This window comes from Nyctereutes procyonoides, unplaced genomic scaffold, assembly GCF_905146905.1.
Source record: "Nyctereutes procyonoides isolate TBG_1078 unplaced genomic scaffold, NYPRO_anot_genome, whole genome shotgun sequence".
Classification (NCBI taxonomy): Eukaryota; Metazoa; Chordata; class Mammalia; order Carnivora; family Canidae; genus Nyctereutes; species Nyctereutes procyonoides.
In genome coordinates, this window is record NW_026575126.1 from 43631619 (window position 1) to 43703707 (window position 72089).

General features: G+C 41.3%; 1 long non-coding RNA gene across 1 annotated transcript; it reads left to right on the top strand.

The window, feature by feature from the left end:
- The first annotated feature begins 17959 nt into the window (after positions 1-17959).
- LOC129520225 (uncharacterized) lies at positions 17960-46789 on the top strand. The gene is made up of 3 exons (XR_008666529.1): positions 17960-18639; positions 39879-40156; positions 43371-46789. It is a non-coding gene; the product is annotated as an uncharacterized LOC129520225 (long non-coding RNA).
- The last annotated feature ends 25300 nt before the right edge of the window (positions 46790-72089 follow it).

A 72089-nucleotide genomic window follows, 5' to 3' on the forward strand; every position in this document is an offset into this window, starting at 1 on the left:
ATTTGATCTTAGCTAAAAGGCTGAAAAATAATATGTAATTAATTTTTATAAAGATAATAAAAAATAAATAGCTATGACAAGTAGAGGCCAATTCTAAGATGGATTTTTTTTCCAAAATTAAGTTGTTGAAAGTCTGTAACAAAATCTTTTCCTCCTCTGAAAGTAAGTAGGAGGAGGAGGGGGAGAAGAGGAGGAGGAGGGAGTTATGCTGGAAAGGAATGCCTCAAATTTGCACAGGGGTCCTTTGAGTCTTTGATGAGCATGAAGTCACATATGCAGAGCAAAGTCATAAAAGGCTACATAGAATGGAGGAGTTTTAAGCATAACAATTCTCAGAGATCATATAGTGTGGGGAGATGTTCAAGCTTTAATCAGAAAAAAACACAGCGTCTTTGGTTTTACCTGAGGCATTCGGGGAAGACTCTAGAAAGGTCATAACTTAGTAATAAAGCTGAAGTACCTCTGAATTCAAGATTTTCCAATACTTGCCCTAGAAAAGCTGGATCATGAAACAAGTCTCAACAAATTTAAAGATACTTGAACCTATAGATTCAAGATTATCATAACCCCAACCCTGGTGGTATTTTTCATGGAAATTGACAAGCTAATTCTAAAATATATTTGGAAATTCAAAGGAACTAGAATAACCATAGCAATTTTGGAAATGAAGAACAGAGCTGGAGGACTTACACTACTTGAACTTACTAATTAAAGTATAATAATCAAGGCAGAGAATTGAAATAAAAATAGAATTAAAAAATAGCATAAGTATGAGTATATAGGTTAATGGAACCAAAGAGAGCATCTATAAATACAGTGCATATCAAATGATTTTCAACAAATACCCTGAGGCAATTCAGTATGGGAAAGGATAATAGTTTCAATAAATATTTCTGGGATAACTGGAGATCCATTTGGAAAAAGATGAACTTCACACTATATCAAAATTAACTAAAAGTAGATCATATACCAGAAGCCAACAACTAGCATTATAAACGTGCTAAAAGAAAAGTTATAGCTTTGGGATAGACAAGATTGCTTAGGACATTAAAAGCCTGAACCATAAATGAGAAACAATGATAAGTTGAACTTGATCAAAATTAAAATCTTCTGTTCTTCAATAGCCACTGCTAGGGGGACAGAAAAGCAATTAAACTGAGGGAATATATTTGAATATATATTTTTTTATCTTGAAAATATCTAAATAGGTGTATATATATACAGATATATGACAAAGAGATATATGTATATAATTATCATATATATATATATATATATATATATATATATATATATATATATATATCCTTGACTGATATATCTGATACATATATAGCCAGTAACAAGATAAGGAACCCAATAAAACATAGGCAAAAGTTTCTTTTTTTTTTTTTTTAATTTTAATTAATTTATTTATTTATGATAGTCACACACAGAGAGAGAGAGAGGCAGAGACACAGGCAGAGGGAGAAGCAGGCTCCATGCACCGGGAGCCCGATGTGGGATTCGATCCCGGGTCTCCAGGATCGCGCCCTGGGCCAAAGGCAGGCGCCAAACCGCTAGGCAAAAGTTTCAAACAGACACATCACATAAAAAGATCTAAAATTACCAATAAGCACATAAAAATAATCAATATTATTGGCTGGCAGGGGAATGAAAAATCAAACCACAATAAGATATCATTTAGCCATTTTAGAATGGCTAAAATAAAAACACTGGTAACAGCAGTTGCTGGCAAGGATATAGAGCAATTGAAAGTTCCAGGGAATCTGAAATGATATCACACTTAGACAACACATTCAATATTTCTTATAAAATTAAATACACTTGCTATATGTCCCACGAATTCCACTCTTAGAAATTCATCAAGAAATGAAAACATATGTACATACAAAGACTTGAATGTCAACATTCATAGCACCTTTATTTCTAATACTCTAAAACCAGAAACAATTCAATGGTCCACCAACAGATGAATGGATAAACAAATTGTGGTATATCCATGCAATGGAATATTATACAGCTATAGGAACAGAATGAACTACAGACAAATAGAAAAATATCAAAACAGTAAGCTGACACAAAAAGCTACAAACTCAATGAATCACTGTACATGAAACCCTAAAAAACACAAACCTGATTTCTACTGACAAAAAGCAGATCCGTGGTGGCTGGAAAGTGAGAGAGGGCCCAGGGAATTACTGAGGAAGGTCAAACTGGGATTTTTGTGGTATGAAAATTTCTAGGTATTGATCATAGTGGTGGTGACTTACATGTTTTTATTTGTCAAAACTTATTAAACCTATGCTTAAGGTGGATACATTTTATGTATATAAATCCCATCTCCAAGTTGATTAAAAATTTTATGGAGAATTATGACCCAACAGCAAATGTGTAAGTCAGGATATGGAACAATATAAAATTTGAACTCATCATTTATAGTAAACACACCTACTCCTATACAAAGTTAAGCCAAAGAATCCAGAATAAAATTTTTAAAATTAATTTGCATAGGCAGAATTTCAACATTTTATTTCCTGTTAATTTTATGTTTTCTGTGATAAAAGGTGTTGGTTTCATAATCTGGAATAGTAATAAAATGATTTTCCTAAATGCTAATATGTCCTACATCTCGTGGTCGGCACTTTACTTTAGGTTTCCTGGTTACACCCAGATTAGGGCTTGGATGACCCTAGTCCCTGATTCAACTGACCAATGTCAAAATCTCTCCCATTTCCTTTGTTTGTGGTGGTGTTTTCTTCTCTGGCTTGGAAATCAATGGTTTCCAATACCACTTCCCCAGAACATGGGCTGTCACTGGAGTGTTCATGTGTCACCAGGAGGGCACATGGATGCACAGATTGCTAGGACCTCCCTGTAGGTTTCTGATTCAGTAGGTATAGAGCAAGGAGAGTCGAAGTCAAAAGTGTAGTTCATGGGTATCACAAATTATTGCCACATGAAAATAAATGGTAGGTATTAAGTGCCTATTGTGATTCAAGTCATGAGCTGGGGCTTTGCATAAGCTTTCTCATTCAGTCCAGAAATAAAGTCCTAATTCAAGAAGTGGTACTATCCCCATCACTGTCTCCAACAAAAGAAAAAAAAAATAACACAAACACAAGGACCCATAACTATGTAGCACTATGCTTGAAAAAGCAGACTTAACTCATAATCTGTAGGAACTACAGAGGCAATTTAAAATAATTGAGTAAATAATTGCCTTTTTTTTGAGGAATGTTCTGAGCTAATTATCTTTTTACTATTTATTATTCTCATTACACAGGAGCAACTTCATCAATGACACTTGAGGCTAAGCTTTAAACACAAGAATGGTAAATACAGCCCCGTTATCTCCAGTGTCCTCATCGTTTTCCATCTTGAGCTCTCCCAACAAAATACTTGGCACTGACTTATAATAACGACATGTATTAAGTGTGTGCTGTGCCCCAGCATTGTTCTGGAGGCTTCACATATATTGATTCACTTAATCTTCATACCCACATGGAAGACCAGGTACAATGATTCTTCCTTTGCCTCTGTCTTTACATTGCATTTCTCAACTTTCAGTTTGGTGAGCCAACACCTTACCTAACTGCCTGGCCTTGGGTTCAACATCTTTTTTTTTTAATAAATTAATTTTTTATTGGTGTTCAATTTACCAACATACAGAATAACACCCAGTGCTCATCCTGTCAAGTGTCCCCCTCAGGGGTTCAACATCTTGACCTCACAGCGCATTGTTTTTCCATTCTGCCATTTCACCTTCTAAGAAAAACCATGGTGGGAGAATTTATAGCAGTGGAACTTTATATTTAATGGGGACGGGGGAGGGAAATGGGGCTTAGATGAGAAACTCCTTTAAGAGTAAGTTTGGAAAGCATATAAAATCCCATCTCTGAATCCCTTGAAATATTGGGAAGACCTCAGAGACTGGGTTTCCTAACTTACATATTGGATGGGAAGTTGGACATGATCTTATTTAAACATTAAAAGACAAATAAAATGAAATAAAATAAAATAAAAGACAAAAAGAGGACACCTTCACATAACTGGGGGAGTTGGGGGCATGTCATTCCTGTCACCAGGACAGAGGAAGGCATGTAGCATCTGACTTCTGCTACGGCCTCAAGTTCAGGAATGTTGGAGTTAGTTTTGGAATTCAGCAGTTTGAGTTGGATTCAACTTGAATTATTTTTTTTATTTTAGAATTATTTATAGCGTTTTTGAAATATTAGTGTAAGATAAAAATCATGTGTATTTAAGATACATCCATTGGGCAGCCCGGGTAACTCAGTGGTTTAACGCCGCCTTTAGCCCCGGGCCAGATCCTGGAGACCTGGGATAGAGCCCCAAGTCGGGCTCCCTTCATGGAGCCTGCTTCTCCCTCTGTCTGTGTCTCTGCCTCTCTCTCTGGTCTCTCATGAATAAATAAATAAAATCTTAAAAAAAAAAAAGATACATCCATTACCTAATGAAGTTACTGTGTGTGTGTGTGTGTGCGTGTGTGTGTATGTGTGTGTGTGTTGAGAACTCCTGAGATCTACTTTCTTGGCAAATTCCAACTCTACAATGCATTATCATCAGCTATAAACATCATGCTGTACATTAGGCCTCCAGGACTTATCTTAAACTGAAAGTTTTTATCTTTTGACCAGTATCTCTGCATTCCTCCCAACCCCCAGCCACTCGCAACCACCACTCTGCCCTCAATCAACTTCAATTTCTTGCAGAATTCTTGACTTGAGTGAGTATCAAGTATAATTTTAGGACAAATTTCTCCACTTTTTTTTTAGTTTATGTGGATTGCTCCTGCCCCCTCTTATGGAAAGGGAGAGAAGTGTAAAGATGAAGGTGGTTTGGGGTACATTAAGAAAGAGGAGGATTTCACTCTGAGGAGGATTTCATTTCAGATCTCTCATGAGTCTTGAAGAATGAGACTAGATCAAAAGAAGAGGAGGCAAAAGGAACAGTAGTCAGAGAGAACCACATGGACGAATGTGCAGGGGCAAGAAATAGCAGAATGTATCCTTCAAGAAACCTGAAATTCCGCTAGCCTGCCAAGGGGGTAAAATGTGTGGCAAGACATAAGCTGGAGAAAGGGTGAGAGCCAGCTCCTGAAAAGCCGTGTGTCCCTTCATCTTGACTACTCGGCTACAGGGGAGGATGAGAGCACCATCTTCCAAGCAAGCCCCTTCCTGACCATCTCTGGGGAGGTGTGTCTTACACAGCAGGTCTGTGTATGCAGCTAGTGTTTGAAAAGCTTTTCCTTCATGTTTCTTGATAAAGAAGGTTTTGCAACATCACTCACTACATTAAAATGCTTTCTTAGCTTCAGGGGATTGAAAGCATTTTTATTATGTTCCAACATTATTTATCCTTCCTGTACACAAGAGTGAAAAGCAGAAATCCAAAGAGAAAAATCCTTCTAATGTCTAAAACACAGCCGTGGTCCATTTGTCTGCTACTGCAGAGGTTGAGAGATGACAAAATATGTAAGAGGAGGTTGTATCTGCCCCCACCTTCCCAGGATATGTAGACGGGTGGAGACGCATGGTCCATGACTCACCACCAATCCCTCATCCTCACCCTGGAAACCCCATATCCACAGGACGCACAGCAGACCTGCCTTCCTCTACCAAGCCCCAACTATCCAGGTCACATTGTCTGCAAGGTCCTCCAAGGCCAGTCTTTGATCAGAAAGAAAATCATCTCCCAAGTGTGACAATTAAATAGTATCAGTAGGCACTAATGCATTTGCAGGAAATTCACAAACTCTTATTATTTAATAACAGAAATTAATTTTTTACAAAAGTGTCCAAATGGCCTTATGACAGAAATTTAATCCAAATCAACTTGAGGTAACTATCTGAGTGAAATCAGCATTTTTTGGACAACTCAAGGGTTGTGCTATGTATTTCCACAAGTGTTATATATATATATATATATATATATATATATATATATATATATATCACAGAGGGTTGTTTTTTTTTTTTTTTTTACACCCCTCAGATGGAGGAGACTTTGCTTATCATATCTATCCATACTAGAATTGACTCGGATGGACTTTACCATGACGGGGTCAGCTGTATACATCTATCCCAGCTGGAAATAGCTGAGTAGTGACTATTTTCCATCTGGCCCTCAGGTTATAGGCCACTCTGTGTCTTGTCCATGCCTTGGTAGGTCAGCCATCTATCTCTCATCCTGGGGACCCCAGCAGGCATGGTAGGTTTCTCTTAGGCTTCCCACCTTGCATGCCCTGGTGCTTTCCCCTCTTTCCTGATGACAAATGAAGGCATCACAGCCACCTCTGCATGAGACCAGATGCCTCCTTGTATTTAACAGGAAATAATGCACAGCTTCTCTATAGCCTTGGATCCCCTCCCTTAGCTGGGAGTGCTTCCTGGCACAAACAGGTTTGTTGACTTATAGAAGTGCACAGAGTACAGGGTCTTCCTGGGAGATTGAACAGCCTCCAATTCTAAGCTGCTTTGCTCCTTCCTCTTTTGAAATCTTAGCTGCTGCACATTTGTGCACATGCATTTTAATTTATATAAATACTTTGGTTGTAAACTTAATTTTGTCCCTTTTATTTTTTTCATTGAGCAAAAATCCTTGGCCTTCCTTCTCATCTCTCCTTTTGTCAGTCTTAGGAAATCTAATTTAGCGCAGGCAGGAGAAAATACACCGGACAAGGCCTCAGCATTTAATTCTAAGAGGCTTAGAATGAAGTTTAAATATTCTCTATGATCTCTCATTCCTTGGGTGGTGGAGGCCCAAGGGACAGGGACAGAAATAAGGGACAAAAAATTAATTTCAGAAAACAAAATCCCAGAAGTCAAAAATATAAAGAACGATTACTTTACCATGTGACTATTGGACAGTCACAGAGTACAGCCTCTTCTAGATGTTTTTTATACCAGGACACTGAGACATTTCCCTTGCTTGCACAGACCACCCTTCACTCCGCGGTGTAGCCTTGATGTACTTTACTCTGATGATACGCTTTCCACCAGGGGGTGCCCTGCCCCCTAATCAATTGGGGCATGAACACTCCCAGTTCTTGTCAGCCACACATTTGCAGACCATCTCCCGTGTCACCGCCTCAAAGGGAATTCAAATTAACATGAGTGTGTTGATTTCTACTCATCTTGCTTTCATCTGATTTCCAAGTTGGGGGAGTTCTTGTCTATGATTCTTAGTGAAAGAGATAATAATAGCACTGCAGTCAAACAGAACCACAGACTCTGAAATAAAGGCAGACCTAGTTCCTAATCTTGGCTCTGCTCCTTACTGAGTCATTTTCGGCTCCTGGTGCCCATTTCCTTAATAGTGAATTACAGATAATAATGAATAGTGCTGTAGCAAGGGGTGGGATGAAATGTCTATGAAGTGTTAACACTACCTCGCACCTAGTAAGAGCTCAATGGTAACGCTTTGTATTTGTTATGTCCTTCAGTGGCCTTTGTTTTACCCACTTCATTGATATGTAACTCATCTCTAGAGTGACCAGGAAACATAATAGGATGAGAATCTACTGTGTGGTGTGACATTTTTTCCACAGCAAGTAGAAAAATGGCCTCCTTCGAAGGAAGGGCCTTCACCTACAGAATAGCTTTAAAATACTATGCCAGGCACCGCAAAGCAATTCTAACACATGAAGTCTGAGACGTCAAGAAAACCTTGGCAGGGCTATTTCTCTGGGGGCCCCAGAGGATTCGAACAGGTGCACAGTCTTGACCTCACACAGCAAAGGCACTATTTTTCTCAAGCATGAAGCATGACTGCACACTTCGTAGAAGACCTGGAGGCCATGGCCCCGGGAAATTGGAAGCTTGGAAAATAAGCACTCAAAAGGTGAAATGCTTCATCTGGTTATTAGAGAAAAAGAGAAAAATGTTTGCCAGGAGTGGGGCCTTCAGCATCCACATGGATATGCTGAATGCACCCACCACGGTGTCCTTGGCTTGTTGTTTGAACGCTATCACCCCACGGGAATGGAGAGAGGGTAGGAGCTTCCCAGCCTTCATCACTGAGATCTGCAGATTCTGAGAGGGATTTGAGTGGGGCACAGGGGATGGCAGTTTCTCTGATTATTTTTTTTTAAATGTTGTATTCCCCAAAAATGTGTATTCAAATAGAAACCAGGGGAATATAACAATCTTCCATAATCCCACCCCCAAGAGATAGTAACTGATCACTACCTGCTGTGAGCTCTTTCTCTGTTTTCCTCCCTTCATCTTCAAACAACCCCCTCCAGGGATATTTCCATGCCATCGATATCTTAAATTAGATAGTGCAAGGACTTCCAGGAAATTTACTGAGTTGCAGGATGCCTCACCAGAATCCAGTTCTGGAACATTTTCATCACCCCCCCTCCCTGCTGTTAGATCCTTCATGGTCATTTAGAATTCATCTCTGTTGCCTTCCCAACCCCAGGTAACCACTGATTTATGTTCCACCTTTATAGATCTGCCTCTTAGGAAGAACTGCATAGAAATGGACTCATACGGCATGTGGTGTACTGTCTACCTTCTTTCACTTAGCAACATGTTATGAAGGCTCACCTGTGGTGTAGCACGAATCAGTATGTCACTCCTTTTCATGGCTGAGTAATATTCCACGGGGTGGAGAGCCCACATTTTGTTCCTCCGCTCACCCACTGGTGGACATTCAGGGTGTTCTGAATGTGGGGGTTAATACAAATTGTGCCTCTGAGAACGTGCACGTGTTACTCATATGTTTTGGTATCTCTAGGGTCTATACCAAGGCATGGAAATGCTGGGTCATCTGATAAATATGTTTAACTTTTTAAGAAACCGCCAAACTCTCTCACAAAGTGTCTGCATCACTTTACATCCTCAACAGTAATGCAGGGTTCCCACTCCTCCACCTCCTCGCCAACTGGTTATCGTCTGCCTAGTGGATGACAGCCATTCCAGTGGGTGTGAAATCTATTTGTACCTCGATGGGGCTTTATTTAATCAGAGGAATCATTAAGATGGAAGCCTCAGAAATCCTTCGCCACCTTATCGCATACACAAACAAGTCATGCTCTTCCACTTATCAACAGTTTTGCTTTCTTTTCACTCAGTTTTTCCCCTCTTCTCTCCATTAACATACTCATGTGCATGAATACATATTGTGTGTGTCACAGTTTAAATTATTCTGAGGAAACCTGGCAAGGCAATTGCTGCACAGGTGGGATGTTCTCCCTTCTTATGCCCACGCAGACCTTGCTAATCATTTCTGCTGGGTGCACACAAGACCTCAGATTCGTTTTGCAGCACAGAGTTCCAAGCAGCTGTTATCAACCAATTGGCAATGACACAAAGAGTGGACTCAATTTATCATGCTCAATATATAACGTTCTGTACGTTGCTTTTTCATCAATTATATTTATATCGTATGTATTAAACATTCTTTGTGAAAATAATTTTAATGGTCTATAATATTCCATCATATGAATATACTATAATTTATTTAACCATTCACATATTTTGAATACATAATATCTCACTGGTTTATTTCTATTATAAACAATGCTGCAGTGAATATATTATATATTTGTATACCCTCAAAGTGGAATTATTGGATCAAAGAGTAAAAGGTTTTTGAATCTCTCAACACCTCAGGAGGGTGTTCTTAAAGGATAACATTAGTTTTCACCCAATTTTTCTGATGGTTGGAGGTCTAGGCTGGTAATAGCTTAGAACATCTCCTGAGATCCTAGAAAGATGGTAGAGCTTTCTTAAGTTCTTATTTAGCCCTTGGAATTGATGAGACGTCCCTGGCAGGTTTATTATGTAAATAAACCTGTTTTTAGTTTTTCTATTCAAAATGGCAAAGATACTATTTCTTCCTTATTTACTTGTTCTTTTACTAAGTAACTATCTCTAGAAACAATCTTCAAAAGCTGGTAAAATAGCTCAAATCCCAGGATCTGTTGAGTGTGCTCTAGGAGGATGTAAGCAGAGAACTAGACATAGTGGGTAGAGCTGGTTTCTTCCTTGGGGAAGAGAGACCTGGCTCGGCCCAAGGTCCTGCCTCCACAGGAGGATTTCAGCATGGAAACAAACAGAGGAGGAGAAGCTGCTGCACACAATGTTGGGGGCACAGGCCATCCCAGAGGTGTCAGATGGCTCCCTCTCATACCTCACTGTACGATCTGGTTTCGCTTCCGACTTCCAGGAATGATGGTCAATTCTGAGTCAAGCCCCCAGTTGCTCTGGGTCCTGTGCACCTGGGACTGTGTATGTCACACTATCCCTGGGGTCTGAACAAGACTGTAACATATCACCCAGAGGCAGACTTCTGGGCAGAAGGTTTCCATCAGATGTTTTCCCCTAAAATCCTTCTCCTGTGTTTAGTAATATACCTCTAGCTCTCTATGCCTTTGCTTTTCTTAAAGAGTTCAAGCAAACCGATACAGCAAAATGTCCATTACAAGAATTATCATGGCTATTCTCTACTCTTGAAGGCATGATGATGGTGAATTTAATGCAGCCAGGATTTAGGGTTATGTAGTCAATGGAGGTTAGGGCTGAAGCAAGTGCCAGGAGGCTAGGGGTGCTGCGCTACTGACTGCTGTACCCCAAAACGTAGTAGATGTTCTAGAAAGATTAGTGAGTGCGACAACGTATGTAAAGATTCTTAGTAGCTTTAACATGAGCGAAGGCATACCTACAACAATTTCACTCCAGCAGGAAGGAGCACGATGTCCTCCAAAAGACATGTGCAAGAACGTTTATCATAGCATTACCTAAAATATCTGAAACTATTAATAATCCTAATTTTCCTCAACAGTAGAATGGGGTCGATACATTGTGATACATACAATTTAAAAAGTAGGATGATGCACGGCAATAAAAATACAACTAACTACAGTAATATCACCACAGAGATGACATTGAATAAAAGAAGTCAGACACAAAAATGTATATGTTGCATTAACCCCTACAGATGAAGTTCAAAGATAGGCAGACATAGTATAGTTGTCTGTACTATGGAATTGACCCTCCTATGCAGCAGGAAGTTCACACAGAACTCTTTGACTCCCAAAAGTTAACTACTAACAGCCTACTGTTGACCAGGAACCTTACGGATAACGTAAACAGTCTATTGATTCATGTTGTGTATTACACGTATTATATACCCTATTCTTACAAGAAAACAAGCTAGAGAAGAAAAAAATATTATTAAGAAAACCATAAGGGAGAGAAATACAGTTATAGGACTGTACTGTTTTTACTGAAAAAAATCCACATAGGAAAAAAAGAGAAAAAATCCACGTAGAAGTGGACCTACACAATTCAAACCCGTGTAGTTCAAGGACAACCATATTCAGTGATAGAGATCAGAAAAGTAACCTGGGGGATGGGCAGCAGATCTTGTCTGGTATGGAGCAAGAATCAATAGCTGAAACCATCCCATACGTTGATTTGAGTGTTATTTCGGTGGATGCAAACCTACCTATGAACTCACCAAGCGATGTGTTTAGATTTACATGTTCTGCCCTATAGAAGTTCTAGCTCAATTTTTAAAAAATGCGCTTCCTAGTACAGCATCACAGCTTTTCATAACCTGACTCTTCCCTCCCTCAGTGCTCATATTTTGCTATGCATATAAGCATATTTTGCTACTTATTGCTAACCAGTAAGTCCCTGAATACATACCACGTATTGCTTCACTATCAGGATTTTGCATGTTCCATTTCCTTCTCGCTCCTCCTTTAAGCCTGAAAAACTGCTCTATAATCTTCAAATACCATTTTAAATGTCATTACTTTTCAGGATAATCTCTTTGTCACCTTTCCCCCAAGACTGCATTAGCCAGGTATGCTTCTTTTCACCTTCCCAGTGCTGAGTATTTACTCGGAGCCCAAGCTGAAGCAAAATTGAGCGTTCTAGTCTGTCTCTCCTACTAGATTCTGAAGTCACCAAGGGCAGGGACCCTCTGCTGAGCCCCAGCTTACAGTACATTGCCAGGCACTTAGCAGGGCCACAATCGATGCACATTGCATTGAATTCTGAATCTCTCACTCTCAAGAACGAAGACGTAGCATCAGCAGCCTGGATTTTTCTCCTCCCAAGAGTGTTGGTGTTTGTAAGGGCTTTTGCTAATGTCACACTGACATATTCTTTGCAAAGGGCCTGTTGGAAAATTAGATCAGGTGGTTTCCTCACTGTAACATATGACACTTTTCTAATTAGGGCAATGTTTAATTTACTGTCTCATGGCTTTTTGAATAAATATAAATTGTCATACTAAAGTGACAGGTGTAAAACCCAGGATGGCTGTGTTAGAGAGGTTAATCTGCTGTTAATCAAATCAGTTCTGCTTGACTTTCTCCCGGGGAGTGAGAGATAATGGCCCTGTTTAACTGGAGATTAGCCAGCTTTTGGCTGGAAATCCCTCAGGGCTCACCTGAGCCTCTTTGTGTCTTGTTCAGAATGAAGATATTCAAATGTGCTGATAATTAAAGTTGGGACCTTCTCCCCCCTTTGGCATCCCATGAAGTGAGGACATTTTCCGGGGCCTTTCCATTTACCAGAAGGATTTTTCTCTTAATCCCATAAATTCTGGAATATTCTAGAATATTACTACCTTCCCCCACAAAATTCTAAATCCCTGCCTGCAAGAGAATTGGAAGTCTCCATTCCCATCACCACAGCACAACTGGGGTCCTTGGGCATGACAGGGAGGTAGCCTTCTCCCTGATGTGGTCCATGAATGTGTCTCTGGCTAGGGACAGATTCTAGTCAGAAGACAATGGAATTGTTGGCACAAGGAATTATGAGATTGGGACACACATGCAGAATTTTTTTTTTATGATAGTCACACAGAGAGAGAGAGAGAGAAAGAGAGAGGCAGAGACACAGGCAGAGGGAGAAGCAGGCTCCATGCACCGGGAGCCCGATGTGGGATTCGATCCCGGGTCTCCAGGATCGCGCCCTGGGCCAAAGGCAGGCACTAAACCACTGCGCCACCCAGGGATGCCCACACATGCAGAATTGATCTGGGATCTAGGCAACCACTACATAGGGAGTCTCCCAAAACTTTGTCAGGATGACATCATGGCCTTCCTGCTGTAAGGAGAACAGCCATGCTTTGTAATCTCAGGGATCTGCAGCCTCAAGAGCGCTGGGGTTCTTACAGGTGTCAGAGCAACACTATGATGGGCTTCAGCTCTAGGCATGAGGCAACAACCATGGTGAGTGGCTTTGCAGGCAACAAAGCTAAACGGATAGGAATGAGAAGGAACGCCCTATTCTGGGATTCCCAGAATTATCTTACAAAGATTTTGGGGAGATTGAAGGCTTCATTATATAGGTAGTGGAGAAGCAAACAGAATATGAATCACCATTCACTTGAACGGTCCATCAAAGGAAAGTGATGTGATGGCATGATTAAGACCAAGGACTACAGAATCAGAGAGCTAGGTTGGAGTGCTAGTTTACTATGCAAGTTATGTAGCTATGAACAAGTCACTTAACCACTCTGAGTCTCATTAGTCTTCTATGTAAAATGGGGCTGTTTGAATATGTGAGATAATATGCATAATGCGCTTAAAACAGTGCCTGGTTGTAGAATCACTAAATAAGCATTAGTTTTCACCGTTCTAATCTCCACCATTATCACGAATTCATCATCATTACCATGATCACCATTATCATTGTTATCAGCATCCCCACCAACCAACAGCATCCCTACCATCGTTGTCAGTATTAGTACCTATAGAATATGGAGAACTGAGGAAATTTAAAACATTGGCTTTATCACCTCCACTATTTATAAATGAAGAAAGCATTGACCAGAAGCTTGTCTGAACCACAGAGTTCATCAGCTAATGCTGAGCTCAGCTTTTTCATGTGCTACAATCCAATGTTCTTTCCAAAGAGAGGGTTGATATAGAGCAAAGAGCATATGAAAGAGGACAACAGTAAATACTGTAAAATTGTATATCCCCACTAATGTAAGATATGGCATTATTACACAATTGGTGGATTTGAAAAAAAAAAAAAAGAACATGTCCCTAATTACTTGAATTTTGAGGTTTTTTTTTTAATTTCCCACCTAGAGATTAATGATGTAGTAAGGACAGACATATTCTCTTGCATCTTTCCAGCTAACATTGCATTGTTAATCTCCCTGGTGACCCTGAATTGTCTCTGGATTTTCGGAGAGGCAAAACAATGTATCCACTTATTCTCCCGTAACTCAGCCAGCATGTAAAACAAATAACTGGGTTGACACGTCTGAAGTGGTGTGTCATGGGCCAAACAAGGAAGCAAGACAGTCCTGCTCTTCTATTTATGGACTATAAACCCTTTACGGTGGCATTGATGAAGGGTTTATAGTCAGTACACAAGCTGGTTACACCATAAATTGTAATGTTATATGATAAACTGGGACTTTATAGCAGTAGTAGATATCAAAGAAAAAAATGAGTTGGAGTCTGAAAGGATCTATCATTGAAGATACTTGCTTCAAGTTTAAATATTCAAGCTTGTTTTTGTCTTCATTTCATTCAAGCATTGGATAATTCATGTTCTTCTGAGTGGGGATTTATAGATTTACCTGGAGATCAACTCTGTGAAAAAGAGAGACAGAGGGAGAGGGAGAAAGAGAAAGAGAGAAAGAGAGAGAGAGTGAAGGTGCCCCGATGGTTAATGGCATAGTCATGATGTGGATAAGAAATAGAAGGGAAACACTGAATTATTCAAGCATTTGGGCTTTCTATTTTTATACTGGCAGATGACAGGTAAGGCTTCCCCCCAGCGTGGGGCCTGCTAATATGGCACTGTTATAAGACATCACGGTTACTATATCGAGAAATAGAAAATATTTACAAGGGAAATGTGTTGAACATAACTTAATTGCCTCTAGTTTACATTAAAGCTAAAAGCAGTAAAATGTCAACAAATGTTAATTTTGCGGCCTCTCTAATGGGCAGGCACTCTTTCAGTTCCCGATTCCGTCCTTATTCATTACCGAACCGAAATTGCTAATATTTACTTATTACTTATTTATATTTTCATTTGAAAGTAAAAATAAGCTCATTTGCCATAATAACGGCTTAATATTTCCAGTGCTCAGAAACTGTCTTTTTAAAGATTTCTATTAATGGCCTCTCAAAGAAGAAATCAGAGAGTTTTCACTTTTTGCATATGGAGTCTGAGGAAAGTATCATTAACTTAGAACATGATCATCATTCACCATGGTGCTTACTTAGTGCTCTGGAAAATAAGGGGCTCTGAATTCACAGAGAAAAGGAATGGCTTGACATTGGCTGAGGGCTAAAAGCAACCTGCCAAGAATAAGAGCTCAGAAGATCCATCCCAGAGTCTGGGAGTTTAGCCTCCCCTCGTGTTTGCAAGCCTGAGATTATTTGGGGTTGACCTGCTGGAACGTCCCATCCCAAGTAACTTGGCGAGAAGTGGGAGGAATTGCCTCCTCTGAGCTAGGCGGCCTGTGGTCCGAAAGTTGTCAGGAGATGCTCTTGGGCAGGTATCAGAGACCAAATTCTCATCGATTGATTACTTGCACCTGGATTCTTAGAGGCCCCCAGATGGATGTTACCTGTGTGCTCCCAATTTTCTGAAAGAACTTCCACGGGCTGTAAGCTGGAGATCATCCCCATTGGCCTAGGCCCCATCTCCCTAACCATAAGCAGCTTTGGCCAATAGTTCCTGCACACCCACAGTGATCTTCCTAATCCGACTAGTCATAGAACAACCAAGCCCCCCAGTTTTTCTGAGACCTAAGGACTTCCTAGGACAGGAGACCTGAGGTTTTAAATGCAGAGAATTTCCAACAAACCATGATATGTTATTGGTCAGATGCTACTAGGGACCCTGAATTCCCAGAAGTGGCGGGGATAGAGACATCCAGTTAGTGGCTCTAGGAATCTGCATGAATCTCAGAGAGGGTGATAAGGAAGGTGCACAGTGATCTGCAGAGGTGAGGCTGCAGGTGGGGGCAGTGAATACCTAGCTGGTGGGGTCCCGAGCAGGGAAGGGAAAATCCAGACCACCTTGCACAATTCCGATGGACTGGACATGGCTGTCTGGAGATACGTGTTGGGAAGTACCCTGGAGCTATTTCACCAAAACTTCAGAGTGGGGAAGTGGTAGCAGCAGGTGCATCACTGACTACCCAGATGTGGATGAGAGAGAGAGACTACTGACCAAGGACTGGGTGTGAACATGGAAACACTGATTTAAAATGAACTTTAAGGGCAACCCAGGTGACTCAGTGGTTTAGCACCGCCTTCAGCCCAGGGTATGATCCTGGTAACCCGGGATCGAGGCCCGCATCCGGCTCCCTGCATGGAGCCTGCTTCTCCCTCTGCCTGTGTCTCTGCCTCTCTTTCTCTGTGTCTCTCATGAATAAATAAATAAAGTCTTTAAAAAAATAAAAATAAAAAAGTAACATAAAATGAACTTTAAAAAAAAAATCTTACTGAATAAACTAGAAGCAGTCACAGCCAGCACAGGAAAATGAGAAAGCACACGCGACTTTGATATAGACGATGCTATGTCCTTTTCTCTCTGCATAAATATATTCTAAACAAATAACACTGTTTGTCAACCTATTTCTTTGGTTTGTCTTGTTTTCTGCAGAAGACAATATTGTTGAATAATATCTCCGTCATTAAACACCATTCTGCAGTTTTATCGCAGATGGCTGTGGAGTGTATTAGAACACAGAATATGCCCCCAAAAGGCTTAAAAGCTCTCCCATCGTTAGACATCTGATCGCTAATGTTCACCCATTTTTGACCTACAAACATGGCAGTTTCGTCCGATTCAACCTAATGACACATTTGCTCCTACCCCAATCTAATAAAACATTTACTGTGCGGATAATGGTAATGTGCACTCTGCTGGTTAGGGTTTGCACACTTCCCTGGTGATGGCTTTGGGGGAAATTCCAGGAAGTGAGTTGGCTAACTTGAAGGATAAACTTTAATCCTAAGGACAACACATCAACTTTTTGTGCTGGAAGGGATCTGCAAGTCTAGCCGGCACTCATTGTAAAAAGGGAAAAGCTGTCCCTGAGGCTTTGGTGACTTGTTCAGGGCTGGGGACAAGTGACAAAGCACCAGGGACAACTCCTTCCAAAGACACCCCTTATAACTAAAGTGCAGTCCTGCCACGCCGCCCAGCGCCAGTCCTGAAGGAATGAAAGCACCTGATCCTCTTGCCAGTGATGCAGATCTGATGAAGGCAAGATGGGCATTTGTGCACAGCATTTGGAGGATGAAGCTGAGGAGGAAGGGCATGGTCGGATCACTCTGTGATGCAGAATCAGAGCGAGGCTCTCCCAACTACAAACAGCTCTCGACATTCTATCTTCATCCATTTATGACTTCACTTATATTTATTACTTAAGGACAGAGAGTTGAATAACAAGGTTTTTATGCTGTTTTACTATCTCCATTTAAATAAATGCACTCAAAAATATAATTTTGTATCAATGCCCCCAAACCCACTATTTTTCTCATGTTCTCAGGATTATGTCTTTAAGTACATCCACAGGCCACCAAAAATCATCCCATTTCCCAACAGGACATAGCACATTCTGGCAAGTGCTACATGCAAAGATATTCTGAGGTCACTTCTCACTCTTCTACTTTTTAAGAAAAGTAAAAGCTGATGAACATGGTTTTTGTTTTAACAAAACTGCCTACTACAGATATTTAGAATTGGATTATAATTACAGTAACTGCCTTGGAGTTTCCAGCTTGGAAGAACTTGCCCTGCCCAAGGGTGAGGCGTTATTAATAATTGTGCATTGCTTTGCTGCAGAACCCTTTAGACTTTGCAGACAACCCACACATTGCTTACTTCCTTTCATTCTCAGGCAAGCAGGTGCGGGTTTGCAAACTGGCTGGCCTATAAAGGGAGGGTGGGGAGAGAGTGAAGGGACAAGCAGGCCACTGCAGACCGGCAGGCGCTGGGGTTGGCAAGCAAGGGGCCTTACCTTCGAGGCTCGTCCTGGGCGCTGTGAGGCCTGCGGATCTCTGCACAGGCCAGCAGGTCTCTGCATCTGCTGCAGGGTCTCTGCACCTGCTGGAGGGTCTCTGCACCTGCGGGTGGGTCTCTGCACCTGCGGGCTGATCTCTGCACTTGCCGGCGGGTCTCTGCACCTGCAGGGGGAACCCTGAGTCTACAGAGAGACCCTAGCAGGCCGGGCCACATCTACAGACAGAGGGTCTCCACCCCGCCTCACCCTCCAGCCTGCTTCCTCACCCGGGCTCCCACCCCCGGGGGCCGGGTCACCAGCCCCTTTTCCCTCTGGCTGACCTCCCGCATCACCTTCTCAGCGGCCAGGCCCGGCTTGGTCCCCAGCGCTGGGGCCCCTTTGTGGGTTGGGCACGGATCACGGGCAGGCAGCGGGGGCCCCAGCGGGGCGCCCACCCAGGAGGCTGCGGGTCTAGGGTGCGCAGAGGCCTCGCGGGTCGCCCCCCCACACCTGACTCTCCCCGGGCCCAGCTCACAGGGCAGCCGCTGGTCTTGTGCTTCTCCAATCAGCCGCTGCTGGCTCCATTTTACAGACAAGAACAGTGACACGTGGACGCTTGACAGCTTTATATTTACCCAGAAGACTCGTTGAGGCTCTAAGATGGTAAGTCACGTTTCTTTATAATAGTATTGGGTATGTGCCCTACTAAGGATCAGTGGGAGAATCAAGTGGTTTATAATTTACAAAGGTCTTCATTTTTGCCTTGTAAATGGGAACGCTTGTATCTGCCTTCTATTGTACTCTTGATTTACATATATCACTGATAGGACACTCAGCCAACTGGTCTGGCTAGGAGTTTTCTTTTCAAGCTAGTGGTTCTGGATGAGTGTTAGAGTCACTTGGGGATATTTTTAAAATATACTGAATCTTTTGGTCGACACCCAGAGATGCCAATTTAATTGATTGGGATGGTGCCTAAAAATTGGTATGGAAAAACACAAGCATCTCAACCGATTCTAAGGAAGTGTCCTGGGTTGAGAACCATTGGTTTACCAGCACTGACACTACCCAGGGTCTAGTTAGAAATGCTGACTACCCTTGGCAGTCAGAGGGTGATGAGGACAAGGTTTCCCTACTATTTGTATGTGCATTATTGTTTGAGAAGCCCTGTACTGCCAAGGGCAAGCGTCTACCCTGTGCATGTTTACCAGTGGTGATGTGGTTTATCACTTACAGTGTTCCACCTGAGGTTGACAACTGAACTCACCCTGAGAAAAAACAAGTAATGTGTGAATCAGCATATCACCCTCACCGTTTAGGACTGAAGACACATATATAATCTTCTTTGGCTCCTCCCAAAGATTTGAGTGTTGTGAGTCAGCATTCCAGCACTTAGCATATGATTTTCAGTAGGTGGGGGCCATTGTACACTGTCCCTTCAACATGAACTTAAGTTCAGGCTCTAGATAATATTCATTTTTGTAGGAGTGGGAAGAGGCCTGGGAATTACACAGCCTCCCTACTTGCTGCATGGTCTTGCTAAGTGACTTCATCTGAATGAGCGCCACTGCCCTCAGGAGAATGAAATAAATTTACACGTTTGAATTCACTAATGCGGGATCCCTGGGTGGTGCAGCGGTTTGGCGCCTGCCTTTGGCCCAGGGCGCGATCCTGGAGACCCGGGATCGAATCCCATGTCGGGCTCCCGGTGCATGGAGCCTGCTTCTCCCTCTGCCTGTGTCTCTGTGCCTCTCTGTGTGTGACTATCGTAAATAAATAAAAATTTTTAAAAAAAGGTCTATCTGAATTCACTAATGCATGATAGGAACCAGGTGAGTGTGAGCCCAGATGCCACAGGTGGTTTGATCTTGGGAAAACATGTTCAAAACTGACAATCTTTTTCTTATCCTTAAAATGTGGAGAAAGGTTGGTAGAGATGCCTCGGTATTAAATGAGAAAAAAACACACACACTTTTTTAGAAATGTATTTAGCAGGATGCCTGCTGGATGTTTGCCTTCATCATTACCATTACCTTCTCCATTTATGGCATTTGTATTTAGATTGGCCTTGATTTAGCAATTTTGACCTAAAAAAAAAAAAAGGTGCAGGGGAGTTGGAAAGCATTATTACTTGTTGTCTTTTCTGCTTTCCCTTCCCTTTTCTTCCCATCTGTAGAGCTACACTTTCTTTGTGTTCTGATTTTCTCTGATGTACCTACAAAACATCTCCCTCATTCGTTCAGATATCACATCATGATTGTGTTCTTAGTGATCCTTTTTCACAATTTCTGGCATCAGGAAGGGAGAGGGTTTTGACTTGATAAGTAACCTCAGTGATATGCCAAGATTTTAATCACCAGAAAGAAACCAGCAGTGACCATGGTCCCTAGAAAAGCCCTCCAAAAAGCACATGAAACTGACTTGATCTCAGTGATAAAAATCTAGGTGGAGTGTGGGGCCAGGGTGTAGGAATTCACCTTTAGAGATGAAAAGTGGCCAAAGACCCCCTCTCCCTGAGCCTCCTCAGCTCCAAACAGCTGCTTAACACATTAGGTTACATTTCTTAGCGTGCATCCCTCCAGAGTGAGCATTCCTCAACTTCCCATCAATGGCATTTTTTTTTAAATAGACATTTCCAAAAGAACAAATGAGCCAGCCCCTTCCCTCCCCTCTCCTCACTCTACCCAAAGTTGGAGAATCACTCTGCGGCCCCTCTTTCCTGCACAGAATTACCCAATTATCTCCTAAATTATAAAAGGGAAATCTTCTCCACCAACTGTTCGTGGCAGGGCCAGGATGCGCAGTGTTGCAAAACTGTAGCAGAAAAAAAAAAAATGTAAACAAAAGAATCCACCGAACAGGGGGGCAAGCTGTCCACATATGCCGATCCCAGCGGCTTCAATCAAAGGCAGAATTGCTTCCCCAATAAATGAAGCCAGTGCAACTAATAAACTCAGGCGCTAATTGCTGGCTGCAGATGTATTAACTGAAGCAAATGTGATGCTGGCAACCATTAATTATCTAATGAGGCCAGCAGTCTTCTGATGGGGGGGGGCTGATTAAATATTAAAGGGTGGCATATGGAATGTGCCAGGAACAAAAGATTTCAATCTGAAAAAAAAAAGAAAGAAAAAGAAATGAACGATGAAAAAAAGTGAGTTTTCTTTCTTCCTTTTTTTTTTTTTTTTTTTTTTTTTTTATATAGACAAGAGCCATCCCTGTGTAAGAGAAAGGTAATTAAAGTCCCATTGCTAGCAAAAGTCTCAAAGTGAGTTCAGGGAAATCTGACTTCTGAAGCTTTAGCACAGATGAAAAGGTTTCACTTTAAAAGATGGTGACAAAACATTCCCATGTAAAAGCAGTTGCCTTTGTTTAACCCTTAGAGCTTGGGTGGAAGCCTGCTGTTTGAGCTATTTCTTCTGCTTTTCCTTGGGGGAAGTGCACTTGCTGACTGATTCAAACCAGAAGGCTTGCCAATGGGTCCCAGTGGAAGCTGTTCCCAGCGTGGTCTTTAAGCTTCTCTGATGGGGCTTGCAGATGGAACCACATCAGGAGTCACTCTTGGCAGGACAAGAGCAGTACACCTGGCACCCAGCTAGCTAACCTCTTGACACACGATCTCATTTCATCCAAAAAAAACAGGCTGGAAGATAGGTATTCCCCCCATTTGAAAGCAAGATGTTTTGAGTCCGAAAGGGGGGTAGAGTGACTTGCTCAAGGTCTCATGGCTATTTAAGGAGCAGATCTGAGATTTAAATCCAGGATATAATCAGAAGGGATGAATACCTACCATTTGCTTTAACGTGGATGGAATGGAAGGGTATTATGCTGAGTGAAATAAGTCAGAGAAAGCCCATTACCATCATATGGCTTCACTCATATGTGGAATATAAGAAATAATGAAGGGGACCATAAGGGAACGGGGGGGGGGGACTGAGTGGGGAAAAATTAGAGAGGAAAACAAACCATGAGAGACTCCTAACTCTGGAGGAAAAAACAAAGGGTTGCAGAGGGGGAGGTAGGTGGGGGAATAGGGTGACTGGGTGACAGGCACTAAGGAGGGCACCTGATGAGATGAGCACTGGGCATTATACTATATGTTGGCAAATTGATTTTAAATATTTTTTAAAAATCTGGGATATAAAAAAAATGATCCAGGATATACGGAGCACCTGGATGGCTCAGTTGTTGAGCGTCTGCCTTTGGTTCAGGTGGTGAACCCGGGGTCCTGGGATCGAGTCCTGTATTGGGCTCCTGGCATGGAGCCTGCTTCTCCCTCTGCCTGTGTCTCTGTCTCTTATGAATAAACAAAATAAAATCTTTAAAAATCTGGGATATATATTTGAATATCTTAGCTTGTAACCATTGTACCATATGCCCCCTCCCCCCAATAAAGACAGTTTAATGGACCAAGTGATACATGAATCATTGCTTGTGTGACACCTACTTCCAGTAGAAAAGTAGGGAACAAATTTAAGTGGTGTTCTGATTGTCCCTTGGGAAGGCGATAGTCCAACTTTCAAGAGTGTTTAAAATATAAATATAGTGATGTCTTCTGTGTAGCTGTCTCTGACCCCAGGAGGATTCAGGGTACCAGATGCCCAGTTTTCTGGGTCTGAGGTGCTTCCTGGACAGATAGGATTTTTAGTGCTCAAGCCGGGACAGTCCTGGGGAAACCGAGGTGGCTAGTAACCTTAGTAGATACAGATGAAAGTTTTTCCTGGTCCTCTTAATTTAAAACCCAAGTTACCTTTGGGTGGCAGTTTTACCAGATTTAAATCAAACTTGTATTCAGGAGGGATATCATTCAGAGTCAGGGATATAGTAAAAACATGCCACTTGTTGCACTTGGGTTATGATCCCACCCAATGCCTCCATTGGGTCACTTGTTCTTTTGGACTCTGTCAGTTTCCTAGCTAGAAATTGAAGTGACTGATGACGTGCTCAATCCCTACAGTTTCTTGCAACTTTAAATTTATTTGAGTCCAAAGGGGAAGAAGAAGAATATTCAAACCAGTGTCACTGATGACAGTAACCAACATTCATAGAGCTTTATTTACTGTTAGTAGAATTATCTTGCATCTCTAATTGTATTCTACAAACTTGAGATAGAGGTAAGCTTTTGAGAGCTATGTTGAGAAAAGTAACACTCATTGATCTGCAGTTGTTACAGAAAATTTATTAGATCAAACATCATCAAAAATGAATCAAAGTCTCAAATTGAGACCATAGACATTTCTTTCTTGCCCATTTTGTTATCAAAGTGTTGCCTATCCTTGTGCATTTTAATGGTGGCCAGATTTTACCTATATAACATATTTGTATAAAAATTGTTAAAAATATATATAGATTATACTATTTCATAAATACTGAAAAGCAGCTTATTGCTTCCTTTTTTTGGCCAAGAATTTTGTTTAGAGCAGTTCTTTTCTCTTCCCCAGATCTGTAACCCCACACCCTCTAATGTATATTCCGTAGCATATTGCTTCAATGAGTTGCTACAGAAAGAAAAAAAGAAAAAGAAAAAAAGATTCTCTACCAGCTACAGATACATTCAACAACTTGGATGAATCTCAAAACATCATGATAAGTAAAATAACAGATTCACTTTCAAAGAGACAAAACTAATTTGTGCTGAGAAAAAAAAATGCAAGTGATTATTGTTGCTGGCATGGTGGTGGGGAAAAAAATCAGGTAAGTGGTTTCCTCTGGGTAAGTGGGTGGAAGTAGGGATTCACTGGTAAGGGGGACTTGGGGAACTTTCTGGGGTGATAAACTGGGGTCATACAGATCTATACACACTTGTCAAAATGCTTTTAAAAGTAAGAGTTCTTTAAAAAGTTTTTTTTAAAAAATACTTAAAATGTGTGCATTTTGCTTTTATGTAATGCTGACCTCAATAAGAAATAGAATCACAGAATATGTCAAATTCTTATTAATAATACACATGTTGAGGGGTTTATGTTTGAATAAACACTGATGTGCTACAGTGTACTTTAAGATGCCTCCAAATATAAGATGGATCAATGAATGAATAAAAGGCTAAATAGATGGATAAATGATAAATGGATGAATAGATAGGTGAGAGATAGGTGAATGGATTAATGAATGAATAAGGCATGAATAAGTGGATGGATGGATAGATGGATAGATGATAATCCAGTCTTAATTGTAGCATCTGGGCAGTGAGTACATGGGTATTCACTCTATAATTGTTTCAACTTTTCCATTTGTTTGCAAATTTTCATAATGAAACATTGGATAAAAATAATCAGATCATAATCTTAAAGAAGGTTCTATATTTAAGAAACGCTGCATGCTATTTATTTCTCCCATCTTCCCCTTGGGGGTGGTTAGAGCTCAGAAACGTTAGAGGCTTTAAGTCTTGTAGTTAAAACAAGTAAACTTTATCGTAATATTTCCTAGAAATATTTCGTTATGAAACTCTTGGTTTTATTTCTGGTTTTGTGTTTGTATTAGTGTTGTGGTGGATCCTTAATTCTTTGCTACACTTTGGGGCATACTACACTGTCAGGATGCAACATGAACGAGTAGGATTGGGTATCCCGTGAGAATGAGCACTCTTTAGAATGTGTCAAATCATGCTTAGGATTTGACAGTTATTAGAATTGGAGTTCTTTCCATATTGGGCAGAGGTATTTCATATTTTGATCCAGAGTTTACAGACCTATAAGTTGTGATAAAGTGGCCCACTCCTTGCAGGATGTGGTGAAAAGTAAATGAGGTAATTATACATCGTGGCTACCTGTAGATGAAGGAGAGTGGTTGATGTCAATAATATCCACTGTGAGTGTTGCAAACATCCAAGCAGTGAGTAGGATAAATGAAGATAATCTATTTCAAGACATACACAGTAGTGAAAAAAAAAATTCAGGAGTGCCTGGGTGGTGCAGTCGGTTGAGCATCCAACCTTGGTTTCCCAAAAGCTCAGGTCATGATCTCGGGGTGGTGAGATTGAGCCCTGTGTTGGGGGATTCTATTCCTCTGCCCCTCCTGCTTGTGCTCGCTCACTCTCTCTTTCTCCCTCAAAATAAACAAATCTCTACAAATAATCAAAAATCTTCAAAGAAAATAATTCAACACCTTGCAAGGAAAAGACAATTATATTACTTATAAGTAACAATACAAAGACTGAGGCCCAACTCATCCTCCACCTCAAAGAAAATTGGAAGAAAATGGCCTGCAAAATTCTAAGAGAAAATCAGAAACTACCCATGTGCCTGCCAACAGTAGAATAAGTAAATAAATTGTGCCATATTCATGCAATGAAATAATACACAGTAATGAGAAAAAACAATTTGTAGCTATATACAACAATGTGAAGGGAAGAAGCCAGACACAAAACAGTACCTTATTGCCTTATTGAATTAACTAAACTATGCTGTTAGAAATCAAAACCTTGGTTATTACTGTGCTATGTTGGGAGAAGAGAGGTGAAATGAGTGGTTGTGAATGACAGAAATAAATGACATGGTTTTGGGTATTAGGAATATTGTTTCTTTTTTTTAAGATTTATTTATTTTAGAGAGATGCTCTTGTGTGTGGCAGGGAGGGGAAGAAGGAGAGAGAATCTCAAGCACACTCCCCGCTGAGCATGGAGCCCGATGTGGGGCTCGATCTCATGACCCTGAAATCGTGACCAGAACTGAAATCAAGAGTCTGACACTTCACCGGCACCCAGGCACCCCAAAGAATATTGTTTCTTCTTTCTTTTTTTTTCTTTGTTAAAGATTTTATTTATTTATTCATGAGAGACATAGAGAGGGGGAGAGAGGCAGAGACACAGGCAGAGGGAGAAGCAGGCTCCATGCAGGGAGCCTGATGTGGGATTCGATCCTACAGGATCGCGCCCTGGGCTGAAAGCAGGCGCTAAACCGCTGAGCCACCCAGGGATCCCCCAAGAATATTGTTTATTGATCTGAACTTTATACTCCAAATGGTTGCACTTCTCTAGCTAGCTAGCTGTAAAGCTCCAATACAAAATTAAGGGACTTGGAGACAGGTCCAACAGCCTTAACGTGCTAATAACATTTGGAACTCTTAAGGGATAAAAAAGACTCAGACCGAGGAGAGACTAATCACAGAAACAGAAGAAGACTAACCAAAGTAAAGAAAAACATCAACTGCAGGGCTCACATTGTCTTAGGACACACAGATTTCCAGGCTTCTAGTCAACTCTAGTGAAATATCCAAATCTCCAAGACGAAAATATTTCAGACATCCCTTTTGATTACAAGAATAATACAAACATAGGACAGAGAGTTCGACAGGTTTCTGGTATCTTGTCGCCCACACATAGTAGCCTCTGAAGCTATAGCTAAAAGGACAAAGATGAAAGCATTTTGTATCTAGCCAAAGTAAAACTCTTGCTCAACAGCAGAGGAAATGCCTGTTCGAGGAAGTTAGCTGGTGATAAAAGAAAATGAGATAAAACCAAGCATCTCCAAATAGGAAAAGACAAAGGATTCCACAAACAGAGATGGGCAATGGATCTTGTAACATCATAATTATGACTAATGGGTTGATGACACCATAACTAGGAAGTATAATTTGTGCTTTGTACTAGAAACATGTGCTTCCCTTTTGAGAATCTGAAAAATTTAATAATACTCAGGAACTGAATTTCCAAATGACCTTGAACCAAATGTAGGGGTTGCGTGTGTCAGGGGGACCAGGTGAAGGATTTTCAGGGCCTTGGAAGGGGACAATTGATGGACAAGGAGAACAAATAGTGGTGGGGTAGGATGCATGGTTTATTACTGGCATTTGGTATGGTGTGATCAAATACAGGTTTCAATATGGTTGTTTGGAAAAGAAAAGCTACCTGAAAGCAGCAATTCCAGGTTGTTGTGAAGGATACAAAGGCAAGAGTTGATTGTGATATTTTATGTCAAGGCTGATTGTGGCCCAAACCGTAGAGCATTGAGGTTGGCCGCAATGCAGGTGCATAGTGGGCATGTTGCAATGTGCAGCGGCTGGGGGGCTGTCCTTGCTCCCTGTGGAGAGTAGGCACAGGAGAAAAGAGAGGATCTTCATGGAGAGTAGTAGTGAGTGGACCTCAGAACCCAAATTGCATTTTCAGACAGGGAAGTTGCAAACATAACCCTGGGCGTTCAGTGAATGCCATGAAATAAAACCCAGTAGCCCACAGTTGCAAATCCCTTCTGTGGGACCAAGGTGCTCAGAGGTTTTGCTGCCAAGGAGGGAAATGTCAAAGTCTAGAAAGCACGACACCCCCCCCCCAAAAAAAACTGATTTGCCTTAAACTGTAAGGACATCCTTTCCCCAACTCTCATTTTATTTCTTGATAATCCCCCCTCTTTATTATAATCTTCTTAATATCCATCTGTTACCCTTTAGGCAGAGGCTTCTTAAATTCAAATATCATGCTATTTTTATCATAGAAGAATATGTAAAGCAATAGAAAACAGTTTAATGGATTTTGGAGCCTGTGGCCCTCTTTAGCATCATTTCCATAACGAAATCCAGTTACGGGCATACATGTTGCTACAGCTGACTGTTCACAGGCATGAACAGTGAACATTGCCTTCGTGTCAGATATCCCAGCAAAGCGGAGTGGGAGGTGGCCACCTGTGATGGTCACCTGGTGTTTCCCAATCTGGGTTTGCACTGGAGGTTTATGTTAAAATCTGTAATCCCTAAACTGTGCACCGGAGGATTATGTTACTCACTGTTTGATCCAGTGAAACTCAGTAGCGTGGGGCACATGTGTTACATGCCTGGGATCTGTGATGTGGAGAATGGAAGGTGGTTTTCACAGAACACGATCTCGGGATGAGAATTCTCTTCCTGGGGAATTACCATTTCCAAATCCTTGAGTCTAAAGATTCATTGGACGGTACTGAGGAAAAGATATACTGCAAACAAATTGAATCCCCTGATGCTTAATTCTCATACTTTGGGATATATTAGATAAGTTGTTGGTATTGTTGCTGCTTAATTAATGAATTGTCTCCCCAAACCTTGAAGTCCTAGCCTAAAGGTACAGAGGAAAATCCATCTTGTGTGGCTTGGACCCTACAAGTGAATATTGTTCTATCACAGAACGGAACCTGAGATGTTCTCCAACACTTTAAAATCTGTCATCCCTAAACTGTACACAATCCGATGCAAACTTGAAAGACTACAGGAATCTGAATTTAGGTGCACACAGCGTGTTTGAATTATGGGAATTTGCTGTTTCACGATGTCCTTTGAAAAGACTATGGAGTAATTTAGGTGTGTCTAGTCTAGTCCTTAAATATGTTTTTCCTAAGATCCACCATGGCACCCACCCAGTTGGCCCTATTAATGAAGGAGCCTGCTGGTCCTCTTTCAGGACAGCCTGGCCCAACAAGACAAATTACTCATGCTTCAGATAATTACTGTTGAACCTCCAGGAAACTAGTGGCAGAAACTATTCTCCTTTTCTTGAACAAGAACATGGGAACAGGGGGGAATAATTAAACCAGAGGCTAAAATAAATTGATTTCTTACCATGTGTTATGGTCAGAGTTTTTGGCCATTATGTCACTGGTTTTTAAATCATGATATAGTAATTTCTGTTGCGATCTTTGTTTCGAAGAGGGAAAAATACTAAGGATCAGAGGAATTCATTGGTATAGTCAAGTGTTGGCACTTTCACTAGAGCTCTGTCTGACTTCAAATTCAACCTCTTTAAAATTCTACATTTTGCAGCTTTTTTAGTGATGATCAAAATGTAACACCGCCCCCCCCCTTCTTCAGGGGTGCCTGGGTAGCTCAGTGGGTTGAGCATCTGACTCTTGATCTCAGCTCAGGTCTGGATCTCACAGTTATGGGTTCTAGCACCACATTGGGCCCTGCACTGGGCATGGAGCCTACTTAAAAAAAAAAATGTGTCTTCAAATGGTGAAACTGACTTTCAGTGAGAGATGGTGGGATGTGTCTAAGGGCATACTGACTTTTGGCGGTGGAGGTTGAAACCTGGATCTCTTGGTAACATTTATGCTCTATGCACGTAAAAGACTATACAGATGGGGTCAATGTTTCACTGGGAAAGTGCATCTCACAGGCAGTGTTCTCTACTAACTACAGTAGTAAAGTTGACTGCATTTCTCCCCAAACCTTGGTATTGTTGAACACCACCCACAGAGCTTGATTTTTCAAAAAGCGAATGCGAACAAAAGGAAACAGGGTTGATTTGGCCACTTGGATCAGCTTAAGACTGAGAACCTCTGTTCTCATTAAAACAAGCTCTGGGGGTGGATGCAAATAACCAGCTGTCTATCTAAATGGTATGATTTGAGAAGTACCAGACATAATCTTGCCCTCCTTAAATAATCTCCTGCCACTCAGCCAAAGTATCTGCCAAGATTATTGGGTATTTTTCTTTTTTTTTTATTTTTTAAATATTTTATTTATTTATTTATTTATTTATTTATTTATTTATTTGTTTGTTTTATTTATTTACGAGAGACACAGAGAGAGGCAGAGACACAGGCAGAGGGAGAAACAGTCTCCATGGAGAGAGCCCGATGTGGGACTCTATCCCGGGACTCCAGGATCACTCCCTTGGCCAAAGGCAGATGCTAAACCACTGAGCCACCCAGGGATCCCCGGTATTATTCTTTTTAGGTAGAACATGAAACGTTCCCTCACTCAGCAGCAATTATTCTACCTTTAATTTTTCAAACCACTTTAGCCATTTTTGAAATGTATTGTTCAGGGGCACTAAGTACATTTGTATCATTGCACAAACATCACCACCATCCGTCTCTGCAACTTTCCATCCCTAAGACTGAAACTCTACCCATTAAACACTAACTGTCTATTCTTCTTCGTATTAGTCCCTTGGTCACCACCATTCAGTGTTTGGTCTCTATGAATTTGACTCTTCTAGGGGAATGGAAATGGTATCATACAATACTTGTCTTTTTGTGACTGGTTTATTTCACTTAGCACAATGTCCCCGATGTTCATCCATGTTGTAGCATGTAACAGAATTTCTTTCCTTTTGAAGGCTAATTAATATTCCATTGAATGTATATATACTGCATTCTATTGAATGTATATATACTGCATCATACCTACTGATGAACAAAAAAAAAAAAACACAACTGGATTGCTACCCCCTCCTTGTTGTGAACAATGCTCTATGAATATGGGTGTACAAATATCTCTTCGAGACCCTGCTTTCAATTCTTTTGGGTGTATATCTAAAAGTAGATTTGCTAGATCAAATAGAAATTCTATCTTTGACTCTGAGGAACAACCATACTGTTTTTTTAGCTGTAATTAGGCACCACCAGGATACAGGGATGAATCGGCCATGCGCCCTCCAGATCACAGCTTAGTTGGGGAGGCTAATGAATATAAACATGTAATGACAATACACTGAGATAAAAGAGGCAATGGATGATGGGTGAGAGAGCTTGGAAGCACCAAAGAGGGTTGGCTCAGTTCTTCTCAGATGGAGCAAGGGAAGCTTTCAAAGGGTGGTGGCATTTGAAGTCAATCTTGAGTATATGTTTGCTAAAGATGGGGAGGCTTTTTATCCCAGAGAAAAGATGCCTGGGTATTCATGACTGTTGCCTTCAAGTCTCTCAAGAGTTATTATGTAGAAGACTGAGCAGATGTCTTCTGTGTAATCCCGCTACAGAAGGGAGACTGACCTCAGATCAATAGTAGAAGGAGATTGCCAAAAAATTAGAGCTGTCCAGCGCTAGTACAGGCTGTCAGAAGGTAGAGAGCATCACATCACATTCCCAATGACAGCCTGTCAGGGCATGGTGGGATAGACGCATTCAGCGTACCTGCATGACAGCGGGTACAAAGGATGATTTCTAAGACTGCTTCCAATCTGTGGATTTGATTATTCTAACACAGGTTCCAACTGAAGCATCTCATAAGATTCAAACTTATTCTCTCCACTATCCTATGAAGCATGTATTATAATAACCCTCATTGAACCAGAGAGGAATTGGAAACCCACAGTGGTGGTCTACTGGTAGGTATGTGTAGCCAGGAATTAGGGCAGCTCTGTCTGTTGCCTAAAACTACTCACTGACCTTGTCCCTCCTCTCCAGAGCCTATCAGGGACCCTACCATCTTAGGAATCAGAACATCTTATTTTCTCTCGCAAGATCAGATGACAAAATAGAGGGCAATAACTTGGGTCAGATGTTTACTCTTAATCCATCCTCCTCCTCCCCACTCCACCCTGTCAAGGGAAACTTGTTTTCTCTGAAGTTTTTTTGTGTAGATGAATTATAATTTCAATGCCTTTTTTCCCCTCTTAATGCATCACACAAAAGACATTGTAGAGGGCTTGGCCATAAAATGGAATTGTTTTATTTTTAATGTTTATTGCTGGAGAGGACCAAGTTGAAAATCAAACACATGGGTCTCATGACTTTAATCAGGAGGAAACTTGCTAATAGATTTTTTTTTAACTTTAAATTTAACAACTTAACAACTTGGCAATTTAATTAACTTTTTAAACACAACATAAACCAGCCTGTGGGACTTTCTGCTGCCGTACTTAATTGTGGCAAATAGCCTAAGAAGTGGCAAGAAAAACAGATGAGACACCTTTATAGTGAAAGAGGCACCATCTGTAGTTACCAGCTAGGATTTTTTGTCACAATCCATTCCCAGGAAGTGTAACTCAAGACTTCCAAATGGCTCTCTGTTGGATTTTCTTTGGGAGTTGAACAATGGCATCACAACAACCATTAGGGGAAAATAATACTACAATTCCATAGCAAGAGAATTTATTCCTGTTGAGTTCTATGGAAGGCCTGCATATTCTTCTAATTAATTAATTAATTAATTAATTCAACAAATGCGGATTACATGCCTGCTATCGGAATAATTTTAAGTAAGAAACAGACAATATCCATGCTTCCAAAGTACTTAAAGTCAAGAGGGAGAAGACATGCCTTCATCTGGTAAACAAAACACCACACTGGCTCACAATGACTGAGCAGGATTATCACCATGCTCTCTGCCAGGGGATTTACAAGTGTAACCATCACCACCATCCAGGTAGATTTTATTATTGGCCCATCATCTAGAAAGAAAGGAGACAGAGAGGGGGTTATATCAATTTCTTGAGGTCCCAGAACTAATTTACCTGGCTGATTTTCAGACCTGGATTTACTCATCCAAAGCCACTAAGCCAGGGTTTGCCAAATTTGAACTGTCTGACTGTCACATTTACCTTTTATGCTACGCCCAGGTGTTACCTGAACTGCTGTCTATCTATGTATCTATGTATCTATCTATGTATCTATCTATCTATTTATTTTTGCTTGATGAAAAGTAGCCCCATCTCAGCAGCAAGGTCTCCAACATTAATGGTTTGATTTAACTGAGGTCACGTGGCTAGTGTGTGACTTGGTTCATTATGCAGATGGCTGCCTCAAAAATTCATTCCTTTACCACTTTTGTCCAATTCAAAGAACTACTAGTATAAGTATAATTTTTAGTTAGTTTTATGATTTTCTACATTTATTTTTCTCTCCACTGTTTTTTTTTTTTTTTTTTTTTTTTTTAGTAGATTGCAGAAGTGAAAGAAGATTGGAGTGTGCATTTTGGGGAACTAGAAAGAAACACATAGCTGGAGGGTCCTAATTGTTAGTTTCCTAGAATTAGGAAATAGAGAACTTAAGACAAATATTCCCAGATTATGCCCATAAAATGCAGTTGTATCCAACACCAGAACCCTTGGCCCTGGGCAACACAGTATACTTCCACTTGGAATCTCACTACCCCTTACTCAGCCCTTGTTCCAGCCCATCTGTTTTTCATCAGAGTATGCAGGCACATCACACCTCGCTGTATTGTTTTTATCTGATTGTCATTTCCCTGGGCAACACTGATCAATCTTTTTTTTTTTTTTTTTTTAATATAAATAGGCCTTGCTCCCCGTAGAGTTGCTGGAGAATTATTTTATTGATAATAGCTCTTTTCTACCTCTTCACAGAACTGGTGGTAGGTCAAGATTCTATTACTTATTCTTCCAAATAGAAACAGCAGGATTCAGTCATGGCCCTGTGGTTCTCGCTCCTTGCGTTGTAATAATTAGGTCTACATAAGATTTGTGATTTTCCCTGGGAGTCTTTGTGAAGGCCCCACGGTATGGGATCGTGGTTGAAAATGGCAGGGACGAGTGGTCAGGGATCAGAGTCCCTGCCCTGGATCCAATCTGAATCTGTCAGCTTTCCTTTGTTTTATGTGTTCAGTTTCCAAGTAAAGTAATTCTTTTTATTATTATTTTTTTTATAATTGGAGTTCAATTTGCCAACATATAGCATATCACCCAGTGCTCATCCCATCAAGTTTCCAAGTAAATTAATTCTATTGTTATTGTTTAATCAGTATTCTGTGTCTTAAGCAATAAAGGTTGATGGCTCTGTCTATACCTTATGTGATTCTTTAATTTTCGAGAGTCATGGACTTTCCTGTGTTGACACATGACATGCGAGGCCAAGCTGGAACGTAGCCTGGGCTCTTGGGTGGCTCAGATTCCCCGTCCTCCCACTACCATGTGATGCTGCTATAGAGGGTACTTTAGACCAGGGAGGAAATAGTCGCTCGCCTTTTTTCTGCCTGGCCTATTTTTCTTTGACAGTGAGTCGATTTCATGGGTAAAATGAGAGGTTGTTCTTGATGGTCTCGGAGGTCTCACATGGCTCTCTCATTCGGTGATTCTCTCTCTCTCTCTCCGAACTTTTCTTTTATTCCCTGTGGGATGCGGTTGTAATGCAATGTGCTATGGTAGGAGAGAAACTTTCAAAGTCTTAGTGGATCCTAAATAGACTCGTTTAATCTACACGGGGATTTGAATCCTCGCGTAAGACATTTTGCTTAATTAAGCCACATTCAAACATGAAAAAGTCATGTTCATACAAACTTAAGGATCAGATTTACAACTGCTGAGCACCTAGATGGTATGGATTAGTCTCAATTAGCCACATCCCGATTCTTGCTGAGAAAAGGTCACCAGATTATTCAGTCCTTCAGCTACTGGAATTTCAAGTCAGCCAGCTCAACCATGGCCAAATGGTTTAAAGGACACTTGGTTCGTCATGAAGCTTTCGTAGAGTGAGTAGGATTCATTCATTCACTTAACAAACACGCATTGAGCACACTGCACCACCTCGTATATTAAACACAAGGGATATGAAGATCAGGCTGTTTCCTGCCTCTTGAATGCACAGTTAATGAGGTTTCAGGAGCCTGATCGGAATAGAACAGACGGAGCGTCATCTTCTGGAACCCTCGGAGGAAGCAGCATCCTGTAGTAGATACAGGGTTTGTGCCCTTCTCTCCAGAAGCCAACTTGTAGCTTTGTTGTGTTTATAAAAGAAATGCATACTCCTTATAAAAATATCAAAAAAAATAAAATAAAAATATCAAAGAAAATATACAGAAAGTAGATGTTTGCAAATCACCCCGTGTTTGGTCATCCTAAAGAATCGGCATTAATATTAGGTGAATAGCATGTTAAACATTGTTTTGTGCATAAACACAGATTTAAGGTTATATAAATACTTTAGCCTATCATGTTCTTTTTAAAGAAAAGAATCATATTTCATGGCCCTTGGAATTAAAAATGGAAAAATTAGCATGAATTTGATGGTGTGGCTGAAATAAATGTTTTTTTATTGCAGAAGATGTAGTTTCCTAGAAGGCTCCTCTAATGTTAAAAAATCATTAAGACATTGGAATCATTATTACGTCTTTAAAGTACTTTCGCTTTTTAGATGATGTCATTTGGTTCTTATGCTGTAAAAGATGGAGCTCTTGACACAGGTTTTCCCGACCTCACTTCTCCCCACAGCTTCCAGGTTTCTTGGTTATGTTGTTACTTTGACATTGCCAAGGATGGTGACATTTTTATCTTCTTCTGTGACCCTGATTTTCACAATTGCTAAATATCAGGGCTATGTTGAAGTAGAGGCAACATTCATAGTCTTTTGGCCACAATGTCTGTATTCCTGAATTCTTTGTTCTAATTTCTCCTTTACGTGCTGTCAAACATTAATATGCAAGTGAGCCATCTGGGGAGCTTGTTAAAATGCAGATGAAAATTCAGTAGGTTTGCAATGGGGCCTGATATTCTGTCTTTGTTTCTAGGTGATGTTGATAAACCACAGTTTTTTGTCCTGAGAACTGATTTTCCAAGGAGCTCTGTTCTTTGAGTTTTTTATGGAGACTCACTGTGTGTTGCCTTTAGAACAAGCTAAGTCCTTGGCTGGGATTATTCCTGAATTTCATGTGTATAGGTATTTCTCCATTTTTTTTCTAGCATTAAATTTGATTTTGGAGAAATCTGAGACCAGCCAAAACTTCATTCTTTGTAGATATTTATTTTAGTCTCCTTTAAGACTTGAAAAAATAAGTTAAAAAAAAAACTTTCATGTTGAATACTGTAGACAAAATATACCTCATATAGATCATTGGGTATCACGTGAATTTCTAAAATGTTGTGTCCCTTAATTGTACAGTTTTGTTTTTGTTTTTTCTATTTCAGAAAATTTTTCTTGTATTATATCTTTGAAAACTTTTATTTTTCCTATTCCATTTTTTGAGTTCTTTCCTAGAAAGACAATCATTCTCTTTTTTAAACCATTTTTGTCTCCCACAAATAATATCTTCTCTCTGACTGCTTGGATATTTTGGAGATTTGATCCACATCCACCCAGTTCATAACAAGCCTTTATTTTAGATTGAGTCTAGGTGAGACACGTCCTTTGGTAGTATCATTTCAGTATCACTGTGTTCTACATTCCTTCCCTTGCATGTGCTAGCTCTCATTTATATTTTTATTTGTCACTTCCTCTTGTTTTTGAGATACTATTATTATTATTATTTAAATTTGTTCTAGTCAAGTTGATATAATACTTGAACATTTCTGTAAATCCCTATTTACTGTTTTTTTTAGCCATTGTTTCAGGTTGAGTCCATTCTCCACCCTACCCTGAACCATTTATATTTATTTGTCTCTTATTCCTCTTCACCTGCCTTTATTTTGCAATTTTTAAAATTCATCTCCCTCATATTTGGACAGATCAACCCAGGTCTTGTTGCTCTTGTAGCATGCACATGATTTCTTAATTCCTTTCCAACCAGGAAGGAGACTGTGTGCAGAACCACAGGGTGAGGGCTGAGTATTGAGGATGATGTCTGCTTTTACTCCTGCCTGAGGTTGTGGCCTGGGATTGGGTGGTGGGAGGGGGCTCACCTGAAGAAGATTACTTTCTTTGTTGTCATTGTGCTCTGAATAGACTCCCAGGTTCTGTTAGACATCCCGGGCTCACTCTTTCATGACCCAGGATACGTACGTACTATTTCCATGTGAAGACACGTTCAGCTTTTATGCTTACCTTTTAATTCATGTCCCTCATAAATAGTGATAGGTTTTTTTTTTTTTTTTTGCTTCTTTTCTTTCACTCATTTCCTCCCAAAAAGTCTTACTACATTTTCCTCATCAAAAGAGGGAAAGGTCTCAAGGATGTCAACTCAGTTTGCTCTTCCCCTAGGATTAGTGAGAACTGCCCATCACACAGCTTCTAGGTTGTTGTGGGAGCAAGAGTCTGACCATACCAGCATGCTCTAGTTAAGGAAACCACTGTTTTTGGTATTTACAGCACTGGATTGTGGTTTTACATTGCTGAGATGCTTGGAGGCAAACACTTTTGCTCTTGATTACATTTTGTCTTTTCATCAAAGTGGATGGTTATGTCCAAATGTTACAATGCACTGTTTTAAAATGAAAGGTCCCCATGGATATGTCGTCAGGGTATTATTTGCTTGACATTCTGTATTCTTCCCACTGGATGTCCACAAAAGATACACTAAATCAAACATCTGTAGCCTTGTTTTTGCACATAGTTCCCTTCCTGGCTGACAGCAGATACTCACTAACGTTTTCTGAATTAATGAGATGAGTGGGGAGAAGGAGGGAGGTCTACTGAACAGCTGTTATGAGCCGGAAGTATCTTACTTCATTTACTTTTTGCAAGAACCAATGATAAGTTGGTGCTCCTATTTCTGTCTTTTAGATAAGGGTACTGATGGGCACACAGAGTTTGTGGCTTGGTCATTGTAAACAGTCACAGCAGAGCCAGGTGTCATAGGCAGGTTGGTGTGAAGCTAGTCTCCTTCCACTGGGACACAGTCCCAGCCACATGGGAAAAGTGGACACAGCTAGAAGGACCACCTTGTCCATATGTTGTGTTTTGATTAGTGGAGGGGTTGGATACAACCCACAGATGTTTTGTATGTCCTATACTTAAGAAAATACATAAATGTCCATTATAAGATATTTGCATGTAAATCTGGGTTGCATCATGATTTGAGAAATCAGAAGCTCTAGCTGCTCAAGGACTGTACCCTTCACTGGGACATCTGACAATGACTGGATAGCAGTCATCCTTTTTAGATGACACATGCACTCTATGAGGCACTGTGGCCCTCTTCCTCCCCCTACCTCCCTTCACATGCCTCACTGCTGTAGGCATATGGGTTTGCAACCCTGACCCAGATGAAACTTGTCATAGATCCTCTGCCCTTGCAGACTGCACACAATGTAGGTACATCATGGTTAGTCAGAGAAATCTCCCAAGTCCTCAGAGGGCCCTAGTCCTGCCCAAAGCATGGTCACAGGAGGCCTCCCTGACACACAGCATTGTCCCTAAGGAATCCTTAGGCTCTACTGTGGAGTCTGGAAGTGTCACTTTATTCAGCTAAGAGTTACCGCCTCATCAGCAAGCTCTGTAAAGACGGTGATCTTAGAGGTGGTTTGCAAATCCTGCAGGAGCAGCTCAGAGTTGGGCTCTGGTCCCGAGGGATGACTCAAAGAGAGATCATCTTGTGTGTAGTAGGATTGTTTTCTCCCCAGAGAGAGAGAGAGAATTAATGAGAGTCAGGAGAGGTCTGTCCTCAGGGTCCAGTGGGAGCCCCTCCTGAGGAAGGGGCTGTCAGGATGCCTCCTCTGAGGGACGTGTTCCAGAAGAGCAATGATAGGAATCATCACCCAGATTAACACCCCAGGGAAAACAAGCCTCCTCTTCCATCTCTCCGCTCAGCCACGGGCTCTGTTAGCTGTGATCTGACTATCTTGCCAAGGGCAACCCTGCAACCCTGGAATTTGCAGGTGAGGGTTCTCAAGTTCTGGCATACCAGGAATTTCTCTCTTCAGCCTGTGAATTATGGAGATTCCTTGGCTCCACCCTGATGCCATTGGGTAAGTATCAGATAGAGTCTGGGAATTAGCATGTTTCGTAAAATCAGATGTTTAATATGGATGGGCCAGAGTGTGAGGGGGAAAAAAATCAATGTAGAAATTTCCAGAAAAGTCAAGCCTGTAAAGACACAAAGCAAGTCAGTGGTTGTCTGAGGCTGGGAGTAGGCTCAGGGGTTGACTTCAGGTGGGTAGTAGGAACTTTATGGGGTGAGGAACAGGTTCTAACACTGGATTGTGTAATGGTTGCATGTTTGTATACATTAACTACAAGTCACCAAACTGGCACGTAGGAAGGGTAAATCTTCTGGTGTATAAATTAAACCTCCATGAAGCTGTTAAATACACACACACACACACACACACACACGCCCACACCCCTACACCCTGAAGTAACAATAATATAATGATGTAATGAGGGGCACCTGGGTGGCACAGTCGGTTGAGTGTCTCTCAGTTTCAGCTAAGGTCATGGTCTCAGGGTTGTGAGATCAAGCCCCACATTGGGCTCCACGCTTGGCACGGAGTCCATTTAGGATTCTCTCTTCCTCTCCCCCAGCCCTCCCCCCACCCCAAGACAAATACATAAATCCTTAAAAGATAAGATAATGATGCAACCATGGAGCGACATGGAGAAATAATGAACGATGGTGATAATGATCATGAATATAGGGGTGATAGGGAACAATTACTGAGCAGTATCTATGGACCAGATGGTGAGCCAAGTTCTTGTCATCATTTCCTACTCCTACCCCATGAGATATGTCCCATCACCACCTTCAGTCTTGCAGATGGGAAGCTGAGGCTTGAGACCTTAGTGGTTTTTCCACTATACACAGCGTTGTAGAGAAGACCTGAGGTGTGAACACAAGTGATCTGATGCCAGGGAGGTAGTCCCTCACTACTTTGTTAATTACCAATTGGTCTGTCATGAGGCTCAGAGTCCCATGTAAGTAGGTCTGAGCTCTGACTTTATAACCTGCAACCAGCTGAACTTGAGCACCGGCCTTCATCTCTACCCACTCAACTATGCAGATGTGCAGACTGGCGATGATAGTGCCCCTCTCATAGGTTTTTTGGAAGAAAGAAATGAAGTAGGTCACAGAAAGCCTGGTGTGTATACAAAGCTTTCTAACATTGTGAAGTTAGAATATGTTGATCCCTTGGCATAGATGTTGGTGCATCACACGAGCTTAATAAATACAAGCTAATATAGAACTCTAAACATTGCAATTGTTTGCTTATCCAACAAGCACCTGAGCATCCATAGCTGCCAAGCCCTAGGAGAGTCACTGAATCAGACCAGGTAAACAATAGGTCACAACCCTGCTTTCCAAGACCCAAGACATCCACTTATGACCGGAACGGGATGTTTGAGTACTTCACGAGGTATAGGTGATGATTCAGCTGCCCCCCTCAATGATGGCACACAAACAGAGGTCACTGTTGCAGAGACAGGCAAATCTTCACAGAGGCACAGACTATTGTGCTCAGCCTTCAAGAATGAATGTCTTTGTAGTCAATGTCTTTTTATGTTTGCAGCATCTGTTCAAACCACAGGCAGCACCAAAGAAAATTTTCTTCCAGATTTATAGATCTGTAGAAATCCCAGTTTTCCTTACTCTGTAAGGCTGTCTTATTTGTTCAGGGATCTTGGCGTTCCCCTCACCTCATCTCTTTCTTCATACGAATCCCGATGGCTTCATTCTCGGAGCGGAACTCTCCAAGTGGAAACGGAGCACTGACTTCTGGGGGGTGGCTGGTATCATTTACACCCTCCGTGCTGACTCCCCAAAGCTGTCATGCAAAATATGGCTTCTTGGGGACCCTGGGATCCAGCATTGTGACTCTGCATGGGACATCTTCTACATATCCCCTGTTGTGATAAAGCAACCATTCGTGAAGAGCTGTTCTCCTACCTGGAGGGTGAGTTCACTCCTAGGAAAACTCAGAAAAGTCAGGTGTTTCTAAATGGCTGTGATTTGGGTGTGTGGAGATTCTTTAATTCCCTCCCCCTTGATTTATGGTTTTTTTTTTGTTTTTTTTTTTAATTTTTATTTACTTATGTATGATAGACACAGAGAGAAAGAGGCAGAGACACAGGCAGAGGGAGAAGCAGGCTCCATGCACCGGGAGCCCGATGTGGGACTCGATCCCGGGTCTCCAGGATCGCGCCCTGGGCCAAAGGCAGGCGCTAAACCGCTGCGCCACCCAGGGATCCCGATTTATGGTTTTATTTATTTATTTTTTGATTTATGGTTTTAAACTCCCAGAAACATATGGCTTCTGGCTAAACCAGAGTTACATGTCTTCTTTCCCTGAATTTCTCAATTCAGGGGAAAAAAAATCAGCCAAAGGTAAGGTCGAAGTTGCAAGCTTCATTAGGGTAGCAAGAGATGAAATTTCTCAGGAGCTGCCTTCCTTTCATTTTAAATTGCAAAACATAAGGCAGCAACTTCAAAACCAGTTCTTCTAATTCTTAATATTGGCTCTCCACCATCCTCAATCTGATTGAAAATAGATTGGGGGGCACTGAAGGCCAATACCTAGAATATTTTAATTCTCCAAGGCATTGATTTTAGGAAGGGAAGAGAAGGAAATTTGGTGGCCATTAGCAAAAGTCCTCAGGATCTAATACAGATGGACTTCCTTCAAGTGCCTCTGTCTCTAATTTTGTTAGATGAGAAGGGGACTCAGTGTTTTACACAGGCATGTGCAGTAATTTATAAAACATGTACATAAATTACCTGATGCCTCATTCCACTGATACTCTTCCAATTGCCTTAATAGACCATAAAAATTGTAATCCCATGGTGAACCGTTAAATGTTCAGCTATTTAGCTCAGCAAGTTATACAATTTGTAACCAAGTAAATCTAATTTTGAAATAGGTGGGAGAAGGGAAGCCACTCCAGGGAGTCCTGCTTGCTGGCTTTCCTGGAGGGAGCATCACCGATGATGGGCCCCCTAGACTCTGAGTACCTGCTAATGAAACCAGATTCTTTCAACAGCTAATGAGTTCGGCTCTTTTAATATAACTTAAGATATGAGCGCTTTTTTGTTTTTCCTTTCTTTTGTGAGATTGTTTGGAACATCCAAGGGATTTGAGTTCTCCCATGTATTCGACAATTCATGCCGATAAGTTGCCTGCCCAATCATTTAAGAATTATTTGAATTGCTTCTGGCAACCCCTCCCTCTGGGATACCAGCTACACCTCGAATGATGTACAAAGCCTAGGTTGACACTAGAAAGGGTGAAGTGTGGGTCTCTGCCTATTAAATATTTTGCGTCCAAAATGAAAAAAAAAACCAACTGTATAAACTATAAATAATTAACAGAAAAGCAGGTGGAAGTAAGTTTGGCAGGGAAGGTGGGACAAGGTCCTAAGTCTGTCTTGCAAAGAGCTTAGACTTTATTTACTGAGTGGTGGTGGGGGGCTGAGGTCTGCTGAAGGAAAGGGGAAGGAAGATCAAGCTGGTGGCACCATGTGGAGAAGGAAGTCTTGGAGTACTTGCCAAGAATCACTTTCAGAAACGTGAGGCTGAGATGATGGGGGTTTCAGTTGGATGGTGTCAAGCAGAATGAAAGGAAAGAAGCAGGTACAAGCACTATGAAATTAAGGTAGGCAGCATTCTAAAGTGGCTCTTAAATTCCAACCCCAGTGTCCTACTCTCTTGTATAATCCCCTCACCTTGAGTGTGGGTGAAATTTGTGAATATAAGGAAATATCCACCCCATAACTAGGTAATTAATCTGTTGACTTGAGGGAATAACAAAGGAGACTGACTAGGTGGGCCTGGTCTAATCAGGTGAGAACTTCAAAGAAGATGTAGCATCAGACATTCCCTCTGCAGGTCTTGAGGACGAGAGCAAACAGCTCTGTTGTGAGTTGTTGGATTCTCCTAGGTCCTACATACAAAGAACTGAATTCTTCCAACAGCCAGTGAATTTCGAAGAGGCGGCTAACACTCAGATGTGATTCTGGCCTTGCCAACACTTGATTTCAGCTTTGTGAGATCCTGACTAGGGGACTAGCCACACTGTACCTAGACGTTGGACCTTCTGAACTATGAAATAAACAGGGAGACTTGTTTTAGTGGCCAACTTTGTGGACAATCTATTATGCAGCATTAGAAAACTAATACAAATTCCAAATCACTAGCCTCCAAGACTCATAAAATCTTACTTTAAACAATGCATTTTTATTTCAGATATATACAATGAATCAATCAAATAATCTGTTGATAAAGTGCTCCCAAGCTGGGGGTCTTTCACGTTTACTGAACGTAGATCATGTTTCCATAGTCACTGTAATCAATATTGCCGTAACCACGATCCTACTCAAGTACTTTTGTCAATGCCCATTTAGATCAAGGAGGTCTCCTTTATTTCCCTACCTATTCACAATTGTGTATCTCTGAAACCCGGGAAGATTTTATTCCACGTGTAAGACTTAGATAAACATATGTCTTGAAACAGCAGAGGAGGGATTTACCAGGGAATGCTGACTCACCAGCTCTCTGGCTTCCCATCAGGTGGAATTTGCTTTGGTGAAAGATGGTCTGGCCACCATCCAGAGAGGGATTCTCCACCCTGAAAGTTCAGAAAATCTTCATTGTTAGAGTTCTAGAAGGTTTGATACAGGGTCAGACCTGGCAGGCTGGGTTCAGGCTGTATTTCAGATCCTGGTTCTAACCCTGAACCTCAATTTCCAGATTTTTTTAAATGCTGAAAAGATGCCTATCTTAAAATGGCTTTGGAGAGATAAAATGATTAATGAGGTGATTCCACATGAGTCACTTGGAGTAATGCTGAACATTGGAAAACGCTCATTTATAGATGAGTTAGGATAGTGATGATGATAACTTATCGAAAGAGCATGCACATAGTGGGGTTCTCTGAGTGAGTGAGTGAGTGAGTAAATGAATGAATATATGAAGAGTCTTGGTGATAACATCTGAGGCCAGTTTATGAATTAAACAGGAGGACTCGGAACTGCCAAGAATCTGGGGTAATTATCTTGGCCTGACTAAGGAAGCTATAGGGGGTGCCAAATTATTTCCAAAGGCTGATGGGAGAACATGAGATTCTGGACGAGGGCAAGGGGAGTTTTGTTTTGTTTTGTTTTGTTTTAATGCAGGAATTGGCTGCTTCCTACCACCAGTCTGTGATCTCCAGATACATCTATCAACACATTCGGCTTAAATGAGCCCAGATGTCCAGCTCCTTAGGTTGACTTGCTAGCATCCAGTCTCCTTGGCACAGGGCCTGGCTAGATGCTAATGCCTGAGTCGGTAACTCCCCCTTCCTTAACCAGCACCAACCCCTTTGGAACAACTTAGACTTTATCCTAACATGTTTATTCAAGCCCAGCCTTGCTGCGCTCACTACCATTCTGTTTCATCAGACCAGTGTTGCATCCCATGCTCCAGTTTTTCATGTATTGATGCCATATTTTAAACCCCAGAGGGTGACCTTATTTTCTGTCCCTTCAGGGAGGGGGCCACTCAAGCTTGCCATTCTATCCCATCTGCAGAATAAATCATACAAACTGAATAGACCTAGTGAGATTATAAAGCCAAAGCCAAAATGTATTTTGCCCAAAGTCATTCTAGACCAAAGACAATTCACAGACAGTGAAATGAATATTTTTCCTTTACTTTTATGATCTGAAAGATTTATGGACCATGACTTTAAAAGCCTATTTAAGTTGTGTAGAAGAATGCCCTGATTTTTTAGATATATGCTGAAGAATTCAGAAATGAAGTGTCATGATGTCTGCAACTTACTTTCAACTGGGTCAGCAAAAAGCACATATGCATATACATATATGGAGATAGGTAGACATCAGGCAAATTTAAGTGGTATGTGTATTAGACATTCAGACAATTACACATTGTACTAGTCTTGCAACACTTCTCTATGTTTGAAAATAATATATTGTTGGAAGGAAATTCTAGCTGTGTTTTAATTCCATTTTGTGCATCCAAAGGAGTATTTGTTCTTTTCTTCTGTTATGTTGACTTTAACCATTTTGATGTATGGAAACTTTCACTAGAATTGCCTTCCACCATGCACTTATATTTTTGTTTAATTCTTTTATCCTCATAACCATTTTGTCCAACCTTCTTCTTAGAGCATAGATTTACTTTCTGCTTTTAGTGTAATTTGACATTTAATAAGAGTAGGCTTCCTTTGGCTGTGTCTTTTCACCGATGTCTTAATAAATCAAACTATCTCTAGCCTCTGTGATTAAGCCTACCCAACGCTCCATTTCCCATTAGGATGGGAATGTCTGTAACTCTCCCCCTGCCAGGCTGCCACAGAATAACATTGCATTGTGATTGTGACCTAGAAGTTGCATGGAATTAGATCAAACTCAATTTGGCCCTCTTTGATTTGGGCCTCCTAACATAATTTTCTAGTGTTTGACCCAATAAAGATCATGAAGTGGAGAATTTGAGAAAACCTGATTACTGAAGGGTTTTTTGTTGATGTTGTTTGACTTGGTTTGTTTTTACTTAATAGAAATCAAAAGGACTAGTAGAAGACGTTTAAAGAAATGACACTGCATGGGGGGACATTACCATGGGACAAGACACATCAGAATCAACCGACCAGAAAGGCACCTTGGTGCTACTCCTCGGAGAGGACACAGCTGAACAGGAAGGACACTGATCTCGCAGAGAGAAACAGAAAGAGGATAATTGCCGTGTTAGTAACCTACTTCTCAGATGAGTTACTTCTCTGAGCATATCCGCATTAATGGATGATGGTGGCTTTGGATCCCCTAGAGGTAGCGAGGTCTTATCATCAGAGAAAACATTGACCGAAAGAAGTTCCACTGAAGATTTGCCGACTCACTTAATCCTCATAACAGTGCTTTAAGGTTAATAGAATTAGCCTCAAGTTTCACATGCAGAAACCGAGGCTCAGAGATTTGAGTAATTTGCTGAATAAAGCTGGTTAGTGACACGGATGGATCATCACATGGGTCTTTTGGACTCGAAATCTCATACTCCATGCTGTCTTTCCTCTCTTCCCTAACACTCTCTTCATACACACTCTGTTTTGGCACGCACCTGTTGATGGACACTTGGTTGTTTCTACATGTGTGTATTATGAATCATGCTGCTATGAACATTCATGGCCAAGTTTGTATGTGACCATACATTCTCAGTTCTCTTGGGTATGGATGTGGGAGTGGAATTACTGGGTCAATTGGTCACTTTACATTTAACTTTTTGACATGCTGCCAAACTGATTCCCAGAGCAGCTTCACTATTTTATTTTCCCACCAGCAGTGGACAAGGGCTCCGATTTCTTCACATTCTTGCCAGCAGTGGTAATCGCGTCTTCTGATCATAATCATCTGGTGGGTGTGCAATAGTATTTCATTGTGAGTTTAACTTGCATTTCCTTAATGACAAATGATGCTGAGTGTATTTTCCTGTGTTTGCTGGTCATTCGTAGATCTTCTGTGGAGAAATGTGTATTCAAGTCTTTTGTCAACTTTTAATCAGGTTACTTTTTATTGTTGAGTTTTAAGAGTTCTTTATAGAGTCTGACTACTCTTACCAGATCTATGATTTGCAAATATTTTTCCCCATCCTGTGGCTTTGTTTTTACTTTCTCAACAGTGTCCTTTGACACACAAAAAAATGTTTAATTTTGATGAAGTTCAATGCATTTATTTCATCTATTTTTCATGAAGATAGACACCTATGTTTTAAGAGTTTTATTGTTTTAACTCTTACATTTAGGTCTTTGATCCATTTTGAGTTAATTTTTTATATGGTGTCAGATAGGGGTCCATGTTCATTCTTCTGCATGTGGACATCAGTTGTCCCAGTGCCATTTGTTGAAGAGACTGTTCTTTTCCCAATGAATAGTCTTGATATCCTTGTCAAATATTTCCAAAATTTGCTTTTTTTCTAAGATTTATTTATTCATAACAGACAGAGAGAGAGAGAGAGAGGCAGAGACACAGGCAGAGGGAGAAGCAGGCTCCATGCAGGGAGCCCTGATACTCCAGGATCAGGCCTTGAGCCAAAGACAGACACATTCAACTGCTGAGCCACCCAGGTGTCCCCCAAATTTGTTTTTATACCTTCTTCCAGTTCCCTTTTTTTAGTAGGAGATTTATATACAGCAGATATGGTTTGGATATAAAAATAAGCAAGCAAATATAAATATGTATATAAACATACACACACATACGTATATATCATATACAGTTGACCTCGAACAATGCAGGTTTAGGGGCACTGACCTCTTCCCTCCCATGTAGTAGAAAATCCACACCTAAATTTTGACTACCCAAAACCTTGACTACTAATAGTCTACTGTTGATCAGAGACCTTACCAATAGCACAGTTGACTAACACATATTTTGTATAGTGTACGTCTTATATACTATATTATTACAAAAGTAGTAAAAGTAAGCTAGAGAAAAGAAAGGAAAATGTTATTAAGAAAATCACAAGAAAGGGAAAATACATGTGTAGCACTGAACTGTATTTATTGAAAAAAATTTGCCTATAAGTGGACTCATGCATTTCAAACATGTGTTGTTCAACACATATAGTGTCTATACATATAATTTCAAAAATTATTTAACAGAGAGAGGGGGGCACAAGCAGGGGGAGCAGCAGAGGGAGAGGGAGAAGGAGGCTCCCCACTGAGCAGGGAGCCTGATGTGGGGGCTCGATCCCAGGACCCCAGGATCACGACATGAGCCAAAGGCAGATGCTTAACCAACTGAGACCCCAGGCACCCCATAATATATATATTTTTTAAAGATCAGAAGCTTTGGGATTTACATATATTTTTTAAAAAGATGAAACTCCACCTGACAACTGTATGATTTGAGATTTTCAGAGCTAAAGATGGGTAAAATGGTGTAAGCCAGAGTATATTCAATATGGAAGTTATTAAATTAATTCTGCACTGTAATTGCTCATCTTCTAATGGTACTCATTCCTACCTGCCCTTTTATAGCAATTGAGACCCTACTATTAGTATAAAAATTTGTTGAAGAAGAACATCATTTGGCTCAGCAGAAATGCCAACTTTGGGAATGGAGAAAAAAAAATCCAACAATGAAAAGCAGACTGGGAGAAGGTGCAGGAAAGGACACCCTGGCCCTCTGGGTCTGTTTGGCGAGTAGATGCCACTAGCCTCTTGTTAGCATGTCAGAATTGGGGAAAAGTGTAAGAGAATCTCTTCTCTCATAGTGTTCACTGGAGGGGAGGGGCTCTGAGATGTACCACAGAATGAAAGAAGATGGAAGTTAGAGTCACGCAGACTTAACTTTGAATTCCCTGGTTTTGCCATTTTACTTATCTCTGTGACCTTGGGCAAGTAGAATTTACTTCTCTGAGCTGTTTTTATCTTCTAGTAAAATGACATGGTGATACTTTCATGGCACATCTGTGAGGACCGTGAACAAAATGTGTTTAACATCTAGCTTCGTATCCACACTGAGGAAGCATTTAATGCAAAGAAAGGTTTTGTTATTATTTATAATTATTAATTCCCACTAGACCTTGGGCTTGGGAAATTCTATTCAGCTTAGAGAGATCAAGCACAAACATCATTTACACACAAAAAGTCTTATGTGGCACTCACCCTCAAGCCTACATACACATGAGCCTGTGCTCCATATTTCTGAATCTCCCACCCCATATTCTCAGAAAATCAAGTTCTTTTCTTTTTTTTCTTTTTCTTTCTTTCTTTCTTTCTTTCTTTCTTTCTTTCTTTCTTTCTTTCTTTCTTTCTTCTTTTTTTTTTAGAGGCAGAGACACAGGCAAAGGGAGAAGCTGACTCCATGCAGGGAGCCCAACACGGGACTCGATCCTGAGTCCCCAGGATCACACCCCAGGCTGCAGGCGGTGCTAAACCCCTGAGCCTCCCAGGCTGCCCTCAAGTACTTTTCTTATTATGTGTCAATATGAATTATGGGTCAATTATGTGTCAATCACACATGTACACTCTCTCCTTCAATGTTTAGTTTATTTATTCTCTTTTTTTATTGAAATATAAATTACATATAATGAAAGTCACCTATTTTGGTGTAATTCTATGAGTTTTGACAAATATAATAAAGATAAATATAATAAAATTACCACCACCAAAATCAAGATACAGAACATATTCATCACTCCCAAAATTCCTTCACAGGCATTTGTAGTCAACCCTGCTCCCCACCGCCAACCACTACACTGTATTCTGTCTACATGGTTAGCTTTTTCAAAATGTCATCAAAAATGGAATCGCACAGAAAATTTAAATATGATTTATTTCACTGAACAATGCATTTGTGATTCATTCATGTGGTTGTATGTGTGTATATATATCCATAGTTTATTGATTTTTATGGCTGAGTAGTATTCCATTGAATGGATGTACTGCCATTTGTTATACATTTGCCCATCAAAAGATGTTTGGATTCTTTCCAGATTTGTGTGATTACAAACAAAACCACTGTAAACATTCATAGGCAGATTTTAGTGAGACTATAACTTTTCATTTCACTTGGGGAAATGTGTAGGAGCAGGATTTCTGAGTCTAGCTGCAGTACTTTCTTAAAAAACAAAGAATGTCTAAGGCAAATGTTGGTTTGAGAAATGTGAATAGTAAGAACATAGGTATTCTTTATAACATTTTGTATACTTTTTTATGCTTAAAACATTTTTAAAAAATAAAACAGTCTTTAATAAAAGTTATGCAATAGAAGTCAACTCAACAACGCAGATGATTCTGGTAATTATATCAAGGTATGGAACCTCGGCTTTGTCACAGTGATAAAATCCTTTTGTACCTGAAGACACTAATAATTTTAACCAGTCCACTGAAGCTTCTTAATGATTCTATAAATAGAAACAAATCAACCTTATCTAGAGCTGACCAGGTGGCTGCTTGGGACGGGGCAAATCTCTCTAATGGTTCCACATTCCAACAACAAATGCATTCCACATAGATGCTCACGACTCCCTTCCTCTTCCACTTTCTTTCCTTCTTTGTTTTTCCCCACTTCCCCTCTGCCTCCACCTAACCACGGTGCCACCTTCAGTCACTTACTGCTCTTCCTTCACATCTGTTTTTTTGAAAGGAGCTTTCCACAGAGGGCAGAGCATTTGCAAGGCGTTAACCTCTCTTATGGATATAAATCATGATTGTATCCTACATGCCTCTTCCCCACACATGGGGTGAGGAGGGGATCACAAGAAAGGACCAAGGAGACAGGAAACCTGTGGTGCTAAGCCACAACAAAGAGGTGAAGGGTCACCGGATCATATCCTACCCCACAATCAGCGGGCAGCAAGGAGTTGGGTGGCCCCCGCCAGCCACCTGGAAGGTGATAATGGGGACATGTCCAGGCAGAAAATGCTTTTTGTAAAGTGCCTTTGGATTATGTTTCAGAAAATGGTATTAGCTGTAGTGGTGATAAATGGTTTTTTAAGCCTACAAAACATTCATCAGCTTAGCACTCAGGCCCTTCAGGTAATGCAAAGAGCGAACATTGACTGGAAACATGAAATATGGGCCAGTGCACCATCCACTAACTAAAATGTTTCATCTGGTAATCACTCTGGAGCAAGATTTATTTTTGGTTTCACAAACATCTTTTTAATTTAAATTAGATTTAAGGTATCCCCTCCCTTCGTCCTCTGTCCTCTTAGAATTTCACATTTGCTGGCTATTTTTTTTTATTAATCCTCTCATAATCATCTTCCGTTCAAGTGGTTCCATAGAGAAAACTGTATGCGGGGCTGACCAGTATTATGAACTCCACTGGAAGTTTGGGATGATGGTATGTTTTGTGGGAAGTGAGCTGAGAGTTCGTTCAGTAGAGGAGTTATGAAGAAGTCAGATGTATATTCTGAGTGTCATGCTTCTGGACATTGCTGCAGGACCCCTGGATGTGAGTTACAAAGCTTGGGAATGCCTTGCCATTCCCTTGTCTGTGGAGCCATTTTTCAATTCTCTCCATCCCACCCAGATGGAAAGATATACCCCCCTGCTCCACCCACGCAGGACTCTCCAGTTGGTTCCACAGAGGCGTCCATCACGGCATCCCTTGACCCTCTTCCCACGTGCTCATCACCAGCAATGCCCCTGTGCCCTTGATACCAGGAGGCTGATCTCACTTAGGACTGAGCTCCCCCCTGCCTTTGCTGGGGTCTGGCACCAGCAGACACTCACTAAATGCTCAGTGAGAGAACCCAGTCATTCTAACATGTGCCATGGGCCTACATCCTGAGAGAGCGAGGAAGACAGGTGGCCAGAAAGAGGAAAAGAAAGACAAAGGAAATTTTGTCCCATGATGAATCTAATGGACCGCCCCTTTTATTTATTTATTTATTTATTTATTTATTTATTTATTTATTTATTTATGAGAGACAGAGAGAGAGAGAGAGAGAGAGAGAGAGAGAGAGAAGCAAGCTCCACGCAGGGAGCCCAACGTGGGACTCAATCCTGGGTCTCCAGGATCATGAGCCAAAGGCAGATGCCTTAACCGCTGAGCCACCCATGCATCCTGGAACACCCTTTTCAAGATAATGAGAAGTAGCTGAAAGAGAGCATTTTGGAAGGAGTAAAGAATCTTTAAGATAGGAAATAAGGCCACATCACATGGGGTACTGAGTGGTCCTAGGGATAGACTCATTTCTTTGCAAATTTCTAGAAGATTTACTCTATATATCTGCCTCCAGCCACGCCACATGCACACATCCACAATTCTTTTCAGTTTTTGAATGTACTCTTTCCATCCTTTTCAATTTCCTTAAGACAATTTCAATATAACAATCCCTTAATTTCAATTCCAAGTTAAATCTCTCTGGCGCGCGTCTGCGCACACACATGTGCACGTGCACATACACACACACTCCACTACTCTGTCTCCTTAAGCATTAAAAGTGTCTCTGTTTTTCATCAGCTTTTCTCAAGGATCATGTTTCTTGGAGGCCCCAATGTGGAACTCCAAATAGAATGATATTTGTTTGCATGTAGTAGAGAAACATCTAATACTGAGACGGAATTCCTCAGAGAAGATTCCCACGGCTTCTCTTACTCCGTCCAGGGATTTGTGCGGGCAGGGTGTGTTCAGATGCGTGGCAGCATCTGCTCGGAATGCTGTCAATATCGATGGGCCCTGCTCTTGTTTACTCGTGGATGAAGCCTGCATGTCTGTAGCTTCAGAAGCAGATGCGCGTGTCTTATCGTAGAGCAGCTTGAACTGGCACGATTCTGGAAAGAAGTTCGCAGAAGTTAATTTGATATATATTTTAATCATTCGGTTCAGGTTAACCCTCATTTACTGACACCTTGTCACATGCCAGACGCTGCCAGGTAATGCGCCGCATACGGAGCGTCCCTCAAGCTGTGACTCCAAAGAGCAGCTCCGTTGGGGCAAGGGGTTGGCTGTCTTCACCCCCATCTAAACCTGGATTATCTCCCGGTGTGAGACCACCCCAATGAACATACAATCTAATATTTAAAAAGAAAATCAAGTTCTTGTTAAGAAAAGACAACTTTGAGATAATTCCCCCAGCTGCTCTTGCTTTAAGACAGATTCTTTTGCAGATACTCAGAGGCCACCTCTGAGCACACGTATTAATAAGCCATGACACCTGACCTCAGAGTATAAAGCACACAGTGTTAATGGCTGTGGGGAGGTATACAGTAGGTACTTGGTAAGCACAGAGAAGTCAGCCCCATCTGGTAGGTAAGAAAAGGCTCCTTGGAGAAGCTTACTGACTGAAAGGCTAACATGGGCATACACTCTCCCATCATTCTGTACCGTCATCATCCACTAATGAAATGGAGGTGTCTATCCCAAAACATCACGAACCAAGTGGCTTCTCAATGATAGAAATTTCTGGAGGCAGGAAGTCCCAGATCAGGGTGAGAACATGATTGGGTTCTGGTGAAAGCCTCTTCTGGATTGTAGCCAGCTGACTTCTCACTGTGTCTTCATGTGTTCTCGTGTCCTGGAAGGATCTTGTACATAAGGATGCTGACCGCACTTGACCTACCTAACCCTAACCCCTTCCCCACCTCCTAACACCATCACACTGGGGGATCGGATCCCAACATATGCATTTTGGAGGGACAGAGACATTTAGTCCAGAGCCATGTTTATGAAGACCCATCTCAGTGGCCTCAGTTTAGACACCAATCTCAGAATCTCCATACAGAGCATTTTGCTGTCTTTCCCTAGATATCCCCAAACTGCCACACCTCCTTAGATCTGCATTCGGTACCTTTTTTCCTACTCCTGCTCTCACAAAAGTGGCACACTTGCCTTAATTCAACTCTGCTTTGACTTGCCCCCACTTGTCTCCTCTACACAGTTCTGTTCCCACTGGGCTGGAAAACCGAAGGCAGCTTTTGTAAATTGTGCACAAATATAGTCAGGGTGAGACTAACATGAAGTATATAGCATTTGTAACAGTTATTTTGTAGTTCATTGAGGGTGGAGGTTTAGATCAGAGGGCTTTCATTCCCTTGGAACATTCCATATTTATGTGGTTTCAGAGAGCTTTGTTCTTAAACAAAGCTAGTTTGGAAAAGCAACTAACTTTCTTTCTTTCCCTTCCTTCCTCCTCCTTCCTAACTTTCTGCAACTTTGGATCAGAAACAGCCCTGCAAAAACAGGCACCTAGAAAGTTCTTGGTGGCTTTACTTTTCTTTCTCCCACCTTATTTCTCATCACTGTTTGGGATCTCAATCTAAACCTGGACTCTACAGAGAAAGCCTACATGGTAAATGGTTACTAACCAGTTAGCCTGCCTAAGTATATGGACTTTAATCACCAAGAACCATATCTACACAAATTTGTTCTTCCTTTCTTCTCTTATTCACTCCCAACCCTTGGGAGAAAGTTGTTGTCTTGTCATCTGGACCCTGGTTCACCTTCACCCCAATGGTCCTTAAGAACTTTGGAGATGTTCTCCTCTAAGGACTGACCTAAAATCACTCAAGATGTAGGGCAACATTAACAGCAGCTTGGTTGGCGCTGGTGGCTGTCAGTCATAACCTATCCTTATGCCGTACCTTTTGTTTCTCTAGAGAGCTTTCTACCTGCTGGAGACATTCTCGCTCCCAGCTTCCGTGTTCCAACTCTGGGCACAAGAGAAATAATTTCTGCTAGGTTGTTTGCTACTAGAACAGAAGGACAATGTTGGGAGCTCTTTTGGTTCCTGACACCTCAAATAGTGTTCGGCTGCTAACTGGCACTGTGTTCGTTTCTATGGCTGCTGGGGTAAATTCCCACACATTTCGTGGTCTTCAACAATACAAATTTATCACCTCCCAGGATCTAAAAGGGGGCTCGCTGGGTGAAAACAATTGCATACATAGCACCCAATACATTTCTATTTGCTGTAATAAGAACACCGATACCAGCAAATAGCATTCAAAAAGGGATCAGCGTGAGACAGGAAATGTGGTGAACCAGTGTGGAGCAAGGGAAGAATTGACCTCAGAGACAGCTCTTCGGTTGCAGCAATTAAAAACGGAGCAGTAGTGTCACACCACCTCACACGTGACTGGTAAGCCACTTCACTTCCCCAGGCCTTGGTCTCTTGGTCTGGGAAATGGGAATAAAAGTGCAATCGTCATGTGATTGTGAGGACTGAATGAATTAGTGCATCAAAAGGGCTCGGCATTGTGTCTGGTACATAATAGTCACTCGGTAAATTTTAGTGATTAGTAGCATCACCCACAGCAGACTGTGGGGGATACTATGATTTCTTAGTGAGGGAAGAGTTGAAATTAATAGCAGAACTGCCTCCCCAACAAACACCCATACCATATGTCATTCAAAATGTGATGCCTCAAACTATCCCCAAATGAACCATCTCTCTCTATATATACGGCTTCAGTCATAAGATTTGACATGACCAAAATTTCTTCGTTTTGATATTATATTTATTTTCACTGAGTCATAAACTAAAGATTCTCCCAAACTGTTGCCATATACAAGCTTTAGTGGAGTTTCGGTGATCTGGTGAAAAGTAAAATAAAAAATAAAGAAATTAGGCCATGGTAGCTGAGGTCTGAGCAATGCTTCTGTCTATGTCCCCTCTAGGAGAATCACAGAAAGTGCTAGCATAATCAGTTATGCAAGAAAGCTCACTCCAGTGTTTAATGTTGTTGCACTGAGCTTACTCAATGACTTTTGGCCACACAACCCCTGTTTTTCATAAGTATATTTGTTAATCAGTTTGTTTGAAAATGCAAGCAACAGAAACCCCCATCCTAGCATAGTTAATCAGGAAAGTGGATTTATCACACCAAGTAATTGCATTGAACAAGAGTGGAGTCCAGGCATGGTTGACTCTAGTGACCAAATCATGTTCTTGGTCGATCTCTAACGTTGCTTTTCTCTGTGTGCATGCAGTGCCTTCTTAAGAAGGCTTCCCTTCAGTGGTTAAAACACAAACACCAGCTCGAAGATTTCTAGGAGCACAGAAATCCCCAGAAGACAGGAAGGAAAGTTTATTTTTATTTTTTTAATGAATTTTTGCAGAAAATGTCAAGGCCCTTTCATAGCCCAGATTGCACACTGTCACTGAGACCACAATGGTATAACAATGCAGTGTTTTCATTGATCCAGCATCAACCAGATGTCCACCTTGAGGGCCATGCTCATCCGGAGGTGAAAGTTGGATTAGGGAGCACGGCTCCCCCAAGAAAACCAAACATTCAAGAGGCTATCTCCAAAGGGGAGTGGCTGCCGCGCGGGATAACTTCTTTCTCTTCTTTCCTTTTTCTTCCTCGCTCTCTCCCTTTTCTCCCTCTCCCTCCTTGGTACATTTCATAACCTATGGGGACCAAAGGGTTAATTCCCAAGCATCCCTGGTTGCCAGCAAGGCCATCTGAGATCATTGTCTTGCCAGAAACAGCTCCATGCTGAATTTGCAGAAAGGTTTCATTTCTCTTCTGTAGCTCTAAACAAGGTTATTAAGAGGCCCTTTCAAGTTCTCCCCCTGGGAGACTCTACAAACAGCTGCACAGACAGGAAGGGGAAGAAGCTTGGAAGCATTTGGAACTCAGGCCGGGCACCTTCCAGGAGCCCCAGTCTTTTTTTTTTTTTTTAAATTGTAATATTTTCTTTTTTTTTTAAATTTTTTTTTATTTATTTATTATAGTCACACACAGAGAGAGACAGAGAGAGGCAGAGACACAGGCAGAGGGAGAAGCAGGCTCCATGCACCGGGAGCCCGACGTGGGATTCGATCCTGGTTCTCCAGGATCGTGCCCTGGGCCAAAGGCAGGCGCCAAACCGCTGAGCCACCCAGGGTTCCCAGGAGCCCCAGTCTTTATCTGGGCAGCCTTGAGGGGCAGCAGCCCACAGGCAGGAGAATGTGGTTGCCCAAAGGTTTCCAGCAGAGCTTGTTTCTGATGGGTCGCCTCTCTGGGAATGCCCTGTGTTGCCATACGAGGGATGGAGAACAAGGCTGATAGCCAAGAAAAATACTGATTTAGTTTTGGATAAGGATGGGCTGGTCAGCCAACATTTTATGGTGATGGGGAGAGGGATGCTGTTTTCTCAGCTGGGAGGAATATCCGTAGCACAGGAGACTTCTCGCTGGGTTTGATGTTATATGTGCTACATAAATTGCTCCGAATTTGGGGTATGTATGCTTTGCTTGGAATGCATAAATCATCACAGGAGCCGTGGCCAAGAAAGGAACAAGCAAGTGGGCAGCATGGTTCCAGAGCGGTAACTAAACCAATTCACTGACTCACCAGGGAGAAGTGCCTTCCCCTCCCTGGGCTTCACTTCTTCTCACAAAGTGAGAACGTTGGCCGAGAGCAAGGATGGAAAATAATCTCATTACACAGGTTGACTCTTGAGGTGCTGGCAGGTGTTTATTCAGAAGGATTCCAAGGTCACAGCCTCAAACTCTCCAAGAAATAATTAGCAACTGAGCTGGAATTTAAGCACCGTCACCACTGGAGAGAAGGGTCAGTGGCACATCTCTTTTCTTTGCTATCCCTGGAGAAGATGGTATCTGTTATCCCTTCTACCTGGAGAATTCAGCTATTCTAAACACTTTGATATTTTCTTCGATGCCCTAGAGTAGATAATTATTTGCAGCTTCTTGATCACTTTGAATGTGAAGCCCAGACTAGTCTCCCACGAAAATATGGCATCACACGCTGGTTTTTTGGTGTCAAAATTAAAAACATCTATAAAGCACAGACCATTCCATTTGCCCATGTTCCTGGCCTCCCTCTGCTGTGCATTCCTGTAAATGAACTTGGCTGTACATTCATAAACTAGGTGTATAGAGCTGCTGTGTGTGCCTTGCTCTGCTGGTATTTTTCTTCCTCCCTCGGCCCCGATCACATTGTTCCTTTCTGAGAATCTATCTCTCCCACAGATGCCAGGAAACCATGTCTAAGCAGCTGGAAAGTTCCTGGGGCAGGGTTTTGATCAAAGCTGGTGGCTTTTCAGTTCATTGTGTGCTCTTCAGCTAAGCTGTCACTGTTCTTTTTCTTTTACGTCCTTTAAAGGAAGTACTTCTTTGCACAGCAATTCCATCCAACAAGCACTTTCTAGTGTCAATTGTGGGTAGCTCCCTGTGCTAAGTGCAAGAGGAAAATAAGGGAGAATGAGACATAGTCTGCATCCTTGAAAGGGTCACAGGCTAGTGAGGAGAGATGTGGACAAAACAAACAGTAATAAAAATAAGGCTGTGATAAGTACTTTAAAAGAGGCATTCAAACACAGAGTACTTACTATGAGAGGATAGGGCAAGGGAAAGCATGTCCTGGATGGCTGGGCTTTGGGTGCATTTCTAGAGAAGCCATTTGTGCTTGACAGTGAAGACTAAATGCTAGAGAGAAAGAAGAGTATTTTTCAGTGAAACTAATATTTATTTAAAAAATTTGAAGGATGGGGGCTGCATGATGTGTCCAGAGAACAATGACTGAGTGGTTCAAGGTGGATGGGATATAGGTGGGGATGGGGTGAAGATATCTATCAGGGTCAGAATTTAGAGGCCCTTAAATAATAACCTAATTTACTTCGACTGATAAAACAGATATTGAAAACCCAACATGGAATAGATAATCACTGAGTTGGAAGGACAACCCACAGGGTCCCTGCCCTCAAGAGACTGCAATAAAGGAGGATCTCGTACACAGTGCAAATTGCAATAAAATATGTAATTAATTCTCTAATGCAAATATTTAGAGGAGTATTGCAGCAAACATCCAATATCCAGTGGGGAAGATAGAGAAAGTATTGGTGAACAAATATGAGACAGAGTGGATGATTTTTCCAGCCACGAGAAAACAGCAGATGCAGAGACTTGAGATCATGACCGATGCTAGCACTTTGGGGGAATTGTGATAAATTCAGGATGGCCAAAATGTAGACTAAGTGGGGGCAAGTGGTGGAAGTTAAGGCTAAAAAAAGCCTTTGGTTTAGTCTGAATGAATTAAGGGGAAAAGGAATACTTATTGGAAAAAGAATTATAAATTTTAAGAAAATTGCAATGGAGAATTTGATTGTACTAATATTCAGTGCTCATTTAAAATGATATGTAATGTATAATCAGTATTCTACATATAATACTCCTTACAATTTTAAGGTCAGTTAAGTTTCCACTTGGCATTGAGGGGCCATATGCATGGAATATATATGTAACAAAATTCAATTTTATCTTTAATATGGAAATGTTTTATAATCTAGACCAACACACTGTCTAGTTGAATTTACTGCGATGATGTGAATGTTCTTTCTATACTGTGTTATCTGATATCAGGATCCATTAGACAATGGTGTATGGAGCACTTGAAACCCACCTAGTACAACCGAGGAACTAAATATTTTATTGTGATTGCTTTTATTTAATTTATATTTAAACTGAAGTAGCCAGATGTGGCTAGTGGCCACCATATTGAGTAGGGTTTAGTCAAAGCAAATATATAAAAGTCTGAGATATCAAATTTGACAGAACTAGATTATTTGGGGCACTACCAGAAGAATGTACAGGGGAGACAAATTATTGGAAGGAACTGTGTCAAGTGGAAATGCCATTAACAGAGAGAGACAGAGGGGCTGGGATTCTCTTCCTAGAATAATGACTTTCTGGTTAGAATCTTTGAAAGAACCAAGTTGAACACAGAAGGGCTTTGAAAGCAATTAAATGGAACAGCAAATTTTAAGACAAAGCTTAAACCCCAACCTTGGTACAAGTGTATTGACCTTTAAAGAATAATCTTATGGAAAGATGGTCATAGTCCAGGATACTTGAGGAATAAAACCTGGTGCCTGAGAGGAACATGTCTTGCTTTTGACTGTCCAGCACCTCTTTCCTATTCTTCTGAAGTGGCACTAATTTTTTTCTTTGGTACCTGCTATTTCCACATTCCATGTGGGCTTCATAGACCTTCAAATCTCAAGCTCTGGGCATATTGCATGGCCCAGGACTGGGCATAAAAATTTTTCACCACCTAGGACTCAATGACAGTTTTAGGGATGAACCGGCAGAGCCAACCAGAAGTTTCCCCAGAACGCTTTCTAGATGCTAATTTTTTTTTCCTGAAACTAAACCTAAAAATAGTACAGATTGGGAGTTTCCAGTGATCATCCTGCTATTTTTCTGAGAGAAACCACACTGAGGCAGGCATGGAAATCCCTGAAGATATAGTTCAAATCCTTGTATCCCCTGTGCCCAAATTCTTGATCCACGCTCTGGGATTCCTACTTGTGTGAGCTAATTAATTCCCTCTTTTTTACCAAACTTGGATTGAGTTGGGTTCTGCCATTTGCAGCCAAAAGCCGTTACAAATACATTGGTCCACAGAAGGTACAGGTCTTGAGATTTGATGGATGTTTTTCCATTAATTAAATCTAAATATTTGCCTCTGAAAGACAGGCGGAATGATAGTTTTTAGTTAGTAATGGAGGGTTTTGGAGCAGAATAATTTTTTCCTTATTATTATTTTAGCAATTAAAGAGTAAAAGAAAAAAAATGGCAGGGAATTTGGGACTTTTCCAATATTTTGGCAACTGTCATATTAACGATCTTGAAATAAGGTAGCCCAGAGGGATGCCAGCTACTATAAAACTCCTAAAGCTCAAACACAGAGTCCCCAGTAAGTATGACCACAGTAATATTATTACTCTGCCTCTGGCATGTGGAAGAATTAAATTTTGAAATAGGCATCATGGTTAGTTTCCCATTCTGATGGAACCATCCGCTGCCCGGTTAACCCTATCCCCATTCTCTCATCTGTCCATGTAAGAGATAAGCTGAGGAGTCCTCAAAATTTTTGGTGGCCACTAGAAAAAAATATAAGTGGCTCCATGTGATGATCATTTACCTTAGAAATAGATGTGGGATCCAACTTAGGTTGGAGATCTGGTGTGTAGACAGTCCAAGAAGGCACAAGATCCAAAAAGCAAGCAAACAACCCCAAATGAGATCAGAGTCATTGTCTGTGAAGAACGACTGTGGAGAGATTAAGTCATTTGCAGGATGTGAGTATCTTTGCAGGTTGAGGACAGATCTGTAGAGCATGAGGTTAAGATGGTCAGAAAGAGAGGCTTGAGGGTCAGAAACCAGGAGCCATGTTGATTGTCACATCTAGGAAGGGGAATGGCTCCACAGAAAGTGGTGAGAGGGGAGGGCCAAGGGGGGACCCTTAGGCAGAGCTTGCTGAGGAGCCAAAGGAGGAGAGATTGAGAAGGCAGTTTCCAGGAAGTCAAGAGAGGAGAGTGGAGAAGAGAAGAATTGTGGCAGAGATGCTGGAGAAAACTGAAGTTTGGGGAGGCAATATTACTTCCCTCAGCTAGCAAGCCTCCAAGCAAGGTCTGCAATCTTCCAGCTCCAAAGACCATGCTCTTTCTCTGGGATCATCTGTCTTACCGAATAGACATAGAGGAGTGTAGGGTCTCAGAAAACTCCTGGTATAGCAAGGTGTGTGATGGGGGTGAGGGATGCATTTATGGGAAGAGAGAAGCCGGATGGTAAAGGATTACAAATGACAGCGAAGGAATAGGAAAGAAAGATGATGGAGGTGGCTCTGTTGAAAGAGAGGGGACAGAGCTTTTAGTGGATAGAAGGTTGAAGAGAGGTACTTTAGATATGGGATGATCCAGAATCAGTAATGGATACATGGTGGTATGGAATTGGGGCTCTATAATTGAGTAATGAGCTCAAACCCAGACTCCACCATTTACCTATGCTGTGAAACAGAAGACCTTATTTGGGGTGGCTGTGTCCTCAGGAGACATGTGGCAATGTCTGGAAACCTTTTATCATCACAACTGGAATGTAGCAAATAGAGGCCAGGGATGCCACTCAACATCCTATTATGAGACACAGGGAAACCTCCCTATGGAGTAAATTAGGCCAAAATGCCAATAGTTTGAGATCAAGAAACACAGTCATAACAACATTTCTTAACATCTTTAGACCTAGTTTCCCTCAGCCCTAAAGCAGGAATAACAGATGCTTGCTTCCTGGGTATTTGAGGATTCAGTGAGCTAACACGTGCCAAGTGCATGGTGCTAGCAAGGCTTCAGGACCACCACCACTATCATGCTCATTGTTTTTACCATTTTGTGCGATGGACCAATGTGTTGCCTTACATTTAACAGATGCAAGAGTAGGGCTCAATGCCCGTCAGGAAGAGGGTGGCTTTAGTGGTTGTGTATCAGGGCCCTCGATTCCTGGGCCCTTCTCTGTGGGGAGCAGTCTGAGCTGGAGAGACAGTGAAAGCTGCCTTTAGGATGCGTACATTGTTTCTTGCACTCCGGAGATACCCTGGATGTCCTGGCTTCAGAAATAGAAATTTCCCCGCAGTAGGATCTTACCAAGTAAGGAGAGAAGCGGTGCTGACCATCACCTGGGTTAGAGCTAAAACACTTCTGACAGAAGTGGTTTCCAGGCAATTGAGCAGATTCTGTTCCATTGCAACGGAGAGTGGGCTGTTTGGTGGTAAAATGAATGGATAGATATTCCTTTGGGGTACTTTCGATCAAAGGAGAAAGCAGATTATTAATGAATGGAAATATGTATATTTGGATAATTACATTTGTTAGACCTGTGTATTCTTCTGTTTTCCAAGATGGCATAAAAGGAGATTGAAGAGACCTTGGGAAATGTAATTGTTTGTACCGGGCTGTTACAAGGGTGCGCACACACACACATGTGTGTTTGTACACGTTAAATAAAAATTGCCTGCAAAAGAGCTGTGCAAGAGAAGCACATTTGAAAGATTCTTCCTCCAGTCAGACTTGCTTAGCTCCTTAATCCCTTACATTGGCAGTTGAACCCCAAGGACAGGTCTGGTGCACAGAGGAGCAATAAACAAACACAGCCCAGGGCTCCTGGCATCATGGAAAAAAAAATAGCCCATTTCTTGTAAATAGATTGCAATAAAACAATAGTGACTCAACATTTAGTGGAAGAGAAAATCAACCAAGAGAAGCTCTGACTTGGTGGCCTTTAAGCTACAGGGATAGAAAAAAGAACATTGAAATGGACTGGGATGGATCCTTTCAAAGCAACCAGCGTTGCTTTAAAGGTTTATTAATCAACCTTTCAGGCACAATATCAAACTATTTTAACTGGACTGAAGGTAAAAGCAAATAGAAAAAAAAGGCCCATCAATCATCCAGAAGATGTGTGTTCTAATGTCAGCGATTTTTTTTCCTGCTTTGTTTTCATGTTTTTGCCCTGGTCTGGGTGAACGTCTATCTTTCACAGACTAGGTAAAGGAAAATCGAAGAGTCCACTGCTTGTCAGGGACATCTGTGGTCGTCTTCTTATTATACCCAGCTGCTCCTTCTCCTGGTCCAACCATGCCGGATCTCCATGTGGGAACCCCTGTGATTCTGACTTAGCCCCATTTGGAAGGGTGTGGGGTGGAGTGCATGAGTTGGGCCAAACCGATTGGGTCATGGCATCCTCTTTGGCTGCTGTGATCGGTTCCTCTGTGGCATGGAATCTAATCTGGCAATTTTAGATTTGCTAGCCAATAATACATTCTTTTCACCATGAGGTCACTTCTGATGCATCTTCTATTATTTGTAACCCAAAGAATCTCAACGAATGTTGTGGTCCCATATATCAGTGTCTTGATTGCTCAAGAGCATTTAGTATATTTGTTTTCTAGATCTACTTTGATAGGTCACCACAAACTTAGTGACATACACAGCACGAATTTATTGTGCCTTAGGTCGGAAATCTGCCACTGGTCTCGTTGGGCTAAAGTCAAGGTGTTGGCAGAGCTATCATCCTTTCTGGAGGCTCTAGAGGAAAATCTGTTTTCCACTTTCTGAGACTGGGGCCCCTTCTTCCATGTTCAAAGCCAGCAATAAGGCACCCCTCTAATACTGCTTCTGTGGTCACCTCTCTTTCTTTGGCTCACTTCTGTCTCTGTCTTGTACTTTGAAAAATTCTTGTGATTATTCTGGGCCTACTTGGGTAATCTGGAATAATCTCCCTATCATAAGGTCAGCTGGTAGGCAACCTTAACTCCATCTTAAACTATAATTTCCCTTTTCTATATAATGTGACATATCCCCAGGTTCTAGGGATTGGGACGTGGGCATTTTGGAGAGGTCATTCTGCCTACCACATTTAAGTCATTTGGGAATTTCCCCCATGACACATAGCTGCCTCCATGTTGACAGAAAAAGCAAATTAGTGGTAGAGACTTAGAGTCACATGGAGTTGATGTTAGATCTGTTTTGTGTGACGTTTGGTATTTTGACATTGCTGTTTTAATGTGTCTACATTGTAGCAGCCACAGTAATATTATTTTTAAATGTCTTAAAAATTATCAAGTACTGTGTAATAGCACATCTTTGACCTCTGCCCCATCCCCCTAATCTTGGGGTGAGGGATGGGTTGAGGTGAGGAGTCAGGGATGGGGTAAGCATAGGAATGGGGTGGGCAGCAGAGTGACCTCTTGGTCTCCCCTGCATGAGCATGGGCAGGTCCAGGGTATATGGGGCCTAATGGTCATGCAATTTCCAAGCCCTTTCTTAAGGAGAAGACTATAAAATAATGAGCAAAAAAATGTGCTACAAAGTGGATAGTTATTTAGAACAAAAGCATACATCTCAACAAATGCTAAATTTTTACAAGCTGACAAAAAGCACAAACATCACAAAATCAAAAAAAAATTGTGTGATGTTTTCTCTTTACTATCTCTGACATACCTCTAGGATAATCCTTTCCTTTGTCTGCATTTTCTTTTTTTTTACTGCTTTTTTGTAGGACAACAGTTTTGTAATACTTTTCCTAGAGAGAAAATATGGTTTTGTCAGTTGGGATGTTTTCTATTATTGTTGTTGATCGGGCTTCATAAAACAGGTGACCTCGTGTCCATTGTCACTATTTGTAGCACTGCTACAGGTTTGTGCCCTAAAAACAGAAGACTTTTGATAAAATTTATTTAGTATAATTCCTGTGTTTAAGAAAGAAAAATATGTAGCATTTAAAATTGTATAAGCTGTGTTTTTCTAGTATATTCTTAATGGTAGACAGTTCCCTTTTGAGCAGTTAACAATGAGAATCAAATCAGTAACATACATCTTATACACCTAATGAGTGAAAGAATTTCCCACAGACCTGCTTCCACCTCTATACCCCAAACCTCTTTTTTTTTCCTTCCCTGATATTCACCTATTTGCAGGGCTTCTCACCAAAGGACCCAGATATGTCATGCTATGGCCTCTGCCCAGCAGTTTTATACTGAGATCCTTGAGAATATGCACGGCAGGGGAGCTATATACACATTTCTGGAAGCCAGTCCTATACTGGATTCTGTATGGCAGTGACTGACAAGTATATCATTATATCACATTCAATTCAAACAAAACACATGCTCACTTCCGACTTTCTTGGATGGACAACTCCCACATGCCTATGCCATCAGACTACCGCTCAACACAGTAGAATGTGATAGAGTGGATAAGGGACTTTAATCACTAGTCTTAACTAATAGCAGGCAAAATATTTTGCGTTTGATATTTTTTGAAAAGAATGCATGGCCATATAAACACATAGCCAAGCTTCCTTCCAGAGTTTTGGAAAGAACTAGTGTGAGAGAGGGGCACTGAAGCCTCAGGTGAGGTTCACGAATTGTGGAACATTCATGGATGTGATAAAGAGTGGCCAGGGCAGTGTTGCCTGGCGGCTCAGTTAGTGCGGTATGTGACTCTCAATCTCAGGATCATGAGTTGGAACCCCACATTGGGTGTTGAGATTTCTTAAAATTAAAAATCTAAAAAAATAAAAGAGAGGGAAGGGCATGCGGCTTTTGTTTCATGAGCTGTGTGATAAGCTGAAAGTTTTGGGGACCGAGATTTATTTGATTGGCCAACTACAACTTCCTGGACATGGATGACACAGATCTGGAATGGATAGTTTATTGTCTCATTCTCCAACAGTTTGGCATTTTATGATTTCCCCAAGCCTTTTTACATTGCCATCTCATTAGAAAGTTGTTTTCTTAAGTTTTCCCGTAGCATTTGCCTATTTTTAGATACTCTTGTAATGAAAGTGGGGTGTGTGTGTCGGGGGGTGGGGTGCATGCTCCCCTGTGACCAATGAAAATGTTTTAGTGAGTCCAATGTGTCTTTGGGGATGAGTTTTCCCCCAGAATCCAAGGGGAACTTATTCTCCCGCCCAATACACACGAACAGACATGCTCTCTCAGGAAACACCCAGAGGTTACAACTGAGAACTATACAATTAGACACAAAATATATCATCTTTCAATAAATATGCTTAGAAAACTGCACTGCGACATTCACTGAGTATCCACCATGTTGTGAGCACTCTGCAAAGCGGTTGGAACACAACAAGGAAAATTGAGAAAAACTGTGAAAGGCTTTGACATGAACCAAAAAGATTAGTGGGTGTTCTGCCTGGCAATCTGCTCTGCATTATCTCTGTCGTTCCCTGTCTTTGAGCTACTTTACAGCTCCGTAAATTGTATAAATTGTAGAAGACTGATAGCAATGCAAATGGCTCTTAGTCATAGAAATTCAAAATGTGTCCCATGGAAGGGAAATGTTTCATGCCCTGTGGATATTGACCACTTTTGCCTATTTTGCTTCTATCTGTATTCCTCACCACCCCCCAACATTTCTGATGCCTATCCTGTATATTTCTCTGCCCTTCGGATGCTCCTTTTGAATGTCCACTTCTTACCGGTTCCCTCATTAATGAAAGAGTTAAATGGAAATTTCTAAGATGTGTTCATGTTCTGTTTAAAAAAAAAGTCACGATTTTCCCATTTTTAAACATGCACCCTTTAGCAGCACATAAGCTTCATGGAGGTGACAGCCCGCGTAGACATTAACCACATTAGCTCACACAATACACACTGGTGGGCTCTTAGAGAGCCCTGGGAGTCCCTAACAGGGGGACCTGGTATTGTCTATTTGATCAGGGCAGCTTCCTCCATGAAAGTGACATTTGAGTTGATCAAGCAGGAGTTTACAAGGTGTGTGGAGGAGGAGAGAAGGATTCAGGAGCAAACAAGCCTGTCAGGAAAGCAGCTCAAGATCATTTCTCCCAGAGGGAGATTTGCAGTTCTGGGAGAGAGTGGGTTTTGGACAATAAATCAGAGAAGCTGGAAGATTTGGCAGCTGCCATGGTCTGTGCTTCATGATAAGAGAGTCTGCCAAGGAGCTGTCTTCCGATGGGATGGGGCCAGGGGTTTGGAGAGATGGGAGCCCAGAACCTGGGGGCTGTCCTTCTCACCTCCACTTCCTGGGAGGAGTGTTCCAACCACTTGCTTTGATGATCAAACAGTCTCCTTTGAAATGCATTCACTCCAGGCCCTGCCTACAATGCAGATGATGCATTTCAGCAAATGGCGACATCATTAAGAGAGAAGGAAACTGGCTTCCCTCTGTGACCAAACCTATTTTCATCAAACCCCATGGGTTTTGGATTAGCAGTGCATCATAGTTTCCTGACCACTTTTATTCTGGAACCTGGCCTCTGGTTATTTCGTGGGCAGATGCTTTTCTACAGGAGTGCCCTTCTTCCAGACATCTGTGGGTTCTTGCATATTATTGACTTCCCTGTCCGGGTATCATCTTCTTGGAGAGTACTTTCCAGATCACCCAACTGAAATTGCAACCCCCTCAACCCCCAATTTCCACCATCTTACCAGAAGCAGCATCAGTTTCCATGTCTCCTCCAGGAGCAGTTCTCCCCCAGTTCCAAGAAAATTTTAGCTGAGACCAAGGGGAGGTGGGGAGGAAGGTAAGACACTAAAAAAATGTCTTTTTGTGTTTTCTAAAGACAGAAACAAAAGCCTCTCAATTGATTATCTGTCTAATTTTGGTGTAAAGCACCAAAAGACATCCACTCAGCTGACAGGAGTTACTCAAAAGAAGCACAACTCCAGAAAGGACATTCAAATGAAAGATTCTGGCACAAGTTAGTTAGAGTACTGTTGCATGTATATTTGTAAGAAGTTGTTTTTATGGGTCTGGGGAGGGCTCTCCAGCCCCAAGAATCTCCCTCACAGATGGCTGATGAAGGCGCAGATCTGTTTTTGGGTTTTATTGGTCCTTTGTCAAGTGGAATTGCCTCTGAGAAATGTGAGCATACACACACAGCTCCATATCTGCCTTTAGAAAGTTCACTGTATTAACCCTCAGGTGTGAATGAGATCATCAGATCATTTACAATCCTCAAGGACTGTCACACCAAGAGTGTATACTCGTTATATATTTGGTGGTCACAATAAGAATATCTGATGATTATGACATCCACATGCCAACCACTGTACCAAACACTGTCATGGATTATTTCATTTTGGCCCAAATGCCCTGTGAAGTAGGTTTTATGGTTCTCAGGAACGGGAAGAAGTTGGCCCAGAAAAGTTGCATGGCTTGTGCCCATTCACCCCAGGTTGGAAGCCAGGATTCCTACCAAACAGTCTGACTCCAACATCTACTGTCTTCCAACTCATGAAGTGTTTTTCCTATTTATATTCTTGGTTAATCCACGCAGCAAATGCTGTCAGGGGGTGGTAGCTCTCACATTGTTTTAAGCCATGGAAACTGATTCTCAAGCAGTAAAATGATTTACATAAGGCTTTGTTTTCAACTCTGTCTGCATAGTACAATCACTCAGAGCTTTAAAAAATCCCATGCTGAAGCCTAACTCCCACTAAGAGATCCTGATTTACGTGGTTTATTTTCTCTGGGTAAGGCCCAGTCACCAACATGTATTTTTTAACCATCCCCATGCAGCCAGGGTTGAGAACCACTGTGCTTAAGATTGTGAAGCAAAGATTAAATTTATTTTTAACTCAAAATTCTTGTGCACCATCTACAGACAGGGGTTCAGAGTCCAGCTGGAGTTTGGTGGGTTGCATTGTGTTAGCTTAATACACTTGGCATAGGAGTCTCTAGACAATCTGGCCTGGACCTTACCTCCCACACCACCTGTCACCATTATCCCCTTGACCTTCAGTGTTCTATCTATAGAGAAATGCTTGTATCGCCTCCCCAAAGCTCATCATCTCTCTGGTCTCCAGGCTGATAAGTCATCCTCAGTTTGTATAAAATGTCTCCCTTCCATTCACCAGGCTGGTTCCTGCTCATCTGCTAGGCTTCAACTTAAATGTTAGCTCCCATAGGAAGGCCTCCTGGGGCCTGACTTTGCCTCCCTCTGCCTAATGTATGCAACAGTTGTCTGATTCAGCAAACAGAAACAAGATACCCAGTTAAATTTGAACTGCACATAATCAAATTTTTTAGTATGTCCCAAATATTGGTTGCCTGGGAAATACTTACACTAAAAAAAAAAAAATGTATTGTTCATATAACATTAAAATGTAACTGCATTTAATCTGGAAACCCTATCAGGAAACCTTTCAAGATGTGGGGAAGGTCTCTTAAAAGCTCTTCATGTCCTCCCAACCCCAAAATTCCATTAAGCTTATCCTAAGGCAATGAGAACTCCTAGAACAGCCTTATTCAAAGGGCCAGCCGTAGGCCACCTGATAATAACTACTCAAAAGATTACAAAAGTTAGCAACTGTTTAACTTATTAAAAGAAAAGATTCCCAGAATCCATCTAGGCTTAATGAATCAGAACCTTAAAATCTTGGTCAGGGGATTTAGACAGTAATCTGCACTTTTAATTAGCAACTCAGGCATTTCTAATGCACACCGAAGTTTGAGAATCTATGCCAAGGAAAATCACTTTGCTTTAGTGTGGAACTTTGGGGCCTAATTCTTAAGTGCGTTGAGGTAGGAAAAAGTCAAGACCTATTGAAATACTCTGTTTTATCCCCCTTCAGACCCACAACTCCTAGAGATGGTATCTATCTTGCTCACCATTCTAGTCCTACTTCCTAGCACCATGCCCAGCACACCATCGTGCTCAGTAGACACTTATTAGATATACACAAAGAAAAATATGTGAAGGTCGATTAGGGATGAGTCATTCAGCAAATAAGATTCTTTCAACAAATAAGATTGATTCTCAATTGATTATGTGCCAGGCTCTTAGGGAATAAGGATGCTGTTGCAGGCAAGATGCGCAAAGTCTCTATTCTTATTCAATCTATATTTTATTAGGAAAATATAGGCAATAAAAAGACATTGATAAAGTGTTTGGCACAATGAAGAGAATTGGTATAGAAGGCAGGAGGGTTATCTCTCTAACATATATTTCCAAGTCTTGATTTTGTTCAGATATCCAGCTAGGGAGTACATACACACTGATTATAGTAATCCCGTTCTCCTTGTCAGTGCTTGGTTTAGAGGTGGGCAGGTGAGCCAGTTCTGGCTGATGAGAGATGAAGCCAAATCTACTGCCAGGTCAGGACTTCACTGAAAAGTTTCCTTTTTCTTAAAGCAAAACACACAGAGAATCAATGGCCTTTTCTTCTTTTGGACATGGCTGTGCTCGGTTATGATGCAGAGTACTGCAGCCATTTTATGACCACAAGGAGAAACAGGACACTGAGACAGTCCCAGATACCTGAAGACATCACTTAGTATCTTAATTTACTAACTTGAGGGCCATTTACTTATGTGGCACAATACATGCTCTTTGGCTTTGAAACTGGTTCAAATTATCTCTACTTGTGCCAGAAGCACCATGACTGATGTAACGAAATAGAGAGTGTTAAGGAGGCAAGGGATGGGGGTGGTCTAAAGGAGACCCCTCTGAGCTGGTGACATTCGAGCTGGAGACTTACATAGTAAGAACCAGTCCTCTAAATACCTGGGAGCAAGGAGCTCAAGTGAAGACATTAAGTACAGAGGTCTTAAATTGGCAATGAGCTTGGTGTATGCAAAGACTTGAAAGAAGGCCAGCATAAGACTTCCAAGCTGTATGTAACTACCTGAGATCTCAAAGATGAGTAGTAGGCTGACTAATGTGTCCTCCCAAAGATGGTGACACCTTAATTCCCAGATCTCATGAATGTTACCTTACATGGCAAAAGAGACTTTGCAGGGATGATTAAGTTAAGGATTTGGAGAGGGTGAGATTATCTGGATGAACCCAAAGTAATCACAAGGATCCCTATCAAGGTCCTTGTAATAAGTGGTAAGATCAGATAAAGAAAGGGAAGCCAATGTGTTGACAGAAGCAGAGGATAAAATACTATGGGATGTAGGATCATAAGCCATGGAATGAAGATGACTAGAAAAGGCAAGAAAACAGATTCTTTTGTAGAACCTCCAAAAGGAAGTAGCCGTGTCAACACCTTGATGTCAGCTCAGTTAAACTCATTTCAAACTTCTGAGCTCTAGAACTACCCAACAATAAATTTATGTTGTCTGAAACCACTAAGTTTGTGGCGATATGTTATAGCAACAATAGGCCATTGTGTACCTTGGTAAGGAGTTTAATCTAAGTATAAATGGAATCACTGGAGGGTTTTAAGCAAGGGGATAATGTAACACTATGGAAGCTTGGCCATTGTAATGAAAAGAGTAGAATCAGATACTGTTGCAGACATCAAGAGGAGAGGTGGCCATGGAGGTGGATGTACAAATGAAGGTTGTATCAAGAAAGATGGCCAACGATTGCATTTGCTAAGGGTTGAAGGAGTTTCCAGGATTTTATTCAAAATAGAGCCAGTCCTGGCAAACCATATTTTGTTTGGCTGGGATTGAAGGAATGCCTGGGTTGTGGGACTCTTGTTGCTAAAGGTGGGAAAGTTCCAGGCAACCTTGCCTGGATGAGTTGGTCACCCTGGTGAGAAATGAGTGAATTGGAGAGAGAGCCAACAGAATTTGGCTGCTTTGTTGAGGGTGAAAGGTTGGAGGATCTGGATGATTCCTAGATTTGGGTATGAAATTGAATGGATGGGGGCTCCATTTAAGGAACTGAGGGAGATGGTGAAAAGTACCCTGGGGGATTAGTTAGAAAGGCCAGTTGGGCACCTGGCATTGGGAGTTGGAACACTGATGGGAGAGAAGGATGCTAGCAACAAACAAAAATCACCTTATTGTACTTCACCATTTTGCTAAACACCAGCCCTGGAGTGATTCCATCTAGAGGCGATTTTTTCTTCATTTGAAAGAATCATGACAACAGCTACATCCTTACAAATTGAGTTTGTCTTCTAAGGTGTTTGCTAGAGCTTTACAAGAGGCTGAATCAGTTTCACATGAATTAATGATGGCTATCAAATGGGGGGAAAAGAATGAATTCCAAATAAATACTTATTGCATAATTGAAGTTGCAAGAATCCAGTATGAATAAAATATATTTGTATTTACAATGCATAAATTTGATGGCGACACTGTGGGGCGACACGGCTTTTTGATAAGAACCCTGAACAGTGTTAAATTAGTAATAGGCTGAATACATTTCTTAATTATGTCACTGGTGTTGTGCTCAGGAATACCATTTGCAATAAATTGAGTCCCATTTGTATGCATGCAGCACAAAGAGAAAGTGCTGTATTTTGAAAATCCTAATGGACTCATGGGAACACAGGTTAATGTCAGCCACTGCTTAAAATTAGTCCTCGGTTTCAGAGCTTGCAATTGTATTAAGACTTATCATGTACTCTTTTCATCAAGGTAATAATTGCTATAGATTTACATATCCTACCACAAGCAGAAACATGGAAACATGGATCCTTCAGGGCTTTTCAAAATGGGAAGTAGTTATAAGTATATATATATATATATATATATATATATATATATATATATATCCTGTCCATACAAGTAATCTTTGCTTCTCAAAAAAGATTTCAATAGGTGAAGTGAAAAATCACAAAAATGAAAGCCATTCATATAGTGGGTTGAATAGTGGCACCAAAAAAAAAAAAAAAGATATGCCCAAGTCTTAATGCCCAGAACCTTTGAATTTGACCTCATTTAGAGAAAATGCTTTTATAGGTGCTGTTAAGTTAAGGATCTCAAGAAGTAGGTCCTAAATCCAATGATAAAGATCCTTATAAGAAAAAGATTTGAGATTTGAAACACAAGTATAGACTAGTGGTTAGACTCTATGGAAACACTGTTCAGTGGAACACAAAATTGAAGAAGAAACAGAGAAGGTGATATCAAGACAGAGGCAGATATTGTAGAGGTGGCTCTACAAGTAATACTGAGGATAACCAGCAGCTTCCTGAGGCTAGGGGAAAGGCATGGAAAAGATTCTCCTCCAGAGCTTCCAAAAGAAATTCACCCTGCTGACACCTTGATTTCTGACATCTGGTCTCCAGATCCGAGAAAGAGTAAGTTTCTGTTGTTTTCTACCACCGAGTTTGTGGTTATGTGTATGACAGCCCAAAGAAACTAATATAATCCAAATGGCGACAAATATGATTGACTTCTATATGCAAGAGATGTGGTACATATAAGGTA